The following is a 72,089-nucleotide window of genomic DNA, read 5'->3' as shown; positions in this document are numbered from 1 at the left end:
TATCAGATTTACTTCATGGACGTATTGAATCGTGCACTTGTCAGGTGTACTAATATACCATATATACCCACAGATGGGTGACGTGCATTGTCACACTATACTAATATATCAGATTTACTTCGTGGACGTATTGAATCGTGCACTGTCAGAGTGTACTAATATACCATATATACCCCACAGATGGGTGACGTGCATTGTCACACTATACTAATATATCAGATTTACTTCATGGACGTATTGAATCGTGCACTGTCAGGTGTACTAATATACCATATATACCCCACAGATGGGTGACGTGCATTGTCACACTATACTAATATATTAGATTTACTTCATGGACGTATTGAATCGTGCACTGTCAGAGTGTACTAATATACCATATATACCCCACAGATGGGTGACGTGCATTGTCACACTATACTAATATATCAGATTTACTTCATGGACGTATTGAATCGTGCACTGTCAGAGTGTACTAATATACCATATATACCCCACAGATGGGTGACGTGCATTGTCACACTATACTAATATATCAGATTTACTTCATGGACGTATTGAATCGTGCACTGTCAGAGTGTACTAATATACCATATATACCCCACAGATGGGTGACGTGCATTGTCACACTATACTAATATATCAGATTTACTTCATGGACGTATTGAATCGTGCACTGTCAGAGTGTACTAATATACCATATATACCCCACAGATGGGTGACGTGCATTGTCACACTATACTAATATATCAGATTTACTTCATGGACGTATTGAATCGTGCACTTGTCAGAGTGTACTAATATACCATATATACCCCACAGATGGGTGACGTGCATTGTCACACTATACTAATATCAGATTTACTTCATGGACGTATTGAATCGTGCACTGTCAGAGTGTACTAATATACCATATATACCCCACAGATGGGTGACGTGCATTGTCACACTATACTAATATATCAGATTTACTTCATGGACGTATTGAATCGTGCACTGTCAGAGTGTACTAATATACCATATATACCCCACAGATGGGTGACGTGCATTGTCACACTATACTAATATATCAGATTTACTTCGTGGACGTATTGAATCGTGCACTGTCAGGGTGTACTAATATACCATATATACCCCACAGATGGGTGACGTGCATTGTCACACTATACTAATATATCAGATTTACTTCATGGACGTATTGAATCGTGCACTGTCAGAGTGTACTAATATACCATATATACCCCACAGATGGGTGACGTGCATTGTCACACTATACTAATATATCAGATTTACTTCATGGACGTATTGAATCGTGCACTGTCAGGGTGTACTAATATACCATATATACCCCACAGATGGGTGACGTGCATTGTCACACTATACTAATATATCAGATTTACTTCATGGACGTATTGAATCGTGCACTGTCAGAGTGTCCTAATATACCATATATACCCCACAGATGGGTGACGTGCATTGTCACACTATACTAATATATTAGATTTACTTCATGGACGTATTGAATCGTGCACTGTCAGAGTGTACTAATACACCATATATACCCCACAGATGGGTGACGTGCATTGTCACACTATACTAATATATCAGATTTACTTCATGGACGTAATGAATCGTGCATTGTCAGAGTGTACTAATATACCATATATACCCCACAGATGGGTGACGTGCATTGTCACACTAAACTAATATATCAGATTTACCTCATGGACGTATTGAATCGTGCACTGTCAGGGTGTACTAATATACCATATATACCCCACAGATGGGTGACGTGCATTGTCACACTATACTAATATATCAGATTTACTTCATGGACGTATTGAATCGTGCACTGTCAGAGTGTACTAATATACCATATATACCCCACAGATGGGTGACGTGCATTGTCACACTATACTAATATATCAGATTTACTTCATGGACGTATTGAATCGTGCACTGTCAGGGTGTACTAATATACCATATATACCCCACAGATGGGTGACGTGCATTGTCACACTATACTAATATATCAGATTTACTTCATGGACGTATTGAATCGTGCACTGTCAGAGTGTACTAATATACCATATATACCCCACAGATGGGTGACGTGCATTGTCACACTATACTAATATAACAGATTTACTTCATGGACGTATTGAATCGTGCACTGTCAGAGTGTACTAATATACCATATATACCCCACAGATGGGTGACGTGCATTGTCACACTATACTAATGTAGTAGATTTACTTCATGGACGTATTGAATCGTGCATTGTCAGAGTGTACTAATATACCATATATACCCCACAGATGGGTGACGTGCATTGTCACACTATACTAATATATCAGATTTACTTCATGGACGTATTGAATCGTGCATTGTCAGAGTGTACTAATATACCATATATACCCCACAGATGGGTGACGTGCATTGTCACACTATACTAATATATCAGATTTACTTCATGGACGTATTGAATCGTGCACTGTCAGAGTGTACTAATATACCATATATACCCCACAGATGGGTGACGTGCATTGTCACACTATACTAATGTAGTAGATTTACTTCATGGACGTATTGAATCGTGCATTGTCAGAGTGTACTAATATACCACATATACCCCACAGATGGGTGACGTGCATTGTCACACTATACTAATATATCAGATTTACTTCATGGACGTATTGAATCGTGCATTGTCAGAGTGTACTAATATACCATATATACCCCACAGATGGGTGACGTGCATTGTCACACTAAACTAATATATCAGATTTACTTCGTGGACGTATTGAATCGTGCACTGTCAGAGTGTACTAATATACCATATATACCCCACAGATGGGTGACGTGCATTGTCACACTATACTAATATATCAGATTTACTTCATGGACGTATTGAATCGTGCACTGTCAGAGTGTACTAATATACCATATATACCCCACAGATGGGTGACGTGCATTGTCACACTATACTAATATATCAGATTTACTTCATGGACGTAATGAATCGTGCATTGTGAGAGTGTACTAATATACCATATATACCCCACAGATGGGTGACGTGCATTGTCACACTATACTAATATATCAGATTTACCTCATGGACGTATTGAATCGTGCACTGTCAGAGTGTACTAATATACCATATATACCCCACAGATGGGTGACGTGCATTGTCACACTATACTAATATATTAGATTTACTTCATGGACGTATTGAATCGTGCACTGTCAGAGTGTACTAATATACCATATATACCCCACAGATGGGTGACGTGCATTGTCACACTATACTAATATATCAGATTTACTTCATGGACGTATTGAATCGTGCACTGTCAGAGTGTACTAATATACCATATATACCCCACAGATGGGTGACGTGCATTGTCACACTATACTAATATATCAGATTTACTTCATGGACGTATTGAATCGTGCATTGTCAGAGTGTACTAATATACCATATATACCCCACAGATGGGTGACGTGCATTGTCACACTATACTAATATATCAGATTTACTTCGTGGACGTATTGAATCGTGCATTGTCAGAGTGTACTAATATACCATATATACCCCACAGATGGGTGACGTGCATTGTCACACTATACTAATATATCAGATTTACTTCGTGGACGTATTGAATCGTGCACTGTCAGAGTGTACTAATATACCATATATACCCCACAGATGGGTGACGTGCATTGTCACACTAAACTAATATATCAGATTTACTTCGTGGACGTATTGAATCGTGCACTGTCAGAGTGTACTAATATACCATATATACCCCACAGATGGGTGACGTGCATTGTCACACTATACTAATATATCAGATTTACTTCATGGACGTATTGAATCGTGCACTGTCAGAGTGTACTAATATACCATATATACCCCACAGATGGGTGACGTGCATTGTCACACTATACTAATATATCAGATTTACTTCATGGACGTAATGAATCGTGCATTGTCAGAGTGTACTAATATACCATATATACCCCACAGATGGGTGACGTGCATTGTCACACTATACTAATATATCAGATTTACCTCATGGACGTATTGAATCGTGCACTGTCAGAGTGTACTAATATACCATATATACCCCACAGATGGGTGACGTGCATTGTCACACTATACTAATATATTAGATTTACTTCATGGACGTATTGAATCGTGCACTGTCAGAGTGTACTAATATACCATATATACCCCACAGATGGGTGACGTGCATTGTCACACTATACTAATATATCAGATTTACTTCATGGACGTATTGAATCGTGCACTGTCAGAGTGTACTAATATACCATATATACCCCACAGATGGGTGACGTGCATTGTCACACTATACTAATATATCAGATTTACTTCATGGACGTATTGAATCGTGCATTGTCAGAGTGTACTAATATACCATATATACCCCACAGATGGGTGACGTGCATTGTCACACTATACTAATATATTAGATTTACTTCGTGGACGTTGTGAATTGTGCATTGTTACAGTATTCTAGTGAATCAAATTCTACTATTTAGAAAACAGACAACCCAAATTAAACAGAATAGATGCATAATGCATTCTCTCCCCATGATTAGGGGAACTAGGAATATGCTAATTCTATGACTTTAAAAAGGTGCATTTCGATATTTTGTACCGAAAAAGAAACAGTGGGTAGTTCGTGCTTGTATATTTCAGCACGTGCTATTCATGCACTCTTGAGACTGGCACTTTACTGGAACTGGACAGAAACATGATCAGAGTGAGCATGAATGTCGTACAGCATGTATTCACATCGTTTGGATTATTAAAACTCAAATTTTTGATAATAATGGACAAGTGATACCATAATAGGACTATTTCCTTTCTAGGACGTAAGACAATATATCAGCATCCGTAATTTGTTTGCATGAATTCGATTTAATACCTGATTATCCAGCGTGGAAAAAGGCATTTCCATAGCTTGTCCATATATATTTCAAAGACATTTGAGATATTCATCGCCATTGTACTACTAGATTATTAATAACAGCGCCAGTGATGCAGATGCCAGGATACTTACAAGCTATATATTCATAATAGACATGTTTAAATGGTATTATAACTGACTAAGACTGTAGTTCATATGCAGACCTGCAGATGTTTCAGAAATAAATCTTGCTTCTCATCTCACATGAAAACGTTTCTCGTTTCTCAGGGCCCACTATGTACAGTGATAGCCCGCTTGTCAGGTCCCGTTCTATACAATGTGACCTCGTTCGTCAGGGGTCATGTACAGTGATAGCTTGTTGGTCAAGTTCCATTATATATGATATAGCGTTAGTCAGGGCTGTATGTACAATGACAGCCCGTGCGTCAGGTTCCTTTATATACAATATCATAGCGTTAGTCGGGGATCACTATGTACAGTGACAGCTCGTACGTCAGATGCAGGTTCCTTTATATACAATATCATAGCGTCAGTCGGGGATCACTATGTACAGTGACAGCCCATTTGTGGCGGTCCGTTATCTGGAATCGCTTCTCGTTTCCCAGGGTACACTGTGGAATGACGTTTCGCAGGTGTTGGCAAGATACTAAGGTGACACGGACATGTTTCCTGGTTACACGAATTTTCTGTTATATGTGGATTAAATGGAGGATAACATTCACATGGATCATGAACCTAACGTCAGCAGATCCTGGTTTCATCAAGCGACACAACTCTTAAAGAACCGTATGGCATCTATTGGTTAATCGAAGCTGTTGCGTGTTTCTGTTGCGTGTCATTGAAACAGCAACGTGTATACCTGGCAACAACTCTAAACGTTTTACCCGCTGTTTATTTTAACTGCTGTTTATTACAGTTTATAATTATCAGTGACATTCCATTCACGGTTTACGATTTACGATGATCACAGATGATAAATCTGTGTGTGTGATCGTAGAAATACGACCACATCCGTCTCAGAGTGTTGGCCTTGGTGGGCAGGTCTCTGCAGGGGACCTCCCGGGTGTTAAATTTGCCGTCCATGTCGTTGTAGCCAGGGACGTACCACTCAGACCATGCTCCATTGTACCACCGGATCTTGTAGGCGATAATACGACCTCCTTTCTCGGCCAACTGATCAGCGAAGAGGTTGAGTCCGGCAAACCAAATACAGTTACGAGATGGCGTTCTTGTTACCTCCTTACACGTGGCCTTTGAATACAAATAGCAGAGACTAGTGAATCGAAATGAAACAAACATTTACTAACAAAGTACGCATTTCGCATGTGTAGACAATTCATTTTCATTTGATAATAATCTAGTTGATCGCGATTGTTAGAAACAAAACCCACGTATTATCACAATTATACAAGCACATGTATATAAACATACACATTGACCAGCAAAGCATGGGATGACACGCAGCGTGGACAACTGACAGGTGACTGTCCAATCATTCCTTACTGCGCATCTGAGACTGAGATTGAGATTCATCGCGGTGTTGCCTCGAGTAAAGAACGCTTACGAGTTGGCAGCTTTCAAAACATAGGCTACAAGTGATTCTATGTCAATCGACTGGCAACGGTCATTGCTTGTCGTTAATACCCATGCGATCGAGGAGAATAGGCCTTCAGCAACCCATGCTTATGTGCATAGCGAAGTAATAACTAGCACAAACCTTTCAAAGGATGTGCGTCCATTGTTTTTCGATACCAAAATACAACACACATTCTCTATTGAAACTCGTCGCTTGAAGGTTCGGGGTAGAATAGGCCTTCACCAACCCATGCTTTCCATAAAAGGCGACTATGCTTGTCGTAAAAGGCGACTAACGGGATCGGGTGGTCAGGCTCGCTGACTTGGTTGACACATGGCATCGGTTCCCAATTGCGCAGATCGATGCTCATGTTGTTGATCAGTGGATTGTCTGGTCCAGACTCGATTATTTACAGACCGCCGCCATGTAGCTGGAATAGTGATGAGTGCGGCGTAAAACTAAACTCACTCACTCACCATTCAAACTCACCTGTGTTCCTATGTCGTAAATGATATGGTCATTGCCTGCGACCACCGTCATTGCCGCCACCGCCACCGCCAACATCCACATAGGCGACATGATGAACATAAAGTATGCACCAAGATCGATCACCTATATGCAAATTTCATGATTAATAACATAGATAACAAGCTGACAGGGTTACATCGTGGATTTCTAATACCGAGGATTTTAATACCGTGGATTTCTAATACCGTGGATTTCTAATACTGTGGTTTTCTAATACTGTGATCACTGTTGTTGGCCTCAATTTTCCCTGTGCAGCATCAAGCGACATTAACCAATATACCGATTTTATCACGTTTGGTAGCCTGTGAAGGACGTGCATACGGACAGACAGACAAGGAAATTAACTCTTCTAAACTATTTATAAGCCCATTATATGTGATAAATTACAAAAAATATCCTGCATTCATTAAATTTCATCATCCCAAGATGATCATATTGTGAATACTTTAAATAGATAAAGTCCGAGTTTATAAGACACATCTTTGTCAGTATAAATGTTAGGTCAGAACATTTTATAAGAACAATTGTCTTTTGTTTCTCATAGCATATGACACTACATGGACACATGGTATTTTAAAAGCTTTGCATGATTTTGGATCACGAGGCCGTTTACATCCTTCAGGATTGAAATAAATAGCCTCTCTAACGAGACTGTTGTGTAATCAGTGTTTTGACTTGCAGTCAGAATATCTCAAAACAAGAATTCTTTGTCAAAGCAACGCACATGCATACCATTACCTAAAGAGCATTTTCAGCATTCAAATATATAATTCATTATCAAGACAATGCAATATTATAATGTGAGTTATGCAAATATAGAAAAACATTTAACACATTCTGCATATGTAACATATAGTTGAGACAGAACAGTTGTTCTGAATGATAAATTCGTAGACCCGTGAAGGTCCCGGGGTAGAATAGGCCTTCACCAACCCATGCTTGCCATAAAAGGCGACTATGCTTGTCGTAAGAGGCGACAAACGGGATCGAGTGGTCAGGCTCGCTGACTTGGTTGACACATGTCATCGGTTCCCAATTGCGCAGATCGATGCTCATGATGTTGATCACTGGATTGTCTGGTCCAGACTCGATTATTTACAGACCGCCGCCATATAGCTGGAATATTGCTGAGTGCGGCGTAAAACTAAACTCACTCACTCACTCATAAATTCGTAATGACATCATAAGATCACAGGTTACATGTAAGACTTGGCTGTAATGATCACTCTGAAATATTTTTTGTCATCAATTAATCCAGTAAGTATGCACAGTACTCGGGTCACAAAAGGGGGTGATATTGAAAATATCTTAATTAAAATTATTAAATTTTATATTTAAATATTATTAAAATATCAATGCGTGATATCTTGGATGGGTGACCGTATATGGCAGCTTGACTTCTGATAGTTTATAGGACTTCAGTGAGTGAGTGAGTGAGTGAGTGAGTTAATATCTAACGTCACATCGGCAGTATTGTAGCCATATCGTGACGAGAGCATTCTTAAAAAAGGAATCTATGTATATGATAAAAACCTGTCGACGACGGACAGTAAAACAACTAGAATATCACAATAAGAAATAAAACTAGCGTGAAAAGTTAAAACTAATATCCCTATTCAGACAATACAATATAAAAACAGGCTATATAGATCACCAACAACTGAAGGTAGATCACCATACTAGAGGCCATGGGGACTTACAGTACTTCTGCTACCTGCATGGTCCCTAGTTGGATTTACATCATCCCCTCAGCTGCTGGTGATTGTATGCAAGATTAGCCACAAATTAAAATGACAGAAATACTACGGCTAAAAAGATGGAAGACTAAATTTGACTTCAAATGTTTTGGGACTTACGTACCCTCTCAGGAGGACAATAATATATAGGACTTCAGGACTACCACACAACGTCCGTTACCAGCTTTGTTAAAAAATCCTATGTTTACCCAGAAGAAAATGGATAACCAGTGGGATAAATTATGTGACTATATTCTTCTATTGCAGCACAGGTAGCTTGCGTCAGCCGGGGATGATAGTACGCTTCCAGAAAAACTTCCAGCGTTTTCTGTGCTATAGAAGTACACATTATGATAATAAAAAAACATTCATGCTGCGTGTTTTCATACTCTCATTAAATAATTCATTGTACGCTTATGATCTTGTTTATTTGTTTTATCTGTTTTTCATGGTCAGCAGTGTATAATTTAAGCCATGAATAAGTGATAATTATGTTGGGGTTTTTTCTTGCTTTGGGTTGCATGTGACCTTTAGATCTTAAAAATTTAGAACAAGTTTCCAACGGTTACAAAGTGAATATCCTATATATCTTTATAAAAATCTGTCAACGAAGGACAGCAAAACCAAGTAGAGTATCACAGAGAATGTAACACTAGTAATTAGATATAAAACAGTTCAACTATAGAGGACAACACAATATAAATCACGGGCTATAGACCGCCAACAACTGAAGGTAGATCACCACACTAGGGAACATTACTTTTGCTACCTACATGGACCATGGCTGGATTTACACCATTCCCCAGCCATTGGCCTTTTTGCGTAGAACTAGCCATACATTAAAATGACAAAACTACTACGATTAAAAACCTGGAAAACATGAAATGTTTCGGGACTTACCTCCCTCTCAGGAGGACAATACTTTTACAATACTTTTAACCCCCTTTGATCGTACAGCCACTAACTGAGTTACTAATATAAACTTCCAATTAAAAATATATTTATCTATTTACAAATCAGTTAACAGATCTAATTCTTTTAAATAAGCAATAATTAAATGAGAAGTATTATTGTTAAAAAGGTCCTTCATAGTTCTTGATTTGAAATAATCCCATGATGTATACATGATGAAATGGCGTTTTATTAAAGAAAGAGTTGGTAATTTGCAATATTGTACTTTTTATATAGTTACTGAAAGCGTCTGTCACTTTTTGACTACTATACAACATAAAACACTAAATCAAAATGTGCTTGAGGTTAATGCAGACACCATGAAGGAAAATATATTCAAAAGACATTGCCAAGTCTGTGCGCATTTCGGGACGGGGAGCATATTGTATTCTAGACATAATATGGTCACAGACTGGTTATCTTTAAGTAGATGCTTTCATGATCAGCTGCCGGTGGTAGGAAAATACATTCACTGGAGCAGAAAATATTCGCATTTACATAATATGACAAGTAACACAACAGGGATAAGAATGCAGATACTTTTAACATTTTGCAAACCTTATACATGTTGAGCATTTTTTTACTTTAAGCATCCATGTCTAGAGTAACGAAACGGGAGGTTATATTTCTACTGAAATATTTCAGGCGTCTGGTGTTTTATGGTGGCCTAAAAAACTAAAAGATTCTCAATTATTCATAACGTATTTGATATCTGCTCAAATTACATTTTGACATTTAGCAACCGAACGGTAAATTTGAACAGCATTTTAGACTGCAGTAAGAGAGATGATTTCATTGTTCAAGTAGTGTAGCATGGTTATAAGGCTTTAGGCAGGATTAACCAAAGGACAAGGGAACAAGTAAAAGTCACTTACTTTCAAACACAGAGTGTCTCAGGCAAAACAGGAATAACTCAGTGGCGAGCAAATCCTGTATTTAAGGCCTCCTTCAGAAGAAGCTGAAAGCATGACTCTTAAACATTATTCAACTTTGATAATAAATGTTTGATAACCCGGCAGCGAAAAGCGCCGAAAAGTTATTCCAAAGAAGTCCATAAATACTGCAAGTAGCAGGGTGTCTCGCACTACCCCATTTTCACCCTATGTTAAACCTTTGGAGACTGCTAGGCACATTTATAATCTGTTTTCCCTTCCTTTGATCTTCCTTATCCATGATAGAGTAAACATACCTGTCAATGGGGCGTGGAATATATATAGATAATTATCCTCACAGGGGTGAATGCCCCTGTTGCATTAGTGTGGGGATTTGATCTATATCACACACTACCCACTTGGTAATTATCTTTAATCGTAAGATAAGTTATTTACAGGGATCATTTACGGAATAGGGCATAATTTACAGCGATACTTTCATTCATTTACAACCTACTAAACGTTAACAAACATGTATTTTGAGGAAAAGTATACGTTCTCGCCCAAGGGCCGAATTCGTTTTCTCCCACGGGCGAGATTATTCAGTAACACTATAGTTAATAGCATAGTGCATATGCGACAGGCACAAAATAGCCTCAGGCATCTCCAAACCTTTCAGAAACCAGACACACGGTAATGGACAGCTGAAAACGTTTTGTTGACTTTCCGGTTGAACGCTCATCACTAGAGGAACATGCTCCTGCAATCCCAATCCGACAAGCTGACTGAACGCAATATTGAGATGAAAAGGGTCTAAACAAGGAAAAATAAACAGGGAAACACAATCTGCATTTTTAAAAGTACATGTCTACTTACAACGATGAAACAGAAAAAGACACAAACAGCGAAGACGATGTGGGAGATACGACTAGACAAATTGATGACGTAAAACATTCATTGAAGAAGCCCTAACTATGCAAAATGGCACATACAAATAAAGAATCACTTGAGATTCCTGAGGTAACAAGGACACTTGTTGACAAGTACTGAACACATTAAAGTATGCAAGAATCAGATTGAGTCACTGAGAATTTAATGAATACATAACAGACACTGACACAAAACTCTTAACTGGAGTTGTATTCTCGTAAGCTGGATTTACTTGTGTATGGTATTTCAGGTGCAGAACAGGGTTTCCAAACTTATTGTCTGTGTACATTACTGTTATTGAGTGGATCTGTAAAATGTACCTTCTTGCAGAACTTCCAGAGAATGGAAAATGAAAGATTGGTAGCAGTTAATATTTATTTAATTATTTTGTTTAAATCGTCAGTGTGCAGATCATGTCTCTTACATAAGCACTGAAGGGCATATGGTGAGAAAACCGGTTTAAATCTTGAATGTGTAACAAATGTACAAATGTATACTTCAATAAGAGTATATGGCACCCGTGACGAGCAGGCCCCTCTTGGTGGGTGCTGGGTAACGCTAAGAGCTCACCAAGTCCCGGTGTTGGTTACTTCTGCAGCATCGTCCATGATGGGATCACGGATGTCGAATACTTTTTGCAGGTCATGCCTCAACACCAAACTCTGGTTCTTTGAAAACAAATAAACGTCGTCATGTAGGATCTTTGTCATAATTTCTCCAGATGTTGCTCCATCTTGGCCAAAGTGTATCGTTCTCTCTTCTGCTGACGGCAATCCATTGAAAATCAAACGTTTCACCGTTTCCAAGGGTATTCAAAGTGTCTGCGGAGAAGTGAAGAATGAAACTCACCTCCACAGTGGTTCATTGCTTGTGGAATGTACCCGAAGATGAGTTTCAAGAGGTTCGTTAACACCAAGGTTGGTATCTTGGCACACAAATCACTGAATTCATGTTGCGTGAGTGAGTGAGTGAGTGAGTTAATGTTTAACGTCACATCAGCACTATCTCAGCCATATCGTGACGATAACATTTAACATTTAAATGGAATGTATGCATATATTAAAAATCGGTCGACAAAGGGCTGTAAAGCAACAAGAATATCACAGATATACATGTAAAACTAGTACTTATATATAAAACATTTTATCTAGAATATAAAATATATAGAATACACAATATAAAAATAGGCTATAGATCGCCAACAGCTGAAGGTAGGTCACCACACTAGGAACCATGGGGACTTACAGTGTCTTTGCTACCTGCATGGACCCTAGCTGGATTTACGATTGTAGGAAAACTTGGCCAAAATTGAATTCATGTTGAGGGATTGTTCGAGATAGAGCTAAATGTCTATCCGACATGACAGAAGATGACATTTCTCCTTCTCTACCAAATCAAGGCATGACCTCTGTGAAATGATTCATCAGGAAACAGGACAACACAGTTATCAGAAGCTAGAATATGGCTCCAATGTCTATGGTGGAACCTGCGGAAGCAGCCTAAAACGGGATTCTGCCCATCATCAAGGTCTGAAACTTTGTCTCGGATCATTCAGAACCTATCTTGTTGGCCATCTATAGCCTGATTTTATATTGTATTGTTCGAATAGTGATATGAGTTTTAACTTTCCACGCTAGTTTTAATCCCATTTGTGATATTCTAGTTGTTTTACTGTCCGTCGTTGACAGTTTTTTTACTATACATATATTTCATTTCAGTATTAAATGCTCTCGTCACGATATGGCTGAGACATTGCCGATGTGACGTTAAATATTAACTCACTCACTCACTCGGAACCTATTCTACTGACAGCATTTACGTAAAAGCTGCTGTGCCTTCTCTTAGCCAACACCATATCAAACTATATTTGCATAATATTTCTAAACTATATTCTAGTCAGTATAACCCTGCATATAACTGTGTCTTCCATCCCGTCTATGAGGATTTATACAATTGGAAACATCTTCATCCGCCTCTTGGGCTCAGTATTAAACCTTTCAGTTCTGCTGCCAGTATTGAGCTGGAGAGTATATTTCCTTCCCGTTTTCTTTTTCTCTACTCTTTGGCAATGGTTGGGGCCAAATGTTGACCTTACACTGACCACATTTAAGAAGTCGGAGACTAATGAATTACAGTATAAACAAGAATATAATCAATTTAAACATAAATGTAGCAATTATAACTCCTTATTTACAGATGGGTCCAAGGACGGTGGCGCAGTGGCTTGTGCCACTGTCATTGGATCCAGAACAATATCGTCTAGATTACCGGATAGCAGTTCTATTTTCACAGCTGAAGCTACCTCCATATTAACGGCCTTTAAATATATTCAAAGACATCCAAAACACAAACAGTACATAACCTTATCGGACTCTCTTCCTTGCCTTCAGGCGATAAAAATATGTCCCGTAAACATCCACTTTTAATTGAAATCATTGAATTATTTAATGATCTTGCTACTGGCCAATACGACATCGTCTTTTGTTGGTTACCTAGCCATGTCGGCATTTCTGGTAACACAATGGCTGATCTTGCTGACAAGGCAGCATTCAACAAATCTGTGACACCACTTCTGATTCCATACTCTGATTATAAAGCTAGCATTAGGTCCTATAGACGTGTTGAATTCTCCATCACAAGGGATAAATATTTCAATGTGAAAACTGTTAAAGATCTTTTTACCAACGTTAGTTCTCATTTAATTATTGGCTTTTTAAAAGAAATTGATTTCCTGGTAGAATTTTGATTATTATGTTCTGTTGATAGTTGCAATTTAATTATTGGTAGTTTAGATTAGTAACTTGAATTGTTGGTGTCTGTACCCTCAAAGGGGGTTGAAGTATTGTAAAATTATAGTCCCCAGGAGAGGGTGCGTAAGTCCAAAAACATTCACAGTAAATTTAAATTTTCCACTGATCTTAATCGTAACATATGCGCAGTTTTAATTTTTGGCTAGATGTGTCTAAATTGCTAACAGCTGAGGGGATGACGTGTATCCAGCTAGGGTTCATGCAGGTTGCAAAGGTACTGTAAGTCCCCATGGTCCCAAGTATGGTGATCTACCTTTAGTTAAATGTTCACTTATATTAATCAGTGTCAGTCAATGTAAGTCCATACCTGTTAAGACAAACTGGATGAGTTTATATCAACTTTAATTTTTTTAATCGTGGAAGAGACTTCGGGATGAGTTCATATAGCCATTTCGTTAGGTAGTTCAGAATTTTGTACAACCCAGAAAGTTTACTCCTTTAAAACAACATGCAAAGTAAGCATCCAACATCAAAGGGTTTAATGTAATATTCAACAAATGTCGGTAAGACACCAGTAGAAGATAAGGAGAGGAGGAGATAAGGTGTTAGTATATTCGGGATGGCTTTTCGCGTAAGGTTCTTTCTCAGAATCGCTAAGTAGCTGATAAACAGAGAGAGAGACACTCCTGTGGTCAGTGAATTGGAGATCCACCGAAGTCACGTCCTTAGTATGGTGATCTGCCTTCAGATGTTGGCAACATATAGCTCATTTTTATATTGCACTGTCCTCTATAGATACATTGTTTCAGGTCTAATCATTAGTTTAACATTCTACCCTGTGATATTCTAGATAGTTTTACTGTCCTTCGTTGACAGGTTTTTACAATATAGGTGCTATTAATTTATTTGTATTTTTTAAATTAATCGTTCTCGTCACGATATGGCTGCAATATTGCCGATGTGACTATAAATATTAACTCACTCACTCACTCACTCCACCGAAGTGACACCTCGACAATAGTGTGGCAACAGAGTCAGGGATAGGATGACTTGTGTGCTCTGTGGATAGATTGCAGCTCTTGCTTAGAGATGGCATGAATTTCTGGACTCCAACAGAAACGTTGCAAAACCAAATGCATCGTCATATATTTGTTTACAAACAATACACACAAGGTAGACAACACTTGACGGTATGTTGTTACGCGCGTGGTCCAGTGTAACATTGAAAAATATACCTACGGCACGTGATCGATTTTGACCAATGGGTAGCCGACATTGCTGTGTCAAGATAAATGTAATTGTGCTATAGTACACCAACAATGAAATGTAGATCACCTCACTGGGGACCACGGGGCCTTATTCCAGCAAATTGAGCGAAAACAGGAATGTTACAATAAACAGATTTTGTAGTGGTTAGAAAATTGACGCTTTTGTTTTCATATTTGAGCTCTACTTATCTATCGGAGCTGCTTATATTTAAATTCTAGTCCCTATCAGTTTTACTTGACAAAAACGATGATAGTGATGGTATTTTCTCAAGTTCACCATGGCACAAATCGAATTTCATGTTTTTGTTCAACTGTTAATTATTTGGATCCATTACTGACGATTCAAACTGACGAAATGCTCAACAGAAGAATGTCAAGATCACTTCTACTGCTTGTCCAGCTTGACCTCATCAAGCGAGTGAGTGAGTTAAAATTTAACGTCACATCGGCAATGTTGCAGCCATATAGTGACGAGAGGTATTGTAGATACACAAAAATATAGGTAGTTAAAGAACCAGTCATGGACAGACCGTAAAATAATTAGAGTATCACAAAAAGGAATTAAAACAAGCTATCATGTATTTTTAAAAGCAGAAAAACCATTTGAGACAATACCATGTACAAATGGGCTATTTATCACCAACAACTGAAGGTAAATCACCATACCATGGTCTCATCAAGCAAATACCAATGTATTGCCTGACCGAGTCACAATTGGTTGGATCTATTATTGTGAAGGGGTGCACCTTTATGAGGTGATTGTCTGAACGGCCGAGACAAAGTTGCCGTTTAACATCTCAGTGCCGAGAAATTGCCAGAAATGTCCTACCTCTCTTATCAACAAGAAACTACAGATGGTTTAATGTTTCCGATACATATATGCATCGCCATTCGTAACTGCTCGTCTCTTTCCGTGACCTACAAGAAGACTCGTACCCCTCTCGTACGCCATTATTGCCAAGAATCGTGGCAAACCAATCACATCGCGCGTAGTAAAACGTATTTCAAAACCTTGAAATGGGGGATCGTTGAACCACATGCAAACTGTAGCGTAAATAGCGTTGCGCAGCATAGAGAATATGACAAGTCTTCTTATATGCGAGCGGGCCAAACTGTAGCGCAAATGGATTGCGCATCACAGAGTAATTGACCAGTCTTCTCATATGCGAGCGAAGCGAGCAAAGATGGACAACGTACTTTCCTCGCTTCGGATCGAAAAATATTTTCATGTCAAAATGAAATGTCGCCACTATCAAAGGTACACTCCCATTTCATTACTTGACTGTGCTCTCGTGTTTCTTACCCCATGATTTAGTAACTACTCACGTGAAATATGTGTTTTTTTCTCTCTATTGTGTGCAACCCATTTGTGCTACAGTTTGCCTGTGGTTGAACACTGAAACTTCGCTAAACTATGCAAAGCACAATTTAAACATAAACTTTGAGCTAGAGCATAAACAACTCGCAACACTGAGACATATTTGCGAAGGGAATGACCGTATTGCTGTTTTGACCACTGGATGTAGGATATTCGTGGAGCCATGTTCAGAGTTATCTTTCCTTGATAATAGTACTAAACCGTTTTCATCTAAATGCCGGTTTACACTTACACAGGGCCCAGTCATAAACATGGCCGTGAGAGTCATCTTTCCTTGCAGCAGTATTCCTTACCTTTTGTATCTACAACCCGTGAAGTGAGAGTGAAATTTAGTTTTACGCCGCACTCAGCAATATTCCAGCTATATGGCGGCTGTCTGTAAATAATCTGGACCAGACAATCCAGTGATCAACAACATCGGCATCGATCTGCGCAATTGACATGGGTCAACCAAGTCAGCGAGCCTGACATCCCGATTCCATTAGTCGCCTCTTACGACAAGCATAGTCGCCTTTTAAGGCAAGCATGGCTTGCTGAAGGCCTATTCTACCCCGGGTAGACCTTCACGGATCCAACCAGTGAAGATCCGGGTAAGAACTGGTCTTCAGTAACCCATGCTTGTCATAAAAGGCGAGAAGAGAGATAGGGTTGTCAGGCTCGCTTGACTACAGGTCACCTTAAACCAATTGCATAAATTGATGATCATGCTGTTGATCACTTGATAATGTGGTCCAGACTCAATTATTTAGATCCTCCGTCACATATAGAGAATACTACTTCTGAGTATATATTAAAGGTCACATGCAACGTAAAACACAACTTTGCAGATTCTGGTACCTTTCGGTATGCACTTACTGAAACAAACCATAAAAAATGCCAATTCAACCTATAAAGTGGAAAAAGACGCGATGAAAAAAAAGCCCGCGAAATCGGAGTTCAAACGTTTCACTAAATTCCCCCCAGCGCTGGGGGGAAAACTGGTTTCAACAGCTGTGATGCGCTGCGTCCATAACGCATGCGCAGTGAATAGGTTCGCGGAGCTTGAAACAGTATGCATGACCAGTGTCTGAGGTCGTGAGCAGTAGTCTAATCTTGGTTGTGTACATAAACAAGTAAATAATCTACTCGTTACGTAAAACAACTTGTTGATTGTGGTAAGCAGTCTCTGTCTCAGAGAAAGCTCAGTGTCTGGTTTATTCACACCTATATGTCTGCCTGCCTGCCTGCCTGTCTGCTAAAGACAACATGCAATACACAGCTTTAATCATTGACCACATGTAATTTGAACTTAACACCTATCAGACTATACGACATAAAGAAAATAAGTTGATTTATGACTCGTGCACCCGAGTCCCGTGTCTGCCACATTATGTAATTAGGCACGTGTGATACACATGACATGTTTTTATGTCTGTGGGTTGCAAACAAACTACATTCACTTTTTTCGGATGACTGGATCTGATGGAAACATGTGCAAACTCTTGTCAGTTTCAAGTCCTGCTTTGTACTTGGACGAATGACAGATTCCAGCCACGCAGTAGTTTACCATCTCTACTGACATGATTTTTTATTGGATCGAGCGCAAATTCAAAGAACATGTGTTTTCTAAACCCAACATCTGTATAAACATTCTTCATGGATAACGACTTCTTTTCGTGTATATGATTTTGTTTGACAACAGTATATGAATCCATACTGAAACGACGCATCAAGTACACAAAAAGAAGTTGTTATCCATAAAGAATCTTACTTTCCTGTGACTGGCTATACTTCTAAAATGCCCATCAAACAGATCATCTTTCTGTACACACAATCAGCCCTCAGCATATCAGCAAATGAAACAGCCAATCGGAAGCCGTCGTTACACTTGAGTGCATATCCATCCGCTATGACTGGGTTCGGTCTCCCGAGGGCTTCGTTTCGGGGGAAGTAAGCCCAAGTACAAATTATTGCACTTTTGAATCGCGATTGTTCGCTTATAATTGTGTTTATTTGTTTTTTCAAAAGCAGCAATGTATATTATATGTCATGAATAAGTGATAAATGTGTTTTAATTATGTTTGATTTTTTGGTTGCATGTGACCTTTAACATACTAGGCGAGTATCTGTTCTATGGTATCAGATACTATGGGTAGGTCACGAGTTTCATATAATTAGTATGTAATAAGACCGAGTGTGGTTTTTTATTTATTACCCACGTCTAACATACATTAAATTGAAAAAATAGCGTATTTTTGTTATTTTTGTGGTTTCAACCCGAAACAGACACGCCAACCCTAAAGTGTTGCAAATAGTAGTTTCAACGTTCAAAATTAGTAGTTTGGCCATACAATTAGTAGTCAACTAAATAAACAAATTCATAATGGATTCTGAGAAAAAATGAATGATATTATGGCCATGTGGTTAAATTATTTCTGTCGGAACTACATTTGTTCAGTCGCAAAGGTATTGAAATCAGCTTCGCTAAAATTACGTTTGTTACTTGCAGTCATTCCAGTTCAAATATGTCATTAATCTTGAAGAATGGAAGGTACTTGAAATCCAAAATTTATTTCATCTTTGAAAATATATGTTTTTGTCTATATATCCAAATTTTGATGCATTTCATTCAGATTTCGCAGGATTTCTAGTGGAATCGTATTGGCGTGGTTTGAAGTTAAAATTCGTAGCGACTGCGATAAAATCGTAGAGGTTGGCATCTCTGCCCGAAACCGCTTTTATAAAGAAGTTGCAGAAGAATTGCGTACTGTAGAACATTTGTTTAGCATGACGTCACACTGCAATGACGTCACTACGCCATTTTCGTCTCTCTCCTACCCAGAGTTCCATGTGGCGTGCCAGCATAGTATCTCTGCCACAGGCCAGAAAGATGTGACGATTCCTCACATCTTACACAGTCCATTTGATATTATGTATACAATTTCTTAACTTCTTTATTTTTAATGAGTCTACACATCTAATTAAACATCGTTGCTGAAATGGTTTAGTTTCACTGTGAAACTATCCTAAATCGTGTAACACTACTTCGATTTGCGCAGCGATCCCTTGTTAACATGGCTTGTACAGCTCCATGTCATCGAAGCGTTATGGAGAGCAAACGATGCAGCAATGAATATGTATTGTCATAAACGTAACTGTCGTAGTTGTTGCCAAATATTTATTAATGCGTAACAGTGTAAACAATACGAAACCCTCGCCGAATCGCTTGCGTTATGCCAGCCTCGGCCTATTTATGAATAAGAGAAAAGTCCGGTCACGTGATGTGGAAAATAGCCTGTGGCAGTGAAGTTATGCTAAGTCATCGCTGCGCCGGAGTGTGCATTTTCGTCTTCCCATCTTGGTAACCGACGTCACGATGCATGTCAGTTGTCATCGCACAGCCTTCTACATTTTTCAAATTCGCAGCACCCCGTATCTTTGTTTGCAGGTCCATCACTCGGCCAATATCGCTGGTGGAAATATTACGATTATGTTTTCCACGGCTATAATGTCTCAGTTCGACTCTCAATCAAACAGAGACACGGCTTCGTTCGCGATGTGTACATTCCCACAATGCATATACGTTGTAGAATGAATGAATTCGGTGCTTGCTGAATGAAAAAGTAGTTCCGTCACAACGTGACCTAACTGAAAGGTCATCAGTTATCCAATCAAATTGTTAGAATCTCAGGTCAAGTCTTTACTGCACAGGCCAACGCGATACGACACTCGTGTGACGTAAGAGCTTAGTATACACAGTAAAAAATCACTGTATATGAACATAAATGACATGCACGTAAGCCATATAGTACAGCTTAGAAGTAGGCAGCCGCAGGAACTCAAAATTCATTATGACTAGCAGGTAAAGGCAAAGGATGTACAGGAACCCGATATCGCACTGTAGGTTAAATATTGACCATAGATATACACTCACGTCATATATATATTAATAGAGTAAAGGAGCAGCAGCTGCCATATTGGATTGTCGTGCAGACATCGACTCGTTCCGATTTCAAGCTGAAATGTACGCTAAGAATTCGTTGACATTCAAAACTATGCACACGTACCTCAATTATACATGTCCCTGCATATCCTGCCTGATTTCCACGACATAACACCCATTTTATTAACTTTAATACGTCCTCAAACTCGAAAATCAAACCAAAACACCTCTGGGGTGAAAGTTATCCCGCACTCGCAGCCTTTCGAGCAATCTCATTGGTCCGCTGAACGTAAATAATTTTTCCATAACAAATTCATTACATTAGCGCGAAATTTAAAAATCATTTGTTTTGGGGGTTTTTTTAAACCTGATCGGGTGTCAAATTCATAGCTCATCCAAAACTTTTCGCTTTCAAACCATGCCGTCCTGTTTACCGATACTATAAATACTTCGGTTCAGCAATCAAGCGAGAGGCTGCGAGTGCGGGATAACGTTCACCCCAGAGGTGTTTTGGTTTGATTTTCGAGTTTGAGGACAGATTCATGTTGCTATTGCTAATTATCAAAGTTGTATTCAACTTGTGTTTGATGACTAGATTGGTCAGCACTCCTTTTAATATGGCGAGTAGACAGCGGATTGTGTTAGTTTGTGTTGGATAAGGCTGCTATAAATCTTAATCTCTGCTGCTTCAAATTAGAATAGTTATATACCCTGTTAACAGTAAGGTCTTCACTCCTTCACTAGATCCATTGCAGAAAGAGAAAAGACTGATGCCTGATGACAGGAGAAAATGCGAGAATCATTGTTGATGAGAGAGGACCGTTCATGCAACAAAATCACAGTTCAGTGTTATTGCAAAGATAACGGTACAGATGTTTCCAAAGAGTCTAGAGGATAGATAGAAGATGTCATTGTCGGTGCAGGATATGATTAATTTGCCAAGCAGCTCCTAAACAGAAATGACAATCTTAATAGGCCAGTGGGGGTGGAGATGGGTGTGAAGACAAGTGACAGTGGAGAAAATGCTGGACAAAGAAATGAAGTCCAAGCAGTGGGAGACCCATCTACGAAGAAAGATTTATATGGATGTATAAACTTTTCCCCAAGTTTAAGCACTGATGCAGAAGGTGTGGAAGAAATCAGGTTGGATATGTACAGAAAACACAATCAGAATCCAAAGAATCACGACTGGGACACCATACAGACTCAACTTCGTGAAGCACACAGCTTACAGAGACGCAATAGCAACGAAGGAGAAAGCGTCAGGGATCTGTCGTCTAAATGGCCCATTTTATTCACAGAGAGGGGTGTGTTGTTCCATTTCAAGCTACTGGTTCGGCTGGATATCAGATACACAATCTGCGAAGCTTTTTCTCAGAAAACTCACAGACTGAACAAGTTTTGTAAAGCAGAAGAATCAGGTATTGGTAAAGAAACTGATGAACTCATCAGAGAGGTTAAAGTTCAAACTTCAAAGGACAGTGTCATTGCTTGGCTACATGCTAATATCCTTGCTATCATGAAGTACTTCTCAGAGAAGAAGAAGAACTTTTCTTCACAGTGGATGTAAGAATTTAGAACTTTTTAGTTTATAGTCATATTACAATTAGGAAGTGTTTTAGGAATAACCTTGCCGTGATGATTTCTTTAGAAAATCAACAGTGGGTAACGCGTTTATCTTTACCCGTGAGAACCAGCCGCATATCCAAGACGAAAGGATTTGTGTCTTATCACAGTGTAGTAGCTGCAGCAAGATTTATTTAATACCATGCTGAAAAAAGGTACTTGTTTATGAATTTCATGTGTTGCTTTGGTAGTGAATACATGTAGATGAAACTGCAGACACAGACGGCTTGCCACGAATAGTTTGCTCTGGTAATTTTTTTGCTTTAGGTAAAACCTCTTACTCAGGGGTTGAAATTGTTTTCGAAACTCATCTGAACACAGGTCAAATACACTTTCATACCCACCTGACCACAATTAACAATTTGGCAGCATATTTTCTCTGCATATGAGACAGCATGACCTTTTTGCAGTTACATGTATAAAGGTCTTAGTTTTGACATGTCACTGATGGTATGCAAGAATGCGTAAAGGTGATGGCTTTTGGGTTACTTCAGCAGGTAGTAACTTTGTATGCATTTAGAATTCAACTGTTCATTGAAACAGTGGATGTAATGTGTCTCTGGAAATGAATCTGTTGCAGTTGTATTCGTATTTCAGTACTCGACAACCCTTGGGGTTGTGCGGGTAACAGCTGTGTTGAGTTAAACTATTCGTGACGTTACTTTGGATACCATGCAACTAGTTGCCAACGATCGTATTGAATTACTGCTATAAGAGAAATGAGGTTTCAAACATTTTGCAAACAGGCTATTAGTTAGCAACTTTATTTCTCTCCCGTTGAAGATACTGCAGTGTAATATTTTCACCTCAGTATTACACTAGTGTCATACCGCTTGACGTATGACGTCAAAATGGTTCAAAGTTGTGACGTCACAATGCTGAAGTTGATGTCGCGATTTTACTAGACCTTGCTGACCTGAAAGCTGAGAGTCCTCACACGGTAGGCAATTTTTCCGCAGTTTCTGTCAATTTATGTTGGCAAGTAATAAACAGAATACTAAACTCGCTTCCATGAAATATCATTTATATTAAACTCGTTAAATAATTTAGTATCAAACGAGCGAAAGCGAGTTTGATACCAAATCATTGACTCGTTTAATAAAAAATGTTATTACACGGAGGGCCGTTTAGTATCCGCTATGTGTCCAGTCATGATGAGATTAAAGTCACTAGACGTGTGCGGTGTGAGTTTGCACTTACTAGTGTTCCAAACATCTGTAATGATCGATTATAAGATTAATGTTATTGTTGATGATGACTGAGACAAAGCACTGACACTTGCTTTAACTTTTCTTTCACTTTTCTTTCATGTTGTTAGACTATTTGACACATTCTTTGTATTGTTCCAACTATAGGTTTGTAAAAATAAAAGTTCACAAACCTTCCTTTTCTGTCATTGTCTATATGTATATCAAGTAAATTATGATAGTTTTAGTGTTTTCGTTTTCATGCTGGAATGCAGAATTCACGTTAATTTACAGAGACGCGAAATTACAAATCACATATCCAACGTTAGTTACCAAGAAAAGATTGACAACCATGCTGCCAGTTATTTCGTGGTAAATTTACGGAACGTCTGTTGAATTACAGAATCAGTGTAACTTACGATTAACATTTTGAATGTTAACTCACGACAAAAGTTTGGCAATCATGCTGCCTGTTATTTCGTCATAAATGTACGTGGGAATTCTTTACAGTGTACCGGACAGGTTGCGGCCTTCATCTACCAAATCTTTTACAAGGTTTTCGCTGTTTTGTGAAGTCAATTTCATCTGTTTTTGTGGTACAGATGTTGCCGACCTTGTCAAAACACCACCATCGATCCAGGGTTTGTCTCTAAATGTATAGTACAGCTACTTGGTCAGTTTCCCACGTAAACATTATTTAAACAAACAAAACCTTTCAAAGAATAAAAACGCATACCCTATATCCACACATGATATGTTGTTGAACATGTATGTATGTAGATACTGAACTGTTTCATGAAAAACATCTTATCTGAACGATATATACATCACAATGCTGAAAGAACAATCGGAATGGTATGGTCATTGTGTTTACTCTTGTTCAACCGACCTTCACCTCAAAGAAATTGCCTAATTGCCTGTTCAACAATGTTGACGTGTGACATCACTACCGATGACCGATTTCTTTCAACGTGGCGGCTTCGCTGACAAGGATACACACACAGGGGCTTGTATCGCTTTGAAACGCGTTCGAAAGACATATATATGTATAGACCCTACCCTAGTACTATATAAAAGGAAAGGGATGTAACGAAGAAACCACCCCCTCCTCGATTAAAGATACAGGTCACCGCGTAAAATATTTTAAGGCCCCGTCGAGGCCAACGGATCGAAAGCCAGATGATTTCCCTACAAAATGAGCCATAAATGGCCACAATCGGATCATTATTTATAAAGGTATACGCCACGAATCATCGAAAACAGCTACCTCGGAGTCCGCAATTTCACGCCAAAATCATGGATCACCGAGTACGGCGAAAACTCACCTTTTAAATTCGTTTATTAATTCCAGCCACGTTGACAGCACCAGCGCTGGGCAGGATTCGATAGGCTGCGGCATTCCGCGGGTCGGAAAACTTATTGCAACATCTACATATCATTTTCTCGACAGTAAGCTAGTATTTTCACCAAAATCGCCGGCAATTCTTCTCACTTGCCGGCCATAAGTGACCTTGACATTCACGTGACCTCAGCAGATCCGCACAAACACACTCGTGACATCCGATTGGTGGAAAATAAAATATACAGTGGCTTTTCTTTTCTGTTTGCATATGAGCGCGAAATATGAACTTGGCAATATTTCTTACAGTTTGAATAATGTACGGAACAGTAAATTGGTAAGAATATTTTTTGAGGTGAAATGTTTATAAACATAATTTCCCAATCATAAATCAATATCAGAAGCATTTTTATATATTTTATGTTGCAGACCAACTATTCACATGTCGTTTCTAGAAAAGTTATACATATGGAATGTCAAACTTAAAGTTAATTATAAACAAATAAATTTGCATCAAAGAAGTGATTTACAAATAATCTTTTTTATCACATGTCTAAAACGAAAATTGTCATTGATTGAAACATATATATATGTATTTAACATTAGTTCACTGTTTGAAACTTTCAAAGCCAGTTTTATTCACTTTACAACTTCTGAAATGTGTTTGCTGATGATTCGTGGACAAGTTCCTTGAAAACATTTGTCAAGTGTAAGTAGGAGCTATCTGGTTCACAAATGACAAATTACAGTATACTTCAATACACGGGTCTTTTCACAAATTAGTGTAAAAAAATTACAAAAAGAAAAACAAAGGTATTTCAATTAAAGAAAGTTTTATTGTTTAAGTAGAAGATGTATCTGAAACATCAACTTTATTCATTGAAGAATAATGACCAAAAAATTGCACAGCACTTCTAATGTGGGTAATCAATGCCATGTAATAATCTCTTTCAGAAAGTATTGTCTGTGTATCCAACATGAAGAAGAACGATGTGCATAAACATATTTCATAATAACAGGAGCCACAACAGAACTGTAACACAAATAAGCCAACATTGACTCTATAAACTGACACTGTATCACACAAGTGAAAATTTCAAAAGAAACCTGCTGAAATCATATGCAGTTAACAGTTACATAAAATAACTATTTCTATGTAATGCTCTGGAAATAAAATCCTCACAAACAGACAGATCCAGCTATTTATCCCTCAATGGAAAAGTTATGCAATTTAGAATTCCTTGATATTAAAAGTTTCATGGCAAATATCTACACCAGTTATTTAAGTCTAGTCTGGAATAAAAGCATACCCTCATGCACTTTCCATGGAACAATGAAAATAAACTTTCTCAAAACAATTGTAGTTTGATGCATGCATAAATTTCCATGTAAATATATTGAATAGTATTTTAGGTCCATGTCCAACCAGTGACCCTGCAAATTTAAATTTAGATAAATCCCAAAATAGCATATTTTTGAATGATTACTTGATGCATATACTATGAAAATTTATTGATTTATTGATCGGTTTTTGAGTTCTGGTATGCAAACGTTGACTAAGATAGGTAGATATTCTTAGATTTATGTTAACTTTGTTTCCATGGAAACAAATACAAATACATTTCTTTGAAAAATATCTAAATGCCATAAGGCACATTTATACATTTACATGTATTTACATGTATAAGTACAAGTTCCAATTTTACCTTCAACCTAGGGCATGGTGAAGACAACCAAAACACAACTATACACCTGGAAATTAATCAAGCAACACCCCAATTTTTTCTATTGGAGCAACTTTGAAGTGTTCTGACAATCAAAATATGCCGGGTTGATATAGTTTGACACTTTTTTATTCAACAGACGATCTCTGACAAACAACTTAAAGGGAAAAAGTATCAAGACTTTGCTTTATTGCAACGAAATCCAAATTCTTAAAACTGTCTTAAATTCATGAAAAAATGGACACAATTTACTATTCATCCACAGACGTTGTTGTCAGGTGTATTAACACAAATGTCACATGGAAAGAAAGAACAGTCATCTGAGAGTCTGCACACCGACTTTCATCAATATCTAGTGTGTCCTCCCTGCGCACGCACCACCGATTCCAGACGCCTCCTCATTCCTTGGATGAGTCTCCGGATCTGATTCTGGGGGATCCTGTTCCACTCCTCATGCAGGGCAGCCGTCAATTCGTTGAGATTATGGACTGGTGGGTCTCTCTGCCTCACACGACGGCCAATAAAGTCCCACAAATGTTCAATGGGGTTGAGGTCAGGGCTCATGGCAGGCCATGGAATTCTGTCAATTGCATTTTGCCGCAAAAAATCATTTACAGCATGCGCCCTGTGAGGTCTAGCATTGTCGTCCATAAATATGGGTCTCGTTGCCAGAGGATGGTTCTCAAAATGAGGTACCACAGCCCTGTCAAGAACCTCCTGTTGGTAACGAACACCGTTAAGGTTGCCACGGATGGTAATGATATCCAACTTGCAGTTCATGGAAATGCACCCCCATACCATAACGGAACCTCCCCCAAAGGCCACAGTCTCCTGGATGTTCCGTGGAGCCATTGCTGTGTTCCTCTGCCTCCAGACCCGAGTACGACCGTCCACCATGTGCAGCAAGAACCGGCTCTCATCTGAGAAATGGACCTTCCTCCAAGAGGCAATGTTCCAGTGCAAACGGTCATTACACCAGGCCAGTCGGGCTGCCTTATGGGCTGGAGACAGTCTGGGTCGCTTGATTGGCCTCCTTGCCCGGTATCCTGCAGCTTTCAGACGATTCCGAACAGTCCTGTTCGAGATGGGTCTCCCTGGAAGCCACTCCTGTCTCAACCGAGAGCTCGAGTCGAAGGACCTGCGCCGTACAAGTCTCAGTAAAGCTCTGTCCTCCCGGACTGTGGTCTTCCTGGGTCTTCCTGGTCTAGGCAGGTCTTTAACTTCATTAGTGGCCCGGTATTTTTTCAAAAGTTTTGAAATTATGGAATGATGTCGTCCGATTTGAGTCCCGATTTGTCTTAGAGACATACCAGCATTCCTCATGCCGATTATTTGCCAACGAGTGGCCTCTGATAATTTCCTACGTGCCATGACATTGAAATGAATGAAAAACCGAATGCAATCGACAACCTGCGCTTGTAAACACCCCAGGGAAAAAGTGCATTTTTCGAAAGTTGAGGTTAAAGCAATGCACGTGCGCTGTGCAAGCTTCACGCGCGTCATATCAACCCATGAAAAGCTCATGCTGTATGTCAATACATCAAAATTGAATAATCAATCATCAAAATTACTTCGTTAAACTTTGTTAAGTTTTTATGTGTCTTTGAATTTGGTGTTGCTTAATTAATTTCCATATGTATATATTTACAGATGTGAGCACGTAAGGAAGTCAACACGCTTTGATATCCGAATGTGTACAACATACAGAGAAAATATTCAACATTAGAGACTCATATCGGATAGGGTCCCTTGCCTTAATGTGCACAAATTTTAACCTGTTGCCATGGAAATCATAGGCTCCGTAGTTCATCTGGTTCACATGCTTATTCACATAAGCACATTTGGTGCACACTGGTGCACATTTAAAAAGCATTTTAAAATGTTTTCAGATAGAAATAACCCTGAGGCACCTATTACCTATTATCCTTACAGTGATCAAGGATATGATACATAAGTGTCCAGTTTTCCAGAAGATTTAGTTCCCTTGCTTGGGGTGAGATGGTGACCAAATCTACCATTTGTAATCTCCATTGGTCAATGTACTTTTACACTAAAATTCTCCTTTTTCATTGGATAAGAGTCACAAAAGCTGAAATATTAAATTTTATTGGTCAGGGTACCTGTACACAAAATTTGTAAACCAAATAATGCTTGAGAAGACAACAAATGTGGACAGTTTACAGAATGACAAAATTATTACAAGTCAGCCACTAAATGAGCTTACACTTCTATTGCTCCTTTTCATGAAAACAGTTTAACCGGAACATTCTCACTAGTTTAGATTAAGAAATGCATCTATTGTTGTTTACATTCCTCACTATATAAAAACAATGGAAGTCTATTCAGTGCAACTTGGACAAAACCACTCTTCAGGCAGGGAATCCAAATTATCTATCTTCAGGCAGTTTCCATGGAACCATCTGTCACAAAGATCACATGCAACTGAGTCCATGTAACAGTCCTCACTACAAATCCCACAGGGATATACAACAGGGAGATGTGACTCCTTCATCTTCCCTTTTCCTTTTCCCTTCACAGACTTGCTTTTAACCCCTGTTTTTCCACTCCCTTGAGCACAAGGTTTGTCATCTGGTTGTCTTGATTCAGCTTGAGCATCTGCGTGGGAGAGTTCATTCTTCAAAGTCTGAATCAAATCATCCTTTCTAATCTTGCATGGCATTGATACTCCCAATACTGAACCAATCTCACGAAGTTCCTTCATGGTAAAAGATTTTAATGCATCTGAATCATGTTGAACATTAGCTTGCAATAAAACCCTTGATTGCTCAGGAGAAAACATTTTAATTTGCTTCATGGAGAGAGCCTGGGTATGATATGTCTTTGTCATCTTGATGTCTTTTCGGTGAGCCTCTTTTTTCGTTATGTCCCAGTGTTCCAGGATATCTCACAAGTGTTGTCTCGTCATTATTCTTGTGAAAATTTCCACAAATTCATCAAAACTATGTGTAACGTCAACAACAAAATTGACTGCTCCATCAATACAGTCCTTGATAGCCCAAGCAGATGAACTGTCTGTTGACTGGGGTAACAAAAAAATCTGTATCCAGTTGGTGAAAAGAGCCATATCTTTTTTCAAAGACGTTGCCACAAAGACATGGAGGTGGTTACCATAACGATGTAAATTAAACTCTGTCTGAAGTGTGATGCATTTTTTGCAGAGTTCAATTGTAAACTCATATGCTGATGTAGAAGGCCTTCCCTGATGTTTTGCTTTCGTCTAATTTCTCCCTGGCTTGCTGCATCCTTAGTCTCCTTGATGATGTGTTGCTGCTTCCTGACAGCCCTCCCAATGGTTCTTTTCTTTCTGTATTCAGATGTCACAATATCAAATGAACCTTTTCTTGTTTTGAAGCAATTGTTCTTAATTTTCTTGGAGCATGATGTGAAGAGCCTCTGAAAACAATACCCTCCCACATACCTAACCTTTGCTCGTGTCGCTTCATTCATTTCTGGAGCAGTTCTTGGATTTATATCCTCTTCTGCCAAATTCATGGTCACTTCCATTTTCTTTGCAAGAAATTTGTCTCTGATTGTCAGAAACATCTTGTAGCACTTATGATATTCTGCTGTCCCTGTTGTATTAAAAATGTTAGCTACAGACGTTCTGTATGTTGATGATGCAAGGTAATTCTTGCCCAGTTTGTAAAACTTGGCTATATTTTCTGTTTTTGATGTTATACCAACTGTTTGTGCATACGTTTTGGAAATGGCATGGTTTGTTTTGGCACAAAACCTGTCCACATCTCTCTTGCTTGTGGCTTCCTCAATTTTAGAGCACACATCCTTCTGCAAATCAGTTAATGTGTAAAGAGGTTTTGCGGCTTGCAGGACCAACATGGATTCCTCCACCCCATAACTCTGTCGATTTTCATCATCCACGTCATCTTCATCCGCGTCAACAATCTCATCGTAGGCCTCACTGAGATCTATATCATCAGATGGGTCAAATGCAGTTGTCAGCCCATCAGCAATCGGAGACATTTCATCTGCCTCACTGGTGCTGAAATCAAACAAAACAAGTGTTAAAGTCAGAGGAAGATAAAACAATGTAACATTTGTATGGGGATACTTGTACTGCAATATTACTCAAGAGTAATACCGCTGCAAACATGATGTCAAAATGTCGATAGAATAGGCCCATGCTTGCCAGAAATGGTGACTGCTTATGGTAAGAGGAGACTAATGGGATACGGTGATCAAACTCGCTGACCTGGCAGACAAATGTCATCAGTTCCCAACCGTGCAGATCGATGCTGATGCCATTGATCACTGGATTGTCTGACCCAGACTCGATTATTTACAGACCACTACCACATTGCTGGAATATTGCTGCCTGTGGCGTAAAACTGGACTCACTCAAAACTGTGTACAGATGTGATGTCACAATGCAAGTACCATCATCCGATGGTTTTTGGCCTAGCATGTCATCGCTTTGTCATGGATTTGGAATATTTTTGGCAAGTAAGAAACAGGATAACTCACTCATGTGAAATCCATTTTTATTTAAGTCACAATGGATTAAGTATCCAACTCAGCTTTGCTTGTTTGATACATTAAACAATTTCTCATGGATCATTAACTGAAATCAGTCCTCATTAGGATATTGTAATCACAATCATATCATTTATCTATCACATAGTAAGTAGGTAATGAATGACTTTTTACCTTTCATGTTGACAACATTCTTTGTCATCAAGAAGTGGATGTGTGTCCCTCTCATAGAATTCGAATAGTATTTCCTCTTGGGGGATGACAACACGCTGGTCAAAATTAATAACTCGAAGCCCCTCGATGGACTTTGCTCGACCAATGGCAACAACAAACTGTCCCGCTCGAAAGATCCCTTCACAATCAATCTGCAACCTGTAAACAGGCAAGGAAAACATTTGTATTCTGGTTTGTCAAATATCCACATGAACCCTCCGACCTTTAAAACCCTTTTTGACAAAGCATATAAAGGACACAAAAACATTATAGATCCATCACTTGTATTTAATATCCTTACAGTCTTCCCACATCAAAGTAACACTAGTGTTTATGCACATTTAGTCAAACAAGAAACATTATTCAAAGGGCACAACCAACTTATCCAGTGAAGGTACTGATATTATACTTAAACTTTCTGACAGAAACTGCTAGGCAATGCAAACCAGGGAATGCTAAATACCCTCACTACTTCATAAGTAAGAGTATAACAATATACCACCTACTGTGCCCCTGTCAGTGGTGAAGAGTAATAATTTATAAACAGAAAATGATAACAGCCATTTCTCAGGTTTATATTATTACAAGTGATAATAATCAGTCTATTAATTTCAATGATTAATTCTTCTCACCTGTCAATAGTCATTCCTTGAGACTTATGCACAGTCAAAGCATAACACAGTGTAAGGGGAAACTGCAATCTTTTTGCAACATCAGTCTTCAAACTTGGATCATAAACTGAAAGTTCAAAATCCATTATATTAGATACATTATGGTGCTGTCAACCTTGAAATTGACATTTATAGTTGTTTGTGGTCATTTGTGATGTTTTTTCATCCGATATTGCCGTCTCAAAATTCATAAAATAATTCACACATGATATAATCAACATATATTTACATATTTACAACAGGTTACTACAGAGGTTACAGACTGATAGCAAGAACAGTATTCAAGTAGAGAAGTTGTTTCAACATTATAACTTTGAATGTTTGGAGGGAGGCACCAAACCATGCTCATCAAACATATTTTCTAGACTACTCAAGACATTATTTCCTACAGTGAAATGTATAAGGCCTAGAACTGGTTCAAGCAAAAGAATCTATCAAGGCATTTCATTGAAAGACCAACCAATACATAAACTTGATGAAGAAAAGGACTTTGATACAGACATTATTATCAAAAACATTCCTTCAGATTTTAGACTATGTGAGAGCGATGTGTCCAATAGGTTTGTCAGAATTGCAATTGATTCTGACTATTGTGCCAATGGAAATGCTGTACAAAAGGAAATTCTTTTCCAACCTAAAATCTGGCAATTACACGTTTCAAGTATCTATGTGGATTTAAGCTCCCATTTCATCAACAATGCTTTCATATGCTCTTCACAAAATGTGAATCTTGTGTGTGATATAGTACGGAAAATACAATTATGTATGGGAGTTCCAAAGGGAAAACTGAAGCAAAAAGGTAAACAGAATGTTGTTGAATGGACACATAGACATGAACAATTTATCCAGAAATCTATTGTCACCCAAATGCAAAAGGGTAGTAACGTTCATGGTAACAACAAAGTATTGTCGAACATGCAGAAACATTGCATTGAATCCTAAGGCCAAGAAAAATGACCGTGAAACGAATGAAAACTGGAACAAGGAGAATCATAGGGCAAGTGTTTCTGCAACTAACAAATACTTAAGGCAGCTTATGCCCAATGCTACTGATGCTGTCATTGATGTTTTATCCAGTCAAATACTAAATTCAACAAAGAAAGATGCCAGAAATAACAGATGGCCAAAGTCAGTTCTCCAGACATGCCTAACTATTTGGACTTGGAGCCCGGGGAGTTACAGAGACTTGAGGAAAAGTGGCATGCTGTCTTTGCCCTCAGAGTCCCTACTAGTCCTGTATAAGAACTCAGTAGAACAAGCAACTGGGTTCTCAGATGATATATTTCACTGGATGTACAATGAGGCCAAACGTTTGAAACTACCAGAGTCAGGAAAATCAGGAGGGATACTCATCGATGAGATGTCGATTCAACCTGATGTACAGATGGTACGTAAAGGTTCTTCAATAGAGTTTGTGGGATTTGTAGAGGGACTTTCAGAATCTAACCATCTAAGAACCATCCAAACAGGAAAAACAACACAGGTATTAGCAACACATGTTTTCCAGATGATGTTTTTGGGCATCAGTGGTTTTCGTTTTCCATTTGCCCACTTCCCTGTCACTGCAGCCAATGGACCTGAAATTCACTGTATGTTTCACAGAGCTGTTCATGAACTAGCCATGTGGGATTTCGAAGTGCTGTATGTTTGTATGGATGGAGCTGGGGCAAATAGGTCCTTCATGAGAATGAATGTGGACCTCGAACATTCAGTGTTCTCCACTCCATCTGAAAGCAACATGAACCAAACTCTCCACTTCATCATGGACTTTTCGCACTGTGTCAAGAAAATCCGGAATAACATAATGAAAAGCCAAAAACACAGCAAGATCCGGACACTTGTGTTACCTTCAGGATATGAGATTTTCTGGTCTTTCTGGCAGGAAGCCTACAGATGGGACAAGTGTAACCCAATTCAGTTCCATCGGAGACTGACAGAGGACCATATGAACCCTGACACAGCTCAGAAGATGAGAAACCATCTAGCTGAAGATGTTCTTGATAAGAACATGCTGGAACTGTTCTTACACTACAGAGTAGCCTTGGGGTCAGAGGGGGAAAAACTGAATGGAGTCATCGAGCTATTGAAGCAGACAAGTTTATTCATTGCTAACTTCAGGGACACAAGGCCCATCACTCACATTGGTGACAAGAGACTGACCGACAATCAGCAGGTGTTGCGGTGGTTCAGGTACTGGGAAAAGAATGCAACAGGCATCCCATCTGAGAAAAATAAACAACTGATGTCCGTACAGTGCAGGGAAGACCTCACTGCCTGTATCAAAGGATTTGATAGCATGGTCAAAGATTATCTTTCACACAATAGTGGATGTGGGGTAAAACCATCATGTGTCAATAGTGACCCTATTGAAAACTATTTTTCTCAGCAAAGAGGACTACACAATGGGAACACCACCAATCCAAACTATTTCACATACCAGAAAACCAATAACAGTATTATTCTTGGACAACCTCTTGTGTCAAAGAAAAGTAACTGCCATGGTCAGAGAACTGCTGCTGAACCATTTACCTTTGGAACAAATGGACCACTCCAACACAAGAAGATAAAACTATCTGAAACAGAATGATGTAAGCTTTGCAATTCATTGAGTACAAATACAGATATCCATGTGCTAACTGATGTGATTTGATATCATTGCAGTCAAACACCTGTGTTATCACTCTACCTTTAAGTGAATTTGAATTGTGAAACTATCAGGACTTTACCTCCAAATGTGTGTTTCTCTATTCTTGCTGATCTGTGCTTGAAATGCACATCTACAAAGTCTTCTCCAATCTGACAAACTCTGCCCATACTGCCATTCACAAGATCATCCGTCAAATTACGCAGAAGCATCACTTGACATCCATCTTTAAGCCAAAAACATTTTGGAGCTTGATGTCTGTCAAGGTATTTTTTCTCTCCCCAGTCATCACTATGGAAAGTCTTCAATGCTCCTAAAAATAACATATCAGATATGAGAAACACAACCTAGTCAAAACTGATGATTTAACCTGACTACATTGGTATGTTAATACAAAAAGCTTTTGAAAATGAAAATGATACATGCTATAAGCAAATTATATAGTTTGATCATAACAATGATTTTGTTCAAACGCATCCCCTCTTGTTCTGTTTACTGAACATGTAATGTTAGCTGTTCATGCATTGACTGTTGAAGTAAACAATTTGTTGAAAATGATAAGTTATGGACTTTACACACTGGTGCATGTTATAATAATTATTTGCAATGAATGAATAAACCAGATGTTTGGTATCTGTTCTGTGAAACCAACTCTACATCAGTAGAATGACTTGCTCCAGAGTATACAAATCAACTCAAGGCATGATGCATTCATACAATATTATGATGTGAAGAAATGAGGAGAAATGTGTCCTATTATGATGTAAGCATTTGATATAATGGGTACATGGTTATTACTATATCTTACATGCCTGGTAATTCCACAATTCTCCCTTGATTATGGATGTCCACTTGCTGGTTAGTAGGGAATATTTTCACAATGTCATCTTGGCCAGCAATAGGTCTGTCAAGACTTTCTAGGAAGTCTATGGTGTGTTGTGTCAAATGCCCCATACTTGTGTCTCTGACAGCACTGATGAGTTAAGGTTCCGTTTGGCGGACAACTTTATTCAGGATCACATGGTGAGGAAATGCGTCACTCCAGAGAGGGCCACTGGAAACGAAAAACATTAATAAATAATCAATGCAAAGAGTAACTAACATATGGAATGGTCATATTGCATAATGCAGTATCACCCATGCCCCAAATGATTAATCATGTAAAGTCTGATGAGCAACAGAGCCAATGGCTGACCATCTATGATTATTGATTTTGTTGTATTTCTATTTGACCAATCAGGCATTTCAGTGATATTTGTGTATCACATGATGTTTGTCAAACTGAACATGAATGTAAATTGAAATCATGTTTAACAAGTTAATTTCAACTTCATAAGACATAATATAAATATCAGATACAATGTCACAAGTCAAATAATACTCCTCAAATTACTTGAGTCTCAGATTTGATGCTCATGTTAGTAATTGTTGCCAAGCTATGAAATGACATGTTGAGTTAGATTTTAGACTTTTAATAAGTACATTATCATGCTGGTTTATTAATCAGTATTAATAAAACTTCTCTGATATATCTTCTTACCTAAAGGCAAAGTCTCCAGCATCACCATAAAGTATATTTGGTACAGGTGGCAGTTGGAAAAAGTCACCAGAGACTATCACCTGGATTCCACCAAACATCTGCTGATTTTTCCTTGCCACTCTGCATACTGCCTCCACTTGACATAGCATTTTGTAACTGAAAATGAGAAAGAAGACTAAATTTCACAAGAACGCAAAATTTAGTTTTGTTAACATTTTCTCTGAACATCTTCAATTATAAAAAAGTTAAACACATTAGCAATATTCAAGCATGGTGAAATATGTCCAAAATATACATGTCACATGCAATGACCTTACCTCAACATTGATATTTCATCAATTATCAAGGTGTCCACTTGTCTGATCCTGACTGCTGTAATGCTGTCTTCTGCATCAAGATACTGTCTAAGTTCTTGCATGGTATGCCTTCCATCTTTTATCCCACAAAAGCGGTGGATGGTCATAGCATTCTGTGCCAAAGAGAACACCTGATATTGAACTAGTGTATGATTACAAGGTATACTTATCCAAACTTTATGTGATCTCTCTTGAGTTAGTTAGCTTCAGACACCCATTCACATCAACAAATTGTGAACATTGTATTTGGAATGAACAAACCCAAACACTATCATGACATGTTGACCTGAACAGTTATCTCACATGAAGTCTAAGCTCACCAGTGGCAAAAAATCTCATGGAAAACTCAAACAAGAAACATTGATATCTTTAAATTTCATTTATTTTGTTTTGTATCATACATCATCATAACAGCAATGACATCTGAAGATTTAAGTGTGTTTTAATCAGAACTGGAAAGGAATCATTTACCTATCAACTTTCAAGTCACCCCGATAATAGTATAATAGGGACACTTAAGTTGGTGCAAGCCAACACATTCTTCATGTCCCTTCTTTACTTAAAAGTTTATTAGGACATGAGTGTTAGGTTATCTGCCTAGCTTCAATAAAAAATCAGTAGATGTTAGTTTACTTTTCACAGAAACATGCTTCTGTGATGGTAAGACTATAGATGAACTTCAATGTTTTCATCCCCTGTCACGTGCTGGGGTTGGTTCGTCATGAGAATGTTTAGTGGCCGGCGAGGTATTGCATAGTTATTGACAGTCATCAATGGCATGATAACTTTACAAAATTAGGAAAATAATCACGCATCCACAAATACGATTAAATTAAAAAGTCTCAAAGTCTCATATAACCAACCTAAGTGAAACTACGACGATTCGAGTACTTACCTCATAGGCAGCGCAAGCTATGCCTGTCGTGCAAGTGACAGCTACAATCATTCCATCTCTCTCCAACGATGATTGTATTTTCTTCACAGCAAAGCTGTTCCCTACACCAGCCTGACCAAGAATGGCTAAATTATGGCCCGAATTAGCGAATCTCAAAGCCTCTTGTTGCTTTTCGTTGAGTGTCATCTTGACCGGTCATTGGCCATGTGCGATTTGTTTATCTCGAAGAGTTATCTCCCTTGTCCACCAATCGGATGGCCCGAGTGTGTTTGTGCGGATCTGCTGAGGTCACTTGAATGTCAAGGTCACTTATGGCCGGCAAGTGAGAAGAATTGCCGGCGATTTTGGTGAAAATACTAGCTTACTGTCGAGAAAATGACATGCAATAAGTTTTCCGAACCGCGGAATGCCGCAGCCTATCGAATCCTGCCCAGCGCTGGTGCTGTCAACGTGGCTGGAATTAATAAACGAATTTAAAAGGTGAGTTTTCGCCGTACTCGGTGATCCATGATTTTGGCGTGAAATTGCGGAGGTAGCTGTTTCCGATGATTCGTGGCGTATAACTTTATAAATAATGATCCGATTGTGGCCATGTATGGCTCATTTTGTAGGGAAATCATCTGGCTTTCGATCCGTTGGCCTCGACGGGGCCTTAAAAATATTTTACGCGGTGACCTGTACCTTTGATCAGAGACCATATAATAGAGGGACGGCCCTCTCCAACAGTTTATCATTAAGCATCAGCGCTACGGTCTGGCATGTAACTGATACACATCGACACCCTGCTAACTTCCGGTAACCGGAACACATGCGCAGCAGATGCGCAGACATTCGCAAATGAGCACTCTGGTAACCACGTAAACAATATTGCGTAATATCCGGACCGAGAGTTAATTCCCTTGCTGGATTTCACTGGATGCGACTGACAGTCAAAGATTACATGAACAGCTCCAATAAACTGATTACAATATTCGTAATCTCTATCTTGTCTCTCAGGAGATGTCAACTTTGCAACTGTCGCACATGTCAACTGACAAAATCGCTGAAAATGTGTATCGTTCGCGAAATCCGTGCCGTTTTAGGCCAGTCATGTAACAGTAGTGTTGTCAATATCCCCGATGTTCGCTGAACTTCATCACATAACCTCTAGATTTTTTTTAAGTATCCGTTGCCACTGGTTGGTTGTTCACTAAATGACGCTATTAGTCTCTGATTTTGATTTCATATTAATTTGCGTAACTTTATGAAGCTGATAGTCCCAACGAAACATGATTTCACGTTATCCACGAACGTTACAGTAATGTTTGTTTCAATGCCAGTTTGGGGCTGACAGTGATAATGTTTTCGGAGCCGTACGGAGCCATACGCACATTATAATATGTTGGGGGTTTTTTTGCAAAGGAAAGCTACTCAGAACTACTAAAGCCACGAGGACCATTTTCACAAACGTCAATGTACATTACATACAGTAACCGTGTATAGTTGATTTTGTGACCATTTGACCGTTTCTTTCACAGTAGATTGAGAGGGAATGAAACAAAGACTTGAGAACTTGAACTTGTCGTGATATAAAGGTCGTGAAGCATCCCCTCAAACACACCACCCGCTGAAATTCATTATTCTCATAGGGTTCATAACTTTATTTTTATCATGACACTTAACCATGAAAAAAACACAGTTCAAACGTCTTGCCTCTTGCAAGTGAAGTTCAAATGATGGATGCCTGAAAGATAGTGTATTTGCAACCCTATGATGGATGCATCACAGTCAGGTTCAATACTTGATCATGATCTGATTCAAATCGTAAAAGCCCTTAGTAGAGATTCCCATGTCACAAACGATTTTATAGTTGAAGACAAAACCAAGTTATCGGGACAGTCAATTTCTTTATTTATTCCATAGTTATTGTGACAATAAAGTTACACTATGTGTTCAATGGTTTTGCCATTAAAGCTCATTATCAAGCACTCGAGACGTACTTTGGATCATATATCATCAAAAGTGCATACAGGAAGATTTTATTTAGAGTATGCACACCTGTTTAGAAAGTCAGCAGCCATCACAGACTTATTCACATCTTCGCCCAGTTTTTGCTAAACCCGCAGAATTAATGGCAGAACTGCCATCATAATCTGTCTGATCCTGCTGGCATGGGGTGTCTGTGCGTTCATCAGTGAGGTCAGTGAAGAATGACTTCCACTGTTTGTCACACAGTGCATCTATTGAACTGGAAAAAGGAGATGAACAATTTTGATATTAAAGAAAAAATAACATGAATTCAGTGCTCTAAATACTTGTTGAAATTATGTGATAGCTGGATGTCAATGCTCTTTCAAACAAGATCTGTTTACTTACTCTCAAGATGGGAATATTGCACTTAATTAACACCGTATCTTCCTTACATAAGAAAAGAAGCAATATTAATTCTGACTATATAAACGTTTTGATATTTCAAACTTTTTTCTGCAGATAACGGATAATACAAATACCTATAGAATAAATAAATACCCAATAACTACAAATTATCAACTTTTTATCAACAATTTCATCCAATAAAATGATTTCTTTGGTGTGCACCCTTAGTTAACAGAAACACCATTTTGAATATATTACTTCCATTATTACTTACCTGCAATCATCAGGAACTGTTCATTGAACTTTCTTTTTCCTGGGCATCTACAAGACAAAATAATAAGTTTATGCTTTAATTGGTGTAATGATATAAGTATAAAGTTGAATAAGGTAACCTAAATCATAATTAAACTTCATTAAGAAGAAAAATTATAAAAACAGAAAATTATATTATTTCATGAACAATAAGGATTTGCTACAAGCAGAATCATCACAATGAACAAAAATGGAAATATGTACAATTATTTACAACCCATAAGTGAATGAGACTTTTGAAGAATTGACTAAACATATATTCGGGTCATATTAACAAACGAAATTAATGTTGTGTCGTCTGCTACATGGTATCTGAAATGTGCAGTATACATGATGCAAATGCGGGTTTACGTAAAAAATCATAAAAAATAAACTAACGATCACAGCCATATAAATTTAGTACCAAGCAAAAGAGGAAATCGCCGTACATGTTCACATACTTATTTTAAAAATGCTGGTAGTAAGCTGTTATTGCGCAAGCGTGCGGAAATCAAGTGTTGTGGAGTAAATATTTCAGAAAACATTCACATTTCGTCGTATTGCAGGAGTCAAAATAAGGAATTATACGTCCTCCACAGATTTATAAATGCCACTAAACCAAACTTTATCTAATCTGCCTTTATTACATCCCGGTAACTAAGGACTGATATTGAAAATTAGTAGCTGTTACTGAAAATCAAAAACGGGACTTTCGACGATTTTGCACCGCCGCCATTGTCCTCACAGAACAACGATCACACATGACAGCATTCATCAAATACAAAGACATGTATACGCTTTAGCACCGCTAAAAACCTCAGATGCACTCTTACAAATATATGTATGTACATGAGAATAAATGAGAAAAACTAAATCTTACCTTTGTAATGAAAATACGCAAAATCTATGACTGAGGTGAACACACGTTCCTCGCAGCTTCCGGATAGGCTGCGCAGTACAAGCCGTAGCGCTGATGGTTTCGCGCATTGGCTTGAGGGCCGTCCCTCTATTATATGGTCTCTGCTTTGATCGAGGAGGGGGTGGTTTCTTCGTTACATCCCTTTCCTTTTATATAGTACTTGGGTAGGGTCTATACACATATATGTCTTTCGAACGCCGTTTCAAAGCGATACAAGCCCCCGTGGATTACATTTCAGAACAAGCGGATTTGTCAAAAGGCAGTGTGTGTAGATAACTACACCCTGTCGTAAAGTGCGAGTGTAAAAACAACATCCTCCCTTCAAAGAATTAACCACCCTTGCGTTGATTGATTGATTGCTCATTATTGGTTAACTAAATTACATAGAATAGCGGACATCATACAGTTAGTTGCCAGGTGTGCTATCTTGGGTGACCAATGAGAGGTTTATCAGGTTTTCACCAACGAAAGACGTGAAACGATGTGTTACTTTTTCGCAAATTAGACAGTTGTAAGACACCCGACACAGAGAAGGATTATTTACCAGCTGCAGATGAATGGAATATCGTTCTTTTATGTGGATATTGATGATTACATTCCTGAACAAGGGAGTAGCCTGACATTGTTGCTGTTACATTAGTCAGTATTAAATTCATTATTTGCATTTTGTTTTAATTTATTTGTTGTAGCATTCAGCAGAAAAAAACAGACAGAAAACACACACTAGGCATAAATAATATCCACATTGGCAGTTTATACAATGTTTAAATGTTACAGTCATGTTAGAAATTTACTATGAGTATAAGCAGACCGTGCGTTCTTTTATTAATTTTCAAAATCATACACATATCACAATATTAGGGTTATGAGACAAAATATAGAGACGTATATTGGTTTCGTTATTTTTCGTCCTAATATTTTTTTACCATTTCTACCACTGGCAGATGATTAACCCTCAAAGTGTTTCATTTGTTTTCATAATACATTTGTAATGAAGTAAAAATGACTTCACCTTAGATCAACTAAAGTGAAGTCAATTGCGCACACGGGCTGCGCAGCAGAGGTCACGAATTCTGGGATACCATCCGGGTACTCACGGAAAAACACAAAAGGAACAACCAGTCCACGGAAATTGCGTGGTTCCGTACCCGATACTGTTCTGTGTTCTGACTTCGGCTAGGATATACCCTGGTTTCTCCTATTTTCGACGGTGTAACAGAACAATGGCTACATACGGGAAATCCGGAAGAAACAGGCGTATCCTTGTATATGAGCAATAAAGCCTATCTATCATGTTATTATTGGCTACATCAGGCCAATTTCTTTGACTTGTGGCACCCATGAAGAGCCACCTCCTCGTGGTGGGTGCTGGGTAACGCTAAGTGCTCTTCTCCCGTGTGGACCCGGGGCAGAATGTGTCCACAGCACCCCATTGCTTGTCGTAAGAGGCGACTAAATTGGGCAACCTGTTTGCCGTGGGTTGCGTCCCGTGTCGGTGGAGGACGGGATCCTGGTGGTTGAGGGCATTTGGACTTTTAACTGCGTTCCATTGCCCAACACACCACTTTGGCCCTTACTTCACCTAGACGGGTGGTTGAATGGGCCCGATTCAACCAATCGGCTGGTCATGCCAAGCCCTGTGCATGGACTGTATATGTGTCATTGCACAAATTTGATTTGAAATTGTTTTGAGTTTCGGCTTTGGCACTACTTGTGATCTTTGTGAATTGATTGTGAATTCTAATATGAACTTTGCCTAGAGTCTTATGCCAGAAGGCGATGGCTCATGGGCCAATCTGGTAGTTTAATTATTTATAATTCTTCTACTGGAGTATATCATCCGAGTATCCTTGGTGCTGCAAGCTGGAGGCCCGCTTGCTTTAGCATTGTCCTTGTGATATTCCGTGGTGGGTGGGGAGCTCGGATGATGAACCATATGACACCAATCATGGCTTATGAAATACCCCCCACAAAAACCAAACGTCCACTTGAAATTGATCCCGTTGATACTTCTCATAGACCGTCTCTATCGATTGAGTATTGGCCACGTTTCCTCGTTATTGAGACTACTGACAAGACACCACTGAAGTTGAATCCTTTTGCAGTATCTAAGGGCATTCAAGGTATTGCTGGGGATGTTAAGAACATTAGACGCTTACGTTCGGGTGCACTGCTAATTGAGTGTGGCAAGAAACAGCAAGCAACAAATCTGATGAGCATTGAATCTTTTGTGGGCATTCCGGTCACGGTCTCTGCTCACAAGACCTTGAACACAAGTAAAGGTATCCTCAGAGATCGTGATCGGTTGTTTCCTGACATGTCCGAACTTGATATAGCATGCGAAATGAAGGATCAAGGCGTGCTGTATGTGAAGCGCTTTTCCACCCGAAAAAACAATGAAACATTCCAAACGAATACCTATCTGTTTTCGTTTTCATCGCCGAATGCTCCCAAATCAGTAAAGGCAGGTTACTGCAATATCCAAGTTGAAACCTACATCCCCAACCCGCTCAGGTGTTTTAAATGCCAGAAATATGGACATGGTGTATCTATCTGCACATTGTCTGTTGTGTGTGCTCACTGTGGTGAGAAGACACACACAACAGAAGATTGTGACAGTGACTTTAAAACATGCACTAACTGCTCAGGCGACCATTCATCTTCGTCAAAACAGTGTCCAATATGGAAAGAGCAAATGGCGATTAACAAAATAAAGTTCACCCAAAATATCTCTTTTTCTGAGGCAAAGAAACTGGTGAAGAGATCTGACCTTCTAGAAAGTTATGCTACAGTAGCAAAATCATCATCTGAATCCAGCTCTAAAATAACAAAATCATCCACAGGATGCCAAACTACCTTGACTTGGGTCAGTTCCGACTCCCCACAGGTTTTATACCCTGCTATATCATCCCAGACTGAGGAATCACTTCCTACTACATCAAAGTCCTCTGATCATAAGTCATCTTTACAGTCACGCTCTGAGTCTCATTCAACAGCTGATAGACAACAAATTGTTAAAACTAAACCCAAACCTAAGTCTGATGTTTCAAAACAACAAAGTGGCAGAGCTCCTAAGGGGTCCCAAAATAAATTTCAACTGTTTAATAAATATGGGTCTCTTGAAGATATGGACGTTTCTGAAAACGTCCATTCTAGGGCACATAGCTTGTCGCCCTCCAAAAGAGTGCGGGGTAGATCCCCAATAAATCCCCCCAAAAGATAGTTTATTCCAATACTATTGTACAGTGGAACTGCAGAGGATTGAGGACTAATTTATATGAATTACAGCTATTAGTCCAAGATTTCATGCCTTCAGCGTTATGTCTCCAGGAGACATATTTAAAACAAACAGATACATTTGACCTTCGTCATTTTAATGCATATCATTGTTTTTCACCTCCGGGTGATAGGGCCACTGGCGGATCATCCATTCTAGTGAAACAAAACGTTATTCAAAGCCCAGTTTCACTTAATACTAATATGCAGGCTGTTGCAGTGAGAATTACTTTACATGTAGCGTTTACGCTATGTTCTCTTTATATTTCACCGTCTTCGGCTTTTGCCAAAACCGATTTTCAAGCTCTATATGATCGGCTCCCAAAGCCCTGTATTATAATGGGAGATTTAAATGGACACAACCCACTTTGGGGTAGTGTAACTACAAACACTAAAGGTAAATTGTTGGAGGACTTTTGTTCTGACAATGATTTATGTATTTATGTGTTTCCAACACATATTTACACCCTGGTACAGGGACCTATTCTGCTCTTGACTTGTCATTGACAAATTCAGAACTACTAAATGAATTTGAATGGTCAGTCCACGATGACCTCTGTGGAAGTGACCATTTTCCTACTGTATTAAAATCTGTAACTCCATCCGATGTTCCTCCATCATCAAGACGAAATTCTAAAAAGGCTATCTGGGCTTTATATGAAACACTGTGTGCTGAAACACTTAAACCTGAACGTTTTATTGACGTTCCTGATGCTATTAAATGTTTTTCTGAAGACCTTAACTCCATAGCTGATGAGTGTATACCAAAGTCCTCTGTAGTTCCACACATAAGAAAACCATGGTTCAACGATGACTGCAAACAAGCTAGGAAGGCAAGGAAAAAGGCAAAACATTATTTCCGTCGCCATCCTATGGTGCATAATTTCAATAAATTTAAGATTTTAAATGCTAAAGCACGGCGTACTTTTAAACAGTACAAACGCCAATCTTGGCAAAATTATGTATCCAAAATAAATTCTCGGACACCCATGTCCAAGGTATGGAACATGGTCCAGAAAATCAAAGGTAAAGGTACTAAATCTACTGTCCATCATCTTCAACATGGAGATCAATTGCTTACTGATAAATCAGATATTGCTAATAAACTAGGTGAAACCCTTGCTAAACACTCTTCCTCTTCAAATTATGTACCAAAATTCCAGCAATATCAAAAACAACAAGAAAAGAAAACTATTAATTTCAACTCAGATAATGGGGAAGATTATAATGAAACGTTTTCTATTCATGAACTCCATACTGCTCTTGATCAAGCTCATGACAGTGCTAGTGGAGCTGATAACATACATTATCAACTCCTGAAGCACTTGCCGGAGTCCTGTTTAGAGACGCTCTTATATATTTTTCATGATATTTGGACTTCAGGTAAATTTCCTTCTTCATGGCGTGACGCTATAGTAGTACCAATACCTAAACCTGGACGTGATCATACGGATCCATCTAATTATCGTCCGATTTCTTTAACTAGCTGTGTTTGCAAGACCATGGAACGCATGATAAATAATCGACTTGTTTGGTACTTGGAAACAAATAACCTTATAACTGATATACAATGTGGTTTCCGCAAAAACAGAAGTACTGTCGATCACTTAGTGCGTTTAGAATCATTTGTTAAAAACGCACTAATTAATAAACAACATGCTGTGTCTATCTTTTTTGATCTCGAAAAAGCATATGACACAACCTGGAAATATGGTATTTTACGAGACTTACATGACTTCGGCTTGCGAGGTCGTTTACCTCAATTTATAGCCGACTTTTTAAATGATAGACAGTTTCAAGTTCGAGTGGGTTCTACCCTGTCTGATCATTACAATCAGGATCAGGGTGTTCCACAAGGCAGTATTCTGTCTGTCACACTTTTTAGCATCAAGATAAATAGTTTATCAAAAGTTTTAAACGATTCAATTGATGGATCGTTATTTGTGGATGATTTTAATATTTCTTGTCGTGGTAAAAATATGCATACTATTGAACGGGAACTGCAGTTGTGTTTAAACAAAATAAATAAATGGTGTCTTGAAAACGGCTTTAAATTTTCTAAATCCAAAACTAATTGTATACATTTTTGCAGAAAATATAAGCCACATAAGGACCCTGAACTATCTCTAGATGGCACTCCCATCAAAGTTGTAAAGGAGGCCAAGTTCTTGGGCCTAATCTTTGACTCCCACTTAACATTTCTGCCTCATATTAAATCTCTTAAAACTAAATGCCTGAAGGCTCTTCACTTGTTGAAAGTTGTTTCCAACTCAAAGTGGGGAGGGGATCAGGCTACCCTCTTACACCTATATCGATCACTGGTCCGTTCGAAACTCGATTATGGCTCCATCGTATATGGTGGAGCCTGCAAAAGCAACCTTAAACTTCTTGATTCTGTCCACCATCAAGGTCTAAGACTTTGTCTTGGGTCTTTCAGAACTTCACCTATTGATAGTCTTTACGTTGAGGCCGATGAACCATCTCTTACTCAACGTCGTATAAAATTGTCTTTACAATACATTACTAAATTATATTCTAACGAATCTAACCCTGCCTATAACTGTGTGTTCAATCCGCTTTATCAGGATTTGTATAACAAAAAGTCGTCTCTTGTTCCCCCTCTTGGGCACAGAATTAAACCATTTATTTCTTCTGCCGGCATTGAGCTGGAAAGTATATCGCCTTCCCGTCTTCTTTCTTCTCCTCCTTGGCAATTGGTTAGGCCACAAGTTGACCTAACCTTAACATCATTTAAAAAGTCAGAAAGTAATGAATTACAGTATAAACAAGAATATAATGAATTGAAACATAAATATAGCAGTTATAAATCCTTATTTACAGATGGGTCCAAGGACGGTGGCGCAGTAGCTTGTGCCACTGTCATTGGATCCAGAACAATATCTTCTAGATTACCAGACAACAGTTCTATTTTTACCGCTGAGGCTAACGCCATATTAACAGCTCTTAAATATATCCAAAGACGCCATAAACATAAACAATATATAATCTATTGAGACTCTCTTTGCGGTAACGCAATGGCCGATCTTGCTGCTAAGGCAGCACTCAACAAATCTGTGACACCACTTCGTATTCCTTATTCTGACTACAAAGCTAGCATTAGAGCTTACACTCGTGATCTGATGCAGAAGAAGTGGGACACCCAAGTAGGTATAAATAAATTACATGAACTAAAACCCTACATTGGTTATACATACTTGGGTTGTCAGTCCAGATTTGAAGAAGTCATTTTGCGACGATGTCGTATTGGCCATACAAGATACACGCATGCATACCTTTTAAAAGGTGAGGATCCTCCGTTTTGTATCCCTTGTGCTGAGAGAGTCACGGTCAAGCATATTCTGCTTGACTGTGTTGAATTCTCCATCACAAGGGATAAATTTTTCAATGTCAAAACTATCAAGGACCTTTTTAGCACTGTTAGTTGTCATTTAATCATTGGTTTTTTAAAAGAAATTAATTTTTTAAATAAATTGTAAAATTATTGTCCTCCTGAGAGGGTACGTAAGTCCACAAACATTCACAGTAAATTTAAGTCTACCAGGATTTTAATCGTAGCATTCATGTTCTTTTAATTTCGGCTAACTTTTCATACAATCGCCAGCAGCTGAAGGGATGGTGTAAATCCAACTAGGGACCATGCACGTAGCAAAGGTACTTTAAGTCGCCATGGTTCCTAGTGTGGTGATCTACCTTCTGTTGTTGGCGATCTATAGTCTGTTTTTATATTATATTGTCTAAATAGTGCTATTAGTTTTAACTTTCCATGCTAGTTTTAATTGAAATTGTGATATTCTAGTTGTTTTACTGTCCTTCGTCGACAGGTTTTTATTATGTATATATGCTCTTTTTCATTGTTCACTGTTCTCGTCACGATATGGCTGAGATATTGCCGATGTGACGTTAAATATTAACTCACTCACTCACTCTAGATTTCACATTGGATTGAGACGTCCGTTTCGCATTTGTCTGAGATAATTTCTCCTGTGTAAAAGGTACATCCTGAACACCTATGGGCTCCGGAAGTACGTCAGCAGTTTGAGTGGATGATTCAGGTAGCAAAGTCTGAGGAGTGTCAGTATTAATCCATGTTAAGTTGGTTTGACAGCAAACAGAAGACTTGATTACATTCACGGTTGGCGACGGCGATTGTTCTGGTAACAGAAGCTTAAGTTTCTGATACATCTGACCTTTGGACAAGTTTTGTTTGCATCTGCAAAGCTAATGTTTTGAGTATATTTGATTTTGTTGATTTCCATGTTCCGTTTCCAAACTGGACAGTCTTTTGAGAAAGACGAGTGACTTCCGGCGCAGTTAACGCATTTCTTAAAGTTGTTGGTACATACTTCTGCTGTATGTGTCTGCTCACCACAGTGAGCACACGTGACAGACAATGTACAACTATTCACTCCATGTCCAAATTTTTGGCACTTAAAACACCTTAATGGGTTAGGAACATAGGTATCAACAGCGATGTTACAGTATCCAGCTTTCACAGATTTTGGAGCAGTTGGCGAGGAAAAAGAAAACAAATATGTGTTTGTTGGAACAGTTTCTTTATTTTTCCGGGTTGTAAACCTTTTGACATGCATGACACCTTGATCTTTCATCTGTCACAATATCTAATTCCGTCATGTCCGCAAACAACTGATCACGATCTCGAATTATGCCTTTGCTAGTATTGAGCGTCCTGTGAGCTGAGAATGATACGGGAATTCCTACCAACATTTCAGTTGTCATCAGGTTTGTAGCTTGCTGTCGTTTACTACATTCAATGAGAAGAGCTCCTGAACGCAAGCGTCTAACATGAATAGCCTTCGATACTGCAAACGGGTTCAACTTTAGTGGTGTCTTATCATGAGTCTCGATCACTATAAAGCGTGGCCAGTAGTCAATTGATTGGGTCGGTCTGTGTTCATTATCATCTTCATCAGTGTCTAGTGGATGTTTTGCTTTTTGAATGGGGGTTTCGTAAGCCATAGTTGGGTTTAAGTGGTTCATCATCCGAGCTCCCCACCAACCACGGAGTATCACAAGGACAATGCTAAGCAAGCGGGCCTCCAGCTTGCAGCACCAAGGATACCCGGATGATATACTCCAGCAGAAAAATCAAAAGATCAATATTTCCACCAGATTGGCCCATGAGCCACCGCCTTCTGGGCATACGACTCTAGGCAAAAACATATATAAAATGATGAATTTCAAATAACAATCTCCAAAGAGCCAAGTATGAAAATTCAAATTACTAGTTTCATAAATTTGGGCATGAAACAGTTGTAGCTCAGGGCTTGGCGTCACCAGCCGATTGATAGAACTGGGTCAGTTCTACCACCCGTCTAGGTGAAGTAAGGGCCAAAGTGGTGTGTTGAGCAATAGGAACACTGGTCCTGCTCCCAGTGCCCTCAACCACCGGGATCCCCTCCTCCACCGACACAGGGTCGCAACCCACGGCAAACGGGTTGGTGGACCAAATATCCCCCCGGGTCCACTACGGGGGTGTCGGCGAGCTCTTAGCGTTACCCAGCACCCACCACGAGGAGGTGGCTCGCCACGGGTGCAGAGAGAGAGAGAGAGAGAGAGAGAGAGAGAGAGAGAGAGAGAGCGCTACACATTCATACTCCAAACATTAATGTATACATAACTTTCAAATAGTAACATCGTACTTTGTTACGCATGTTGACTCATTAAAAGAATATGAAGTCCTGAATGTTGGTAAACTTTGTTTCATTTGTAGCATGTACTGAAACGTGTCTAATGTCTAGCAATTGCATCTTCTTTAGTTATCCGTTTGAATGTGTGTGTGACTGTGTATGCGGCCGTTCCTTTTGTCGTTGTTAACTTCCTAACTTAAAAGGCGATCCACATAATCTGCGATTCAAAATACAATACGATAAATAATTTGTGTATTTTTGAATATTGCAATGACAAAATGACACGAAAATTTCCAAATTTCTGTATACACACGGAACTAGATCAAACATTGGCCTTGCACACTTTCAAAGTTTCTATCAATAGGTAATGGCACATGAAAATTATCCAGTAATTTGACCAATAGCCTAGGAAAGTCTTCAAAGTGCCACTGAAGTTTGAGTATTGTACAAAATCAGACACATATCATGGGTCCTCGCCGTCTTGACATGATGGATCACTGACTGTCCCTTCTTGTACTTAGGATAGGACACTGAGACTTGTAGTTTTCCTGATTTGCTCAGAGCTTGTTGTCTGGACTCATTCTCATTGAAGTCCGTGGAGGCAAGATACAATCTGCAAAAAAAAATGAATTATATTTATAGCTGTCACACTCATATATGTCAGTTGTATTTATGATTCTTAGTGAAACATATTTATCGACAGAATATAACCAATTAACAGTTTTTGTGCTTTGTTTCAAGAAATCAGATAAAACTGTGTCATGTTAATACACAACAGGATTTGGTGGTAAATTGACCAGTGAATGCTATTTTGTCAAATATTACCTGGACTGCATGCCAAGATAAGAAAAGCCAATCATCTTTGGTGCAAAATGATTGACCACACTGTGATAGGCTTCAGTTTTGGATGTCTGGTAGCATGGGGGGAGTTTCTGGACATCACGAAGAAGACGAGGCTGCTCAAGGAGTTCACAGAGCTTTTCACAGGCCTTGGTTCCAGTGAAATACAAATTGGTCTATCCATTAACAACACTGATAACATGATAGAACATAATAGAATACAACATAATGGAAGATCTATTCTAAACGACAACTCTTCCCAACTGAATATCAATGGTATTTAGTGGACTTTTAATTGTCAAAATGAGTTTGTCATGAGCACACATATATTTCGACCATACCTGACTTCAACCATTTCCTCTTTTGGTAATCTTGGCCTAGATCTGGATGCAGGCAGCTGGGGAAGTGTTTCCCATGGCCCTAATGAATATTCTGTATGTGGTTTACTACCGACAACCATTTGTCTCTGATGACGTCCCCATTCCCATCAGGAGTGGTTGCTGCGGCCCAATAGAGGTGATTGCAGATACTGCGGATCCATTTGCCAACTATGCTGTAGTCTTTTTCCTTCGCCAAGGCCTCCATCTTCTTTTGCAAAACTATTGGGTTTTTTTAAAAAAAATACTGGCTCATAAGTTAAGTGATTATTGAAGATTAAAAAAATACTAGTATTTTCTTTGCAAGACACATAAAAGTAAGGTGCAGATACATTTATATCTGTAGCTGTGTCCAAATGGTAAATTATTATTTCAAATTACAAAAAAACTGGTGAATAATGATCCACAAAAATCATAATCCAAAAGCTAACCGCAGTTTGTATTGTTAATAATGTCAAAGTACCTTTAGCCACATGCCACACATCATAGTGGTGTACAGTGTCGGGCATCTCTTCTCGTATCCACTTCTGAAATTGGAGGTGTCGGTCAATCACCATGGTGTGGACGGGCATCTCCACTTTTCTGACGAAGTGAACACTACGAGCCAGGCCCTCTTTTCCCATGGCATTGGAATTTTTCACCTCATTGCTCTGAAGAAAGAATTTAAAATCTTGTATAGATATTACATACATGATACATCACACGTCAAACCATTGTCGCATTACTCTACTGAACGTTGTAAAAGAATGTCCTCATTGTTTGTCACTTTCTATATTCTTCTTTAGACTGATAGCTTACTCTTGGCAGGGTATAAATCCATTTCATTCCCACCACAAGAAAATTATTTCGTGACCCAATGTGTAAGCATGTATCTTTCACACTATGCGTCACTAAAGATTAAATTTCCAATGATACATATTTGTAATTACTATTTTTGAGCAAGAACAATATCAAAGAAACGACATAAGATATACCTGAACTAGTTCTACATGAACAACTTTACTGGTACTCAATTCCATCAGGGTGTAAGAGCGAAATTTAGCATCGTGGCCTGGAGTGTCTGCCCTTCCATCTCCACCCAGGATGAGAGGTTCCTCTGTAAACAGAATTTCGCCCAGGAGCATCCTCTGTTCTTCTTTCCATACACGCTCAATTACTGTGTGTACCAGGGTCCGAAGAAAGTCCTAAGACTAATTGGACACATACCGAGGTACTGCATCACTAGAAGTGTTTTTCTTGGCAGGGATCCAGAGAGCAGAATGTTCCCAGGTGGAATGTTATTTATGTAGGATTGACTATCCCAACAACGAGAGAAAGGCCAAAACTGACAGACCTTTTGAATGGATAAAAAGGTTCCAACACAGGTCTTTTTTACTGATGTAGGCAGATTACATGCAGGACATAGGCGAACAGTTCCAATAAGCAGCTATCAAAGACAAGGAACTTCTTCTCTTTTTCTGGTGAACACGACTTGAGACTGGAAGAGTGTTTCAAATTGTCAGGAATGAAATAATCACAATAAACATGTCACACATAAAAGAATTCTCATGTTCATTATTGCATTATTAGGATGGGTTTTTTTTCCATAATAATAACACTATAAATATTGTCCTTGTGTGAACTCATAGAACATTTGAAATATGTTATGCACCTGTTGAGTGCCTGGCATCCATTGTGCACAGCCAGTTATTGCATCATTCTATGCTTAGATGAGACCAATTTTATCTCTTGTTTAACAAAAATTTCCAATGTTGCCTTATCCAGTTTAAATAAAAAAAACTTACTATCAACCTGCACCCAAAACAAAACAACACATTATGTGTTCCTACAACTTGTGATCTGAAGATTTCTTCTTTCAGTAATATTGGTGCGTTGATCATTCAGTGTCCATTGATATTAGACACAATGTAAAGCCTATAAGACATCATTGTCTAGGTTTTTGAGTTCTGGACCAGAAACTTGATAAAATGGACCTTCCTACACCCTCCAGTCAACAATGGTGGGCAGGGATGAAAATAAATCTAAAATGTACCTTAACAAAAGTGTCAAAAATGAACCGTGCACACTTGCTGTCAAAGTCCTCTTTATCAGTGTCCTGTGCTAGTGGCCAGAGGAGGTTGCCAGGTTGAGTCCATCTGATCGTGGGCTGATCCGGGCTTGACAGTGTTGTCATAATCATGCAGTGGTGGTTCTAGAAGTGAACACTGAATTCCAACAGATGTCATCTTCACGGCAGACACGGTGGAAGTCCTTGTAATACAGAATATTTATATTGATACAACGATTGCACTCCACATCTATCTATAGGCATAAAAAGAATAAAAAATCAAATTGACATGCAAACTTTCATGTAGCAGATCGCAATACTACCTGCTACTAGGTCTAAGTTGGTAGACCAGAAAATAAGTATAAAAACAATTCAACTATTTTGGAGGCCATTACTCAACATATCTGGAGTAGGTAGGATAAATACCTTTAATACAGTCAATTTTCATGGGTTTGCACTAACAAAATACACTGTTTCCATACTTTTCCCAATTATCTTTCACATGTTGCTTTTGCAGGGTTGGCAGAATTGCAAACCGTGTTTTCAAGAATGTGTAGCATTAGATATACTAATTTCATTGTTACAAAATGCTCAGGTTGAAAACTGAAATATTTTGAAGGTTGGTTGTAACAGACAAATTCAGTGTCTGTTTTACTGGCACCTATGTGTCTGGCTGCCTGTCTGACAATGTACAATACACAGTTAACACCTTTTAGGCTACACACCATAAACAAAGTACATTGATTTATGGCTTGGACACCTGTTGTCTACCACTGTTGCATTATGTAATTACGTGGACAGGCAGGTGTGCAACATGACATGTCATGATTTCTGTTGATTACAAAATGTGCACGTGTTGTCTAATTTGAAATTTCAGGTTACACACCGCAAACAAAGCAATTTGATTTATGGCTGGTGCACCTGTGTCTGCCTCTGTCACATTACGTAATTACATGGGCAGGCAGATGTGTTAATTGTATACATGATATGTTATGATGTCTGTTGATTAAAAAATGTTATACACACTGGTACCTTTGCACTCAGATTTCACAGATGCCTGGGTTGCAGCCGACCTCTTGCAGACATGTCCTCTCTTCGAAGTCTGAGCTGATGACTCTTTCAGAATTTTATTCAATAGTGGCAGACTAGATGCTGACTCCTATTAAAGAAAAGTAAAAGTCAACATTGATTGGCGAGAATAAACTATAGACAAGTAATTTGATAAATTATTGCCTTTAAATTACAAACACACAAATGTCAAAAGCAATATGTCATTATTAGACATTTGCTCCTTTGATACTTGATTTACTTGCATTATGCTACATGACTGCGATGCATACAGATATATTGTTGTGCACGCAATTATATTGTTGTGTTTCTCGAGTAGCTGTTCTTACTGCTGGCAGTACGGAGACAGAGGCTACATCTGGAATTGCTTCCTCCAGTGTGGAATCTTGATTACACGATCCATTGTGATCTTCTAAGAGAAGGTCTAATGTAGACGTGGTTGTAGGTGGGGAAGATCTTCTTGAACATCTGCTAGCAGTTGTGCAATTATCTGTACAAAGTAAAAAAACCAACATTACAGATGGAATTTATTCAAAAATATTGCTAATATGTAACTATTATTGTACACATAATATTTAACATATTTTATACAATACCAATATCGGACAATTATAGTCATAACTGAAATCTCGTTTCGAGAGCGGTGGACCCGAGAACAAAATATTGCACTTTTGATTCGCAATTACACCTTTATAATGTTGTTTATTTGTTTTTGTTTACTCGGTTTTGCATTTTATATATCACGAATAAGTGAAAACTGTGTTTTAATTATGTTTGATTTTTTGGTTACATGTGACCTTTAGGAGATGGCTCATCAACCTCAACGTAGAGGCTGTCAACGGGTGAAGTTCGAATGCCTACGTCCGAGCTCCAGGCCGTGGATATCGTATTTCTCGGGTGAGATTCGGTCAAAATTTGTGGGGAGGGGGCGGGGATCTTTTGGTGGAACCTTTGGGTTATTAGTTAAAGCGGTATGCTACTCGTAGGCCAGTGTGGGAGAGAGAAAGGAGCGGGGTCACACATTCAGGCCCGTGTACTGCACCAGTCAGTAGTGAGTGAGTTTAGGTTTACGCCGCACTCAGCAATATTCCAGCCATATGGCGGCGGTCTGTAAATAGTTGAGTCTGGACCAGACAATCCAGTGATCAACAACATGACATGTGTCAACCAAGTCAGCGAGCCTGACCACCCGATCCCGTTAGTCGCCTTTTATGGCAAGTATGGGTTGCTGAAGCTCTATTCTACCCCGGGACCTTTACGGGTCGCACCAGTCAGTACCACAATTGGGAAAGGGCTTTCCTCTTCACGTAATTACAGGGCGGGGCAGGACGTGAGTGAGTACATTGGCCATAGTGAAGTAGAAGACAGGTTGCGGAAGCATGATAGACAAAATTTGTGTTTTCGGTTTATTTACGTGTCGGGGAGGGGGGCTCATGGTCACGAGGCAATGGTTTCTAATGGCGCCGGAATTTTCATGTATACCTTCTACGGAAATGATGTGTATGAAGCAGAATTCAAGAAATGGTCCTCTCTATAACAAAATGTTTTAAAAGTTGTCTCTGAAGGTCTAATTTCACCTGAAGAATATGAGATAAGGGACACCATTACCAATTGCCTTTGAATTATCTCCTCCCTCCAATAAGAAAACACACACAACAAATGTTCAAGGTCAGTCAAAGAAACATTTCATTGCATACACATAAGAGGCCCCATTGGTGGTATCCGATACTGCAGTCTACACTGAGATGTGTAAGCAATAGTACTGAGACTAGGTGCACTTACACTGTCCGAGACTGGTTTTAATATCTATTTAACTATTTGCAAAGTACCAATTTGCTGAGAAATTAGAAAAAAAATATGCTTTGATTCAAAAGAAACGCAATCGCTGGACATGTTTGGCTTTACAAGAGAAAACTTTGGTTTGAAACAGAAGCTGACAAGGCGTGTCTAACGGAAACACCTGTGGATTGTCTTTGTGATTGTAAAGGAAGCAGCGAAAATACCTTTCCACGCCCACCGTAACTGTAAGTTTCTTTTCGGTCCATTTAAAGGGGGCAAGATCCCTTACAAAATCCTTACAATTAAACTTGATCGTATTACTCAGAATTAAATATGGCAGGATAAAAGGAATCTCTTTAATTCCGTCAACAACACTGCACCGAAGCAAGTACGACCTCTGTCGTCATGGGAACCCAGCAGATGGTGTCCCAACGTCATGGTTAGTGTAGTGTCAGTTTCAACCACGTGCATTTCGTGCTATACAGTCGCTCCCACTCACGAGGGACAAGAAGCCCGTGATGAAGCGGCCTTAGCCAGGTTATAAAATTGTACATACTGTAGATACACGCCTGACTCTGCTTGGTACTGATGAAAGTCCAAGTAAACTTAGCCCCAGTGTTATTCGTCCCGGTGTAAGTTTACTAGACTGGTTCTGATGATGAAATGGCGTAGAAACTTTGGCAAAATAAGAAGAAATTTAATCTCCAGACTTGGCACCGATATGTCCAAGAAGGCCTATGCGATTCTACAGAGTGTGGCTATTCAGAATTCCTGCAATCTACAAACTTATTCAGTAAATTATGTTAATTTCAGATACCGTAGGTTTATCTATGCCAGAGGGGACGATACTGTTCCCATTTTCTTTCTGGAAGTCAGTGGGTTTATAGTTTTGGTGGTAGCAATATTCCAGCAATATCACAGCGGTCGATGCCAGAATGGACTTCACATATTGTACCCATACAGGTATCGAGCTCGGGTTTTCGGCGTGACGAGCGAACACTTTAACCGCTGCGCTACCCCACTGACCCTTATCTTCTGAGAACTCATTTTACAGATGTTTGGAGAGCGAGTGTGTAAACGATGTAAATAGGTACATTTGTAACTGACGTTTTTGGTTCAGTTATATTAAATTTTATGTAAAGGGGGAGGGATATGATTATTTGACATGAAAAAATACTTGACTAAATGGTGGGAGACTGATTAAAACCCCGTATTTCCCTCGACACAATGTGATAACACATTTATCTAGCTGAATGTTTTCACTACATCAAAACAAAACAACACGCATCGAATCGACTTGTGTTTATATACGCGAGATGCCACTGTTTGACCTCAATGCACCGCACGTTACTAAAGGCTTGTCGATGCACGCTTTTCTCACTTCGTGTCGTCACCGAGGCGTAGTGGGGTGATATGACATTCATACTCCAGCTCGCGGATCGTGATGGATGTACGTGGTAATTTATCAGAGTCACGCTAACCAATCAAAACTCGACATTCTTACATGAGGTTAGATAAACTAGATGGTCACGGCTTCATGTTGTGTTGGGACAATCAGTTTCTATTCACGGGAGACATCTACTGCCATACTCAGATTAACTAACACGTCAAAACTTGAGTTAGAATTGATCTTGAACAGCTCATACTTGCAGTAACCATATCACAGCAGTGGGGTTGATCAAAGTTGATCCAATGTAAATCACCGGCTTGTGTGGCCCAGACTCCGTAATTTACACAGATCACTGATATGTAACTGGATCATTGCTATGATTGGCACTAAAGAAATAACAAACCGATCAACATAAAGGACGCAGGTAAATTTTGTTGTACTGAGTAAGTGAGTTAATATTAATGTCACATCAGCAATATTTCAGCCATATCGTGACGAGAACATTTAACACTGAAACGGAATATATGTACATCATAAAAGCCCGTCATCAAAGGACAGTTAAACGACTAGAATATCTCAGTTACATGCAGCGCTGAGTGAGGGAGTTTGGTCTATCACTCCCGTTACATAGCTTCCTAACAGAAATGGTTTACTGACACAGTGGGCATGTTGCTTTCACTGGTCATCACTTGCTTTTTCCATCTTGGAGTGATTCCACGTAATATATTTTGCAGGACATTTAACAGCCACACCCAAAGAAGCTGTAAAAGGAATAGGATGTAAGTATTTAATTTTTTGTTGGCTACAAGTTTTAATACGTCTAAAGTTGTGACAACCTACTTAATTTACAGTCCTTTATTAACAGGTTTTCATATCGTTAAGGATTGTTTTGGTTTTCTAATTTGAACCAGTAGATTTCATAGTCTGATATATTGCCGATGTGACTTAAGATGCTAATCTGTGCTTGTTAGTGGCTGTATCCTCAAAGGGGGTTGAAGTACTGTAAAACTATTGTCCCCCTGAGAGGGTACGTAAGTCCACAAACATTCAAAGTAAATTCAAACTTTCACGGTTTTAATCGTAGCATAAGTGTCGTTTTATTTGCATGGCTAGATTTCCCAAATTGCTGATGGCTGAGGGGATGATGTAAATCCAGCTAGGGTCCATGCAGGTAGCAAACGTACTGTAAGTCCCCATGGTCCCTAGTATGGTGATCTACTTTCAGTTGTTAGCAATCTATAGCCCATTTTTATCTTGTAGTGTCCTTTATAGATAAAGTGTTTTAGGTATAGTTACTAGTTTTATATTCTCATCTGTGATATTCTAGTTGTTTTACTGTCCTTCGTTGACAGGTTTTATAATAGATATATATACTTCATCTCAATATTAAACGTTCTCGTCACGATATGGCTGAGATATTGCCGATGTGACGTTAAATATTAACTCACTCACTAAGATTCTAATTCACTCACTCACTTGTACAAAAGTCTCTAAATATACTACCGACAGAATATAAGGGAACCAGGAAATTGAATGTAGATGACTTTGACTGTGACAGGGTCCGTTATCGTGGCGTATCACCCAAACGCAACATCCAATGACAATGGAATTTCGCATAATGCATGCCCGGGCTACACGTGCATGCAGAAGTTAACCCCTGTAAATGTACTGGAGAAGTCGCAATCACTAATGCAATAGAGATTGACACTTACTGACAGAAATGCCTCCGAGGCAGTATCTCGGTGAAGCAACAAAGTGGAGAATTGTGTGTGTGTGTGTGTGTGGGGGGGGGGGGGGGGGGGGGGAGAGAGAATCTGCCCGGCAGATGGGTAAATCAAAAAGTGTAATTTCACGCCTGTGGGATAAGTACCGTCAAACGGGTGGGGTTGCAACGAGACCTGGGCGTGGTAGACCAAAATCAACGACACCACGACAGGATCGTCTCATTACGTTAATTGCTCTACGCGATAGGTTAAGATCGGCCCACTCACTGGAAGACGCATTTCTACCTAAAACCGTTAAAAACCGACTCAATCAACCTCGTCTGAAAGCAAGACGGCCTTTTAAGGGTGTCACCCTTTCAGCTCACCATAAGCGCCAAAGATTGGCATGGGCTAGGCAGCATCAGGGACGGGCTATGCGCCACTGGCGTTACACCATGTTCTCTGATGCGTCAAGGTTTTGCCTACGATTCACAGATGGCAGAAAACGTTGTTGGCGTCGGAGCGGGAAGCGATATGCCAGAGCAGCAATTCTTGACCTTGATCGATATGGAGGTGGTAGTGTCATGGTGTCGGGTGGATTTACACATGACAGACGATCGGATTTGGTCATCATTAACGGAGCCATGACTGGTCAGCGATACGATACAAATATTGCGTCCTGTTGTGGCTCCATTGGCTAGAGTTATCGGCCGAAATTTTGTATTCCAAGATGATAATGTCAGACCACATCGGGCCCGAATTGTCTCCGCTTATCTCCGACAAGAAGGTATCCATACATTGGACTGGCCCTCTAAGTCCCCAGACCTGTCCCCAATTGAACATCTCTGGCACGTTCTTGGTCAAAGGGTGTACGCCAGGGACCCAGGACCCGCCAACCTGGCCCAGCTTGGTGCAGCTCTCCAAGAGGAATGGCGGGCAATACCACGGGCAACCATCCGGAACTTCATTAACAGCATGCCATCAAGGTGCCGTGAATGTGTTGCCCAACATGGTGGACACACCAGATATTGAACTTGACGCCTAAAATTGATTTAGTGGATATTTAAAGCAGTTTCAAATTCGCTATTATTTCATTAGTTCCTTATTTCTTGTCGGTAGTATACTATAGATGCCAGTAGTTAAAAAAGTGTTTAGATTTTTTAGAAAATCATCGGATGGTCAGACTCACCCACTTGGTTGACGTTATCGTATCCCAACTATGTAGGTCGATGCTCATGCTGTTGATCACTGGATGATCTGGTCCAGACTTGATTCTTTACAGAATGACTCTTTAAATTTGGAATATTGCTGATTGAAGTGTACACATACAGTCTTTACAACTCGCTCACTATCCATACTGTGCCATCGCGAGCGGTGCAGAATCAAATGTTTACAAATTGTAGATGGAGTATTGCTGTGCGGCGTAAAACGTATCTCACTCACTCTTACAAAATCGCACACTGTATTACTTTTCAAAGCAATGAGAGATATTAGCAAAGTGTGCAGTTCCCAAACGTTAAACATAAATTTCCGTTAATCTATTAATAAACCACTCTGTATTCACTTCTCTAGACACACAAACGTGTTATTGTATTACTTGAAAGTAATGTGTTACTCTCGTGTCTAAATCTGGACATTAAGCATGCTGCACTTCTCCACAGTCAGGAAGGTTGTAATATATTCCGACACTCGGCGTGGATTCATGGTCAGAATTTACCACCAGGGTGAGAACAACAAAAACAATAGAGACTACACGATGCACAGATTCACACGGTTCTACAAGATCAAACGAAGCCTATGGCACACAGATGAGTTTTCGTTTGTTAGATTGGACAATGCTACGACAAAGTCACCAAGTAAAGCAGTTGTCCGCCATGAAAGACTGCAAAACAGAAAGGAAGCTGCAAAGAAAACAGAAGCTGCTCTAAGTCTTCTTGAACTTAGTGCATACATGGAAGACGGATCTGAAAGAGATTTGGCAGAGAAGCTGGAACTAGCTAACCAAGAAACAAGAGTCATCAGAAGATGACATATCCACCCTGGCCCCCACATGTTTGAAATGACAAATAATCTGAGAGTTTCCGTAGAATTCATGAGAATTATAAATGCCACATATATGAAATTGTGACTTTGCTGGTTACAGATATCTGCCAAGATCTGTTAAAAGATATGAAATGGTTTTCAAGTTGTGCTTTGGGAACGAAGCCCACCCCTCCATTTTTAGACTAAGTCCGAAACGTTTTCATGGAAACCAAGAAAATAATAAATCACAACAACCTTTGAAAACCTAAAGGCACCACTTTGGGGTCTGCCACATATATCTAGAAAGTTTTACTAACAGATATTAAAAGGTTTTTGAGTTCTGCTCTGGAAATGAAACACACTTCTCACTTTTCAGAATAGGTCCAAAACGTTTCCATGGAAACGGAGAAAATAATAAATCACGAGACCCTGTACATAGGCACCACTTCAGCTTCTGACTGATATCTCTACGTAGTTTTGCAGAAAAATACTGAACGGATTTTGAGTTCTGCTCCAGAAACGAAACACACCTCTCACTTTTGAGACTATGTCTGAAACATTTCCATGAAAACCAAGAAAATAATAAATCACAAAAACCTGTTAATACCAAAAGGCACCACTACAGGTTCAGACATATATCTACCAAGTTTTGCAGGCAAATATTGAACGTTTTTTGAGTTTTGCTCCGGGAACCAAGCCCTTTCCTCCATTCTGAGACTATGTCCGAAACGTTTCCATGGAAACGGAGAAAATAATAAATCACAAAAACCTGTAAATACCAAAAGGCACCACTATAGGTTCAGACCGATATATCTACCAAGTTTTGCAGAAAAATATTGAACGGCTTTTGAGTTCTGCTCCGGGAACGAAACATACCTCTCAATTTTGAGACTATGTCCAAAAGGTTTCCATGGAAACCGAGAAAATAATAAATCACAAAATCCTATACATAGCAAAAGGCACCACTTTAGGTGCTGACTGATATCTCTCCCAAGTTTTGCAGAAACATATTGAACGTTTTTTGAGTTTGGCTCCGGAAACGAAGCCCACCCTACCATAAGACTAACACCAAAATGTTCCATGGAAAAACAAACAAAATATAAATGCAAAAAATCAGCAAAAGGCACAACCATGGGCTGAGATTACAATATCTATCAAGTTTGGTCTACAAATATTGAATGGAATCTGAGTTGTGCTGCGGAAACAAAATGAGTACGTACGGGGGACACCCGAGGCCTCGACTCTATCCCCATTACATGGGCTGGGGGGGGGGGGGGGGGGGGGTTAATAATTGGATTAAAACAAGAAAATAAGTGAGTAAGTGAGTGAGTTTAGTTTTACGTCGCACTTAGCAATATTCCAGCTATATGGCGACGGTCTGTAAATAATCGAGTCTGGACCAGACAATCCAGTGATGAACAACATGAGCATCGACCTGCGCAAAGGGGAACCGATGACATGTGTCAACCAAGTCAGCTAGTCTGACCACCCGATCCCGTTAGTCGCCTCTTACGACAAGCATAGTCACCTTTTATGGCAACAAGAAAATAAGCAGCCGAGAGAACACATTGAGTGTTTAAAGAACATTGTACACAAAATGAAGGCTAATTCACCAGGGGACTTTGAAGGTGACAATGACAAAGTGAAGTATTACACTGAATTGTTTTGTAACTCTTATGGCATTGAATCATCTCTTGGCCCCTGAAATGACTGAGAACAGAAATTCGTCACTCAGCTAATTTCAGAAGATAATCATAACCCTAATGAGACTTAGGTGGAATTTGCCAATCACAGACTTAACTTATCGCTTTGGTGTATCGAAAGCTACATTATCTAAGGCTTTTTTGGTTACTTTGAACTCGATATATGTTGCATTACAACCTTTGGTACATTGGCCTGATAGTGGTGAACGAGGGAAAGATGCCGATGGTGTTTCGTAAATACTTTGGAAGGAGAGTCACCTGCATTATCAAATGTTTTGACATTTTCACCGACCGATCGACCATCTAACATGACTGCAAGGGCACAGAGCTGGTCCAACTACAAGCACCAGAACACAGCCAAGTATATGATAGGAGTTACGCTTCAGGGTAGCGTAAGCTTCATATTAGAGGGCTGGGGAGGACGAGTAAGTGACAAACATCTAACAGCCAATTGCAAGTTCCTAAACAATCTGGAGAATGGAGAGTTGATACTAGATCAGATTTGACATCGAGGAAGTGGTTGCATTGGTAGGGGCGGTAGTGAAATTTCCATATCTTATGAGAGGAAAGCAGCAGCTGAGTGCCACCGAAGTTGAATCAACAAGAAAAATTGCTAGCTAATGTGAGGATTCATGTGGAAAGTGTCATTGGAACTGTAAGTCAGAAGTTCAAGATTCTTGGAGCGACTAGTCCAATTGATTATCTCATTTTGAAAGCTGGTGACAAGTGTACAGCACTTGTCAAAATTGTGTTTCTATACTGTGCTCTTACCAAAATGTGCCCCTCTGATTTGCCATTTGACTAACAATAACAGCCAGCAACATCTGTCATTCTGTTGTTTCATTTAAGTGACTTGAACATTCATTGACTTTCATCAGTGTTACTTTTCATTGGGTCGTGGCATGTTCAGTCATTCAAATATTTTTTAACAAAGAAAAAAAGAAAAAAAAAAAAGAAAAAGAGGTCTGCAGTTTATCCAGACAGTGTGATAAGTTTAATCATAGTATTGGATAACCCAAGCTGCATTGAAGAGCCCTGGGAGGGCGAAACATGTTAAATTTTCTAATTGAATCTTGTGATATAAGACCAAAGAAACTTTTTTGTCAACACCACTCGGAGAGACAGAAAAATGTGTATCATTATGTAAGTGGTTTCCAAAATGATGACATACTTGACATATTTAGTCAACTTGATGTCTATTTGGTTTGAAATAGTGGGGACAAATAAATTGCCGAGAAAAATAAACGTTCTTGATTTGAGTGCAATATAAACATGTTTCGCGTTCCCAAGGCTCATCAGTGCAGCTAGGGTTTCTAAATAAATACGGGAGAAAACTTCAGACATATTTTTTGTTTTTCATATCTTTTAAGTAAAAACAAATATAGTCAACAATGATCAGTGAAGTCATGTGGGGAATCTGAATTCTAGGCATAATGTTATATTTCCTTTAAATACTTCTCAGGAAGTTGCCCTGCAAGCAGTCCGGACCAAACCAATCTCCTTCAGGTTCAGCTTTACACATGACATATGAAACCACTCAAATGACTTGTTGGGACAGCCAATCATTACCGCGTCTCTTTCACCATTTCAAATACAGACATGTTCCAGGTTTTCCTCGGATGTGTCCAGTCTACTTGCGTCAGTTCAAGGTTTGGAGGACTTTGAAACTGCTGCCTTAACTTTGGACTTTGATTTCCTCTATTTGGTGGCTGGTTTCGACTTGGTCTCATTTCTAATTGTAGAGACAGGCTGTCGAATGGGCATCTTCTCATCGACTTGTTTTCTGCACATGGGTGAGTCTCCTCTTGACTTGAACTGTATAACTTTCCAACAAGTTCTGGAAGAATGACGGTGGCGAAAAAACTTCGAACCTTTTCCACACATCGTTGTTCGATTTAATCCGCTGAATGAAAAATGTCTTTTGGTGTCCATACCACAAAATCGCAGTAGTCTACATTGGCAATGTGGAAGTGAGCCTGAACTTGCGGATATTATGGTTGCGTTTCCTTTAGTTTCAGTCCTGCACTACTATCCACAAGACACGATCCTTCCAAGCTCTGACATTCTCATCTCTCATGCAATATACACGATTCAACACATCCTCTTCAACAACAATCCCATTCCACTATGCCATCTGGTGTGCGCCAAGATGAGGGTAATCTTTGTAGAGGAACAGTCCACAAGGTTGGGTCTTGAAATTGACATGATTTTCCAAGGAAATATCAGTGTAGTGTCTCCTGGCGACATCTTCATGGTCACAACCCCACTGCATTGCAACATTGGTGAACCTGTGCTCGTGGATAACAAGTTTGTTTCAACAGGCTGAATGATGGTTTATCACATGACGTTGCACAAGCTGCTTTTACCCTTGTAGATGTTATTCTTCCGGTCCGAAACGAAACCATAAGTTACAGTCAGCTTGTTGCCTGGTAGCAGCCTCAACATTTATGACCTCTTCCTCTGTGAAGGAGATACTCGGGAGTAGTGAATCACAATGCTCCAAAAGTTCATCACGAGACATTTCGAGATGTAATATCAATCTCATGTAGTGGTACATACTTAGAACTTGTCTTTGAAGGAGGTAACATCAACGTCACTATACTGGCCTCTCTCATCCTGACTGTTGCCTCCTCATAAAACAGGACTGATGCTACGTGTGAACAACATTCTCCAAGTCCTGCCTTACAGTCACAGTGAGCTGATGGCTGCTTAGCTGTGATTATCCAGGGTGTCAAACTTGGATCAGGTAACTTCTGGGAATGCATGATTCTTGCTTTGATAATACGATGTCCATTGGGCCTGTGCAGATAGACACAAACGTCTCGAACCCATCCACAAACAAAACGGTTTGTCGAGACTTTTGTAATTTTAAAAATCTTTTTCAGTGTGTAAAATGGGCTGGGTTGAAAACTAAAATAGTTTACCAAGCCCGGGTAGGAAACTTCAGGGAAGATGTCGTGGTCTTTACTCCACTCAGGCATGTCTGTCTTGTGAGGATCATCACCACCAATTACAGAGGTTTTCTCCTTGTAACGGGTGAAAGCCTTCTTGTGTTACGTTGATACGCTCATGTTGTTCTATTCATATCTTTTAAAATCCCCAAGCTTGGTGGTTTCTAGATCTCGGATTTCACGCTTCCGGATCGTCTAGTCTATTTTGTCGGACAAAATATACATCGGCATCGAGTAAACAAATGATTATATGTCGTCTCGTCTGATCAATTATAATGCAGTGCCGTTTGACGACACATGGAGGTTGGGGTCTTCGACACCCAGCTGTAACACCCTGAACGCGTGCGCGACATCTTTAGCCAGTCAGTTGGCGATTGAAGCTCCGCAGATGTGATATGTTACCCAGAAGCGTGCAGTATCATCGGCGTGCATGTATCAGCGAGCTGTCAGCGGAGCCCATTGTTGAAGCCAGGGTTACGAAAATGTACGACATTCGTACGTTTCTATTCGTATTGTTTAGTGTGTTTTTTTCGGGGACCGTTTATGCGGCATGATATGTAAACTATTTCTTGTAACTATATGATGAATTGTCAGTGTAGCTACAACAGATGAACACAATTAGCGTGTCATTAGTTTAATGGGTTTTGGACACCCAGATTCATTGACCGCGTTTGATGCAAATTGAGGTTGATTAAGTCTGCAAACACGGTTCAGGGCCAATGCCTACGCGGTAATAAACCATTTTTTCAATGGTGTTAAGGCACACGTTTCTGAAACATTTTCACCTATAAATTGATACCCTTCTTATCGACGTGAAGCAGAAACATGTCCTGACACATTTTTAAGTACCACGTTCACATAATTATATTGGTACGGTCACGCCAATTTCAAATAATACACATACCTGTCACACACATAGCTGGAAGTACACATACCTGTATAGCATTGTCTTACAATCGTCACAATTGCATACACATTTACAATACACATTGCACTGGAAACACACGCATCCAGTACATTTATAGCTCTGTCATAGATATATACATTTTCACCGCATGCTCACACCCATATTTAACATATAACAAACTGGGCAAGTCCCTGAACTCCACATAGAAGCGAGAGCCTGTGATCTCGTTTCGGGTGTATCCAACACTTTAACTATGTCGCCGGTATTAATCGCACCCGCGTCTTCCTTCTCGGGGAAATGCCATGTCCCCCTTGTCTTGTTTGGGTATAGGTACTTCAGACTCAGAGGTTCCCTCTGCGTCACCTGGCAAGAACCAACCTCCGCAACATATGGCACTGTTGTTTGAAGTCGTCGGTACGGCCACATACACACATGTCCCGGGTAGCAGGCTTGAAACAAAGTGATGGCACTATAATATGTGACGATATTTCACATTAAACTTCGTCTCCTAGCGTGAGGATCGACGCTACAAAAGCCACATGACTCCATTTATTTCATATCCTAAAAACATCGAATGGGTTGGAATGAAAACAGTGAGGTAATAAGTATTAATAAGTAATCCGTTTGGTGAATACCTCGTGGTCACTGGGGTTTCTTGAGCAGCAGCGCGATCCGGATTGGCCACCTTTGTTTCGGCTGCCCTGGACGCTGCAAAGTATAATAGGTGATCAGCTGATTGCAAGTTGTCCGTATTAATATGTATATATAGGAACATGATATGTATGAATACTCACGTCGTGGCTAGTATACATATAATTGCTTTTGATATTAGTTGTTCTTGTCACGATATGGCTGAGATATTGCCGATGTGACGTAAAATATTAACTCACTCACGTCGTGGCCAGGTTAACTGCGGCATCGGAAGCGATAGTTGCTGCAGTTTAAAAAAAAAATAGAAAGAAGAGAGATGACTTCTGCACATGATTGCACATTCCGTGGACAAAAACGCTCTAGATACCACATTAGTTACCAACCTTGGTCTGGCTCTTTTGTGTGGTGTCGCTTGGACACTGCATGGTACAGGCGGTTCATAATCGACCTCTACGTCGGCGTTTGGTGGCTCGAGTTCTTTTGGCACGAGCCTGGAAGTAGAAAGAATCATGGACGAATAATACCAGGAAAACATATAATCTTTAATCTGATTAATTAAGACATGTGAAAATCACTTACTGTCGCCTAACGTTGTCGTAGAGATCAGACAACTCTCTGGCAGGGTCTGGTGCCGTCCCCTCTGGTGTATGTACTTCAATACATGGTGGTGGTTCCAGGTAGTCGACCCCGTCACTCTGAGTATCCTTGGTGCAGTTAACTCCGCGGGGCTTGCCATCGGTCAATGGTTGACCATTTTTGAAATGGTCAAGAAGGGAACCGGTGCCGCGCAACTTGATCCCCCTCTTGAAGGACAGCACCACCAAGAACTCCATCGCCGGAACCTCTTTCGCCAACTTCTCTGCTTGTCGCACCATGCCCCTCATTGTCCTCCATTTCCGTTGCTTCAAGGCGAACTTGACATTGTCCACCATCCGCTTCTCATCCTCAAGTACTACTTTCATGCCCGGCTTGAGGCGTGCATGTTCCATCCTGACCTAAGGAGGTGGGGAGATGTTATATGATGAATTGTTTGCAAGAAAGGCGATGGAAATCGGTTAAAATTGGGATAGGGAATGAAATCTTTTAACGTTTAAAAAATTGTGTTATTTGCATACAGAAATATGTACAGTTATTTACAAACAAGGACAATGTGGTGGATTATATTTATTCAAAACAAAGCATCCATTCAATAAACCCTTTTTTTCGTTGTTAACTTAATTACATTTAGTCAGATTATTCATTCAAAACAAACACAGCATTCAATCTTTCAATAGATCGTTTATTTCATTGTAAATAGCAATGTAGGAGTCCTTTCTTTTCACCCTTGACATTCAACTTGATGGTGAAGGTCTCGCGATCGTCCTCGGACAGTCGAGGCTGCTGCTGGATTATTTCCCTCTTAAGGTCTTTCACCGTTAAAGATTGGGGACCCGAGTTGAGGAATCTTTCCTCAACTGTGATGAGCACCTAAACTGCGGGAGAATATCCTCAAAGTCTGCCAGAATTTTAACCTTAATAACATATTGCCGTCTCAGGTTGGCTTCCTGAGTAAAGTCAACCAGGCAGGGATCGAGGGCGCATCCAGTTATACTGGCATGGACACCAGTGCCCTCGATGTACCTGGCTTGCCCGAGACGTAGGCGCCAAAACGAAATGGCATCCTCAAGGTTGAGTGGTCTCAGCCGAGTGCCAGGCTGAGACATGCCAAGTTCTTGAATTGCCTAAAGCCGAATTTGACTCAGCACCGATTCATTTTGGCAAGCTCAGAGCCAAATCTCATTTTTGGCATTCCCTTCGGGATGACCTCTTTCAAGCGCTTGTTTTTCTCGTCCAGTATGAAATCAAAACACTCCCGTTAAGATGAAAGAAAACTCATCGGAAAGTTGTTGAACTTTGTGGGGCATAGTCATGTACTGGAGGTCGTCGAAGACCTCGATTTCCCTATACTTTGGACGATTCCGTCCATGAATTCCTTCGTCATGACCTTAGCACTGTGGAGGAGAGGGGAATTGTTTCTACGCACGGCCTTTCTGACATTGATGATCCCTTGAGAATACCTGAAAACCTGATCCATAAGATAACTACCATTTGGCGACGTGTAGTTTGATTTGGCATAAGCCAAAAACCCATCAGAGGAATGGGGTGCCGGTTGGGACGCCACATGTGGGCGGACGAGCTCACGAAGAGTGCCTAGATGAAACGCAAGCAGCAGCGCCCAACTTTTGTGATGGTCGCTTGCGTTTTGGGCAGATCTCTTCGCTGCTTCAGTCTGGAAGCCCATCACGTGGCAATAATGCTCAAGCAAGGGTGTCCAGTTCAGTTCAAAAAACGATTTAATGAGATTTATTTCATAATGGCCGGATCCAATTTTGAGATACGCCCAATCAAATTCGAGTTCTAAAATCGCTTCGGCACAGTGACTTTTGTGGGGGTCAAACAATTTTTGATTTGAAAAGGTCTGAAGGCAGATCTGAAAAATACAAGCTTCTTCTTTCAGTTTCTTACTGATTGCATAGGGCAATCCGTCACAACAAATGACTGTCCACTGGCGTTTTTCACCCCCATATAGCACTAGGTTGTCCTCCTTACCTATCTGGCGCAGCACCTCCTGAACTGAATCTGAACGATTAGGATTGACGTATACTGGATCAGTGAGGACAAAGCCATGCTTTCCGCGGTGGCTATATTTATGTTGTAATTGATTATATTCTTGCTTATATTGTAATTCACTAGTTTCTGATTTTTTAAATGTTGTCAATGTCAGGTCTACTTGGGGCTTCACCAACTGCCAAGGAGGAGAAGAAATTAGACGGGAGGGAGCTATGTTTTTCAGCTGAATGCCGGCAGCAGAAAGAAAGGGTTTTATTCTTAAACCAAGAAGCGGAACAGGAGAAGATTTCTTATTGTATAAATCCTCATACAGGGGATTCAAAACACAAATATATGCAGGGTTTGACTCATTTGAATATAGTTTTGTTACATACTGTAAAGCTAATTTTATACGTCGCTGCTCAAGAGATGGTTCATCAGCCTCGACATACAGGCTGTCAACAGGTGAAGTTCTAAAGGAGCCAAGACAAAGTCTTAGACCTTGATGATGTACTGAATCTAATAGTTTTAAGTTGCTTTTGCAGGCTCCACCATAGACAATGGAGCCATAATCAAGCTTAGAACGAACGAGAGATCGATATAAATGGAGAAGGGTAGCTTGATCCCCTCCCCATTTAGAATTTGAAACCACTTTCAACAAGTCAAGTGCTTTCAGGCATTTAGTTTTGAGGGATTTAAGATGCGGTAAAACGTTAAGTGTGAGTCAAAAATGAGACCCAAGAACTTAGCTTCCTTCACAACTTTAATTGGTGTGCCATCTAGAGATAGTTCAGGGTCTTTATGTGGTTTATATTTACGACAAAATTGTATACAGTTAGTTTTCGATTTAGAAAATTTAAAGCCGTTTTCAAGACACCATTTATTAATCTTGTTTAAACACAACTGTAGTTGTCGTTCAATGGTATGCATATTTTTACCACGACAAGAAATATTAAAATCATCCACAAATAAAGATTCATCAATTGAATCGTTTAACACTTTTGATAAACTGTTTATCTTTATACTAAAAAGTGTGACTGACAAAATACTGCCTTGTTGAACACCCTGATCCTGATTGTAATGATCAGACAGGGTAGAACCCACGCGGACTTGAAATTGTCTGTTATTTAAAAATTTGCCTATAAATTCAGGCAAACGACCTCGCAAACCGAAATCATGTAGATCTCTCAGAATGCCATACTTCCAGGTTGTGTCATATGCCTTCTCCAGATCAAAAAAGATAGACACAGCATGTTGTTTATTAATCAGCGTGTTTTTCACAAATGATTCTAAACGTACTAAGTGATCGACAGTACTTCTGTTTTTACGGAAACCACATTGTATATCTGTGATAAGCTTATTTGTTTCCAAGTACCAAACTAGTCGATTATTTATCATGCGTTCCATGGTCTTGCAAACACAGCTAGTTAATGAAATCGGACGATAATTGGATGAATCCGTATGATCACGTCCAGGTTTAGGTATTGGTACTACTATGGCATCACGCCATGAAGAAGGAAATTTCCCGAAGTCCAAATATCATCAAAAATTGACAAGAGCATCTCTAAACAGGATTCTGGTAAGTGCTTCAGGAGCTGATAATGGATGTTATCAGCTCCAGTAGCAGTGTCATGAGCTTGATCAAGAGCAGCATGGAGTTCATGAATAGAAAACGTTTCATTATAATCTTCCCCATTATCAGAATTGAAATTAATAGTTTTCTTTTCTTCTTGAATTTGATATTGCTGAAATTTAGGTGTATACTTCGAAGAGGAAGAGTGTTTAGCGAGGGTTTCACCCAGTTTATTCGCAATATCTGATTTATCAGTAAGTAATTGATCTCCATGTTTAAGATGATGGACAGTAGATTTAGTACCTTTACCTTTGATTTTCTGGACCATGTTCCATACCTTGGACATGGGTGTCCGAGAATTTATTTTGGATACATAATTTTGCCAAGATTGGCGTTTGTTCTG

The 72,089-nt window shown here is 39.4% G+C and overlaps 1 protein-coding gene and 1 pseudogene across 1 annotated transcript; one reads left to right on the top strand and one right to left on the bottom strand.

The window, feature by feature from the left end:
- Window positions 1–29,083: 29,083 nt before the first annotated feature.
- Window positions 29,084–37,669, bottom strand: LOC137281081 (ATP-dependent DNA helicase PIF7-like). The gene is made up of 10 exons (XM_067812219.1): window positions 37,577–37,669; window positions 36,643–36,794; window positions 36,326–36,481; window positions 35,784–35,839; window positions 34,868–35,098; window positions 32,103–32,208; window positions 31,432–31,629; window positions 30,185–30,766; window positions 29,875–30,070; window positions 29,084–29,461 (listed from the first exon to the last, which is right to left on the bottom strand). The coding sequence occupies exons 1-10, from the start codon at window positions 37,625–37,627 to the stop codon at window positions 29,084–29,086; spliced, it is 2,106 nt and encodes a 701-aa protein (XP_067668320.1). The 5' UTR covers window positions 37,628–37,669.
- A 23,377-nt stretch (window positions 37,670–61,046) lies between these two features.
- LOC137281080 (uncharacterized) lies at window positions 61,047–63,820 on the top strand (annotated as a pseudogene).
- Window positions 63,821–72,089: the final 8,269 nt, after the last annotated feature.

The sequence above is a fragment of the Haliotis asinina genome, chromosome 4, assembly GCF_037392515.1.
Source record: "Haliotis asinina isolate JCU_RB_2024 chromosome 4, JCU_Hal_asi_v2, whole genome shotgun sequence".
Taxonomy (NCBI): Eukaryota; Metazoa; Mollusca; class Gastropoda; order Lepetellida; family Haliotidae; genus Haliotis; species Haliotis asinina.
This window is presented reverse-complemented; position numbering and strand designations above follow the sequence as displayed.

Excerpts from the sequence above, each read along its gene's own strand:
- LOC137281081 (XM_067812219.1), bottom strand. The coding sequence starts at position 37,627 with ATGATTGTAGCTGTCACTTGCACGACAGGCATAGCTTGCGCTGCCTAT. Across the intron at positions 36,482-36,642 it reads GATGAAATATCAATGTTGAG|TTACAAAATGCTATGTCAAG; the intron begins GTAAGGTCATTG and ends TCTCATTTTCAG. Across the intron at positions 30,767-31,431 it reads GAATGTTGTCAACATGAAAG|CACCAGTGAGGCAGATGAAA; the intron begins GTAAAAAGTCAT and ends GTTTGATTTCAG.